General features: G+C 44.3%; 2 protein-coding genes across 3 annotated transcripts in view; both read right to left on the bottom strand.

Annotated features, from left to right (window-relative positions):
• Positions 1 to 11619: 11619 nt before the first annotated feature.
• Positions 11620 to 60376, bottom strand: LOC117968440 (folliculin-like). Of its 2 annotated transcripts, none has more exons than XM_059018539.1 (12): positions 60160 to 60376; positions 53296 to 53591; positions 52164 to 52310; positions 29111 to 29332; positions 28516 to 28682; positions 26287 to 26378; positions 25930 to 26111; positions 25618 to 25731; positions 24923 to 25046; positions 22427 to 22558; positions 14381 to 14483; positions 11620 to 13380 (listed from the first exon to the last, which is right to left on the bottom strand). In XM_059018539.1, the coding sequence occupies exons 2-12, from the start codon at positions 53584 to 53586 to the stop codon at positions 13191 to 13193; spliced, it is 1764 nt and encodes a 587-aa protein (XP_058874522.1). In that variant the 5' UTR covers positions 53587 to 53591; positions 60160 to 60376; the 3' UTR covers positions 11620 to 13190. The 2 variants fall into 2 exon arrangements, with proteins under 2 accessions (XP_058874522.1, XP_058874523.1); XM_059018540.1 differs by lacking the exon at positions 60160 to 60376 and adding an exon at positions 54220 to 54237.
• A 10234-nt stretch (positions 60377 to 70610) lies between these two features.
• LOC117966770 (uncharacterized) overlaps positions 70611 to 72089 on the bottom strand; it is a 9234-nt gene continuing 7755 nt past the window's right edge. Inside the window, exon 5 of the mRNA XM_059018584.1 lies at positions 70611 to 71807. Coding sequence (XP_058874567.1) covers positions 71466 to 71807 — 342 coding nt within the window. The 3' untranslated portion in view covers positions 70611 to 71465. The remainder of the gene's footprint in view (positions 71808 to 72089) is intronic.

Raw genomic sequence — 72089 nt, 5'->3', positions numbered from 1 at the left:
GGAGAGAGCAGTAACGTGGAAGAATGCTTCTCAGAGGGCAGTAACGTGGAAGAATGCTGCTCAGAGAGCAGTAATGTGGAAGAATGCTTCTCAGAGAGAGCACTAATGTGGAAGAATGCTTCTCGGAGAGAGCAGTAACGTGGAAGATTGTTTCTCAGAGAGAGCACTAATGTTGAAGAATGCTTCTCGGAGAGAGCAGTAACATGGCAGAATACTTCTCGGAGAGAGCAGTAATGTGGAAGAATGCTTCTCTGAGAGAGCAGTAATGTGGAAGAATGCTTCTCTGAGAGAGCAGTAACGTGGAAGAATGCTTCTCAGAGAGCAGTAATGTGGAAGAATGCTTCTCGGAGAGAGCAGTACATTTTGAAGAATGCTTCTCACAGAGACCAGTAACGTGGAAGATTGTTTCTCAGAGAGAGCACTAATGTTGAAGAATGCTTCTCGGAGAGAGCAGTAACATGGCAGAATACTTCTCGGAGAGAGCAGTAATGTGGAAGAATGCTTCTCTGAGAGAGCAGTAATGTGGAAGAATGCTTCTCTGAGAGAGCAGTAACGTGGAAGAATGCTTCTCAGAGAGCAGTAATGTGGAAGAATGCTTCTCGGAGAGAGCAGTACATTTTGAAGAATGCTTCTCACAGAGACCAGTAACGTGGAAGATTGTTTCTCAGAGAGGGCACTAATGTTGAAGAATGCTTCTCGGAGAGAGCAGTAACATGGCAGAATACTTCTCGGAGAGAGCAGTAACGTGGAAGAATGCTTCTCGGGGGGAGCAGTACATTTTGAAGAATGCTTCTCAGAGAGAGCAGTAACGTGGAAGATTGTTTCTCAGAGAGAGCACTAATGTTGAAGAATGCTTCTCGGAGAGAGCAGTAACATGGCAGAATACTTCTCGGAGAGAGCAGTAATGTGGATGAATGCTTCTCGGAGAGAGCACTAATGTGGAAGAATGCTTCTCAGAGAGCAGTAATGTGGAAGAATGCTTCTCGGAGAGAGCAGTACATTTTGAAGAATGCTTCTCACAGAGACCAGTAACGTGGAAGATTGTTTCTCAGAGAGAGCACTAATGTTGAAGAATGCTTCTCAGAGAGAGCAGTAACATGGCAGAATACTTCTCGGAGAGAGCAGTAATGTGGAAGAATGCTTCTCTGAGAGAGCAGTAATGTGGAAGAATGCTTCTCTGAGAGAGTAGTAATGTGGAAGAATGCTTCTCTGAGAGAGCAGTAATGTGGAAGAATGCTTCTCTGAGAGAGCAGTAATGTGGAAGAATGCTTCTCTGAGAGAGCACTAACGTGGAAGAATGCTTCTCAGAGAGAGCAGTAACGTGGAAGAATGCTTCTCGGAGAGAGCAGTAATGTGGAAGAATGCTTCCTGGAGAGAGCAGTAATGTGGATGGATGCTTCTCGGAGAGAGCAGTAACGTGGAAGAATTCTTCTCAGAGAGCAGTACATTTTGAAGAATGCTTCTCAGAGAGAGCAGTAACTTGGAAGAATGCTTCTCAGAGAGAGCACTAATGTGGAAGAATGCTTCTTGGAGAGAGCAGTAACTTGTAAGAATGCTTCTTGGAGAGAGCAGTAACGTGGAAGAATGCTTCTCGGAGAGTGCAGTAACGTGGAAGAATGCTTCTCAGAGAGAGCAGTAACTTGTAAGAATGCTTCTTGGAGAGAGCACTAATGTGGAAGAATGCTTCTTGGAGAGAGCAGTAACGTGGAAGAATGCTTCTCTGAGAGAGCACTAATGTGGAGAATGCTTCTTGGAGAGAGCAGTAACGTGGAAGAATGCTTCTCGGAGAGAGCAGTTACATGGAAGACTGCTTCTCGGAGAGAGCAGTAATGTGGAAGAATGCTTCTCTGAGAGAGCAGTAATGTGGAAGAATGCTTCTCTGAGAGAACACCAACGTGGAAGAATGCTTCTCTGAGAGAGCACCAACGTGGAAGAATGCTTCTCAAAGAGAGCACTAATGTGGAAGAATGCTTCTTGGAGAGAGCAGTAATGTGGATGAATGCTTCTCGGAGAGAGCAGTAACATGGAAGAATGCTTCTCCGAGAGAGCAGTACATTTTGAAGAATGCTTCTCAGAGAGAGCAGTAACGTGGAAGAATGCTTCTCAGAGAGAGCACTAATGTGGAGAATGCTTCTTGGAGAGAGCAGTAACGTGGAAGAATGCTTCTCAGAGGGCAGTAACGTGGAAGAATGCTGCTCAGAGAGCAGTAATGTGGAAGAATGCTTCTCAGAGAGAGCACTAATGTGGAGAATGCTTCTTGGAGAGAGCACTAATGTGGAAGAATGCTTCTCAGAGGGCAGTAACGTGGAAGAATGCTGCTCAGAGAGCAGTAGTGTGGAAGAATGCTGCTCAGAGAGCAGTAATGTGGAAGAATGCTTCTCAGAGAGAGCACTAATGTGGAAGAATGTTTCTCGGAGAGAGCACTAATGTGGAAGAATGCTTCTCGGAGAGAGCAGTAACGTGGAAGAATGCTTCTCGGGGGAGCACTAATGTGGAAGAATGCTTCTCAGAGAGCAGTAATGTGGAAGAATGCTTCTCGGAGAGAGCAGTAATGTGGAAAAATGCTTCTCGGAGAGAGCACTAATGTGGAAGAATGCCTCTTGGAGAGAGCAGTAATGTAGATGAATGCTTCTTGGAGAGAGCAGTAACGTGGACGAATGCTTCTCCGAGAGAGCAGTACATTTTGAAGAATGCTTCTCAGAGAGACCAGTAACGTGGAAGATTGTTTCTCAGAGAGAGCACTAATGTTGAAGAATGCTTCTCGGAGAGAGCAGTAACGTGGAAGAATGCTTCTCGGAGAGAGCAGTAACGTGGAAGAATGCTTCTTGGAGAGAGCAGTAACGTGGAAGAATGCTTCTCGGAGAGAGCAGTAATGTGGAAGAATGCTTCTCCGAGAGAGCAGTAACGTGGAAGAATGCTTCTCCGAGAGAGCAGTACATTTTAAAGAATGCTTCTCAGAGAGAGCACTAACGTGGAAGAATGCTTCTCGGAGAGAGCACTAATGTGGAAGAATGCATCTCGGAGAGAGCAGTAACGTGGAAGAATGCTTCTTGGAGAGAGCAGTAATGTGGAAGAATGCTTCTCAGAGAGCAGTAATGTGGAAGAATGCTTCTCAGAGAGCAGTAATGTGGAAGAATGCTTCTCAGAGATAGCAGTAACGTGGAAGAATGCATCTCGGAGAGAGCAGTAACGTGGAAGAATGCTTCTCGGGGGGAGCAGTACATTTTGAAGAATGCTTCTCAGAGAGAGCAGTAACGTGGAAGAATGCTTCTCGGAGAGAGCACTAATGTGGAAGAATGCTTCTCGGAGAGAGCAGTAACATGGAAGAATGCTTCTCGGAGAGAGCAGTACATTTTGAAGAATGCTTCTCTGAGAGAGCAGTAATGTGGAAGAATGCTTCTCTGAGAGAGCAGTAATGTGGAAGAATGCTTCTCTGAGAGAGCACTAACGTGGAAGAATGCTTCTCAGAGAGAGCAGTAACGTGGAAGAATGCTCGGAGAGAGCAGTAATGTGGAAGAATGCTTCCTGGAGAGAGCAGTAATGTGGATGGATGCTTCTCGGAGAGAGCAGTAACGTGGAAGAATTCTTCTCAGAGAGCAGTACATTTTGAAGAATGCTTCTTGGAGAGTGCAGTAACGTGGAAGAATGCTTCTCAGAGAGAGCAGTAACTTGTAAGAATGCTTCTTGGAGAGAGCAGTAACGTGGAAGAATGCTTCTCGGAGAGAGCAGTAACATGGAAGACTGCTTCTCGGAGAGAGCAGTAATGTGGAAGAATGCTTCTCTGAGAGAGCAGTAACGTGGAAGAATGCTTCTCTGAGAGAGCACTAATGTGGAGAATGCTTCTTGGAGAGAGCAGTAACGTGGAAGAATGCTTCTCGGAGAGAGCAGTAACATGGAAGACTGCTTCTCGGAGAGAGCAGTAATGTGGAAGAATGCTTCTCTGAGAGAGCAGTAATGTGGAAGAATGCTTCTCTGAGAGAACACCAACGTGGAAGAATGCTTCTCTGAGAGAGCACCAACGTGGAAGAATGCTTCTCAAAGAGAGCACTAATGTGGAAGAATGCTTCTTGGAGAGAGCAGTAATGTGGATGAATGCTTCTCGGAGAGAGCAGTAACATGGAAGAATGCTTCTCTGAGAGAGCAGTACATTTTGAAGAATGCTTCTCAGAGAGAGCAGTAACGTGGAAGAATGCTTCTCAGAGAGAGCACTAATGTGGAGAATGCTTCTTGGAGAGAGCAGTAACGTGGAAGAATGCTTCTCAGAGGGCAGTAACGTGGAAGAATGCTGCTCAGAGAGCAGTAATGTGGAAGAATGCTTCTCGGAGAGAGCACTAATGTGGAAGAATGCTTCTCGGAGAGAGCAGTAACGTGGAAGAATACTGCTCAGAGAGCAGTAATGTGGAAGAATGCTTCTCGGAGAGAGCACTAATGTGGAAGAATGCTTCTCGGAGAGAGCAGTAACGTGGAAGAATGCTTCTCCGAGAGAGCAGTACATTTTAAAGAATGCTTCTCAGAGAGAGCACTAACGTGGAAGAATGCTTCTCGGAGAGAGCAGTAACGTGGAAGAATGCTTCTCGGAGAGAGCACTAATGTGGAAGAATGCTTCTCAGAGAGCAGTAATGTGGAAAAATGCTTCTCGGAGAGAGCACTAATGTGGAAGAATGCTTCTTGGAGAGAGAAGTAATGTGGATGAATGCTTCACGGGGAGAGCAGTACATTTTGAAGAATGCTTCTCAGAGAGAGCAGTAACGTGGAAGAATGCTTCTCCGAGAGAGCAGTACATTTTAAAGAATGCTTCTCAGAGAGAGCACTAACGTGGAAGAATGCTTCTCGGAGAGAGCAGTAACGTGGAAGAATGCTTCTCGGAGAGAGCAGTACATTTTGAAGAATGCTTCTCAGAGAGAGCAGTAACTTGGAAGAATGCTTCTCGGAGAGAGCAGTAACGTGGAAGAATGCTTCTCCGAGAGAGCAGTACATTTTAAAGAATGCTTCTCAGAGAGAGCACTAACGTGGAAGAATGCTTCTCGGAGAGAGCAGTAACGTGGAAGAATGCTTCTCGGAGAGAGCACTAATGTGGAAGAATGCTTCTCAGAGAGCACTAATGTGGAAGAATGCTTCTTGGAGAGAGAAGTAATGTGGATGAATGCTTCTCGGAGAGAGCAGTACATTTTGAAGAATGCTTCTCAGAGAGAGCAGTAACTTGGAAGAATGCTTCTCGGAGAGAGCAGTAACGTGGAAGAATGCTTCTCGGAGAGAGCACTAATGTGGAAGAATGCTTCTTGGAGAGAGAAGTAATGTGGATGAATGCTTCACGGGGAGAGCAGTACATTTTAAAGAATGCTTCTCAGAGAGAGCACTAACGTGGAAGAATGCTTCTCGGAGAGAGCAGTAATGTGGAAGAATGCTTCTCGGAGAGAGCACTAATGTGGAAGAATGCATCTCGGAGAGAGCAGTAACGTGGAAGAATGCTTCTCGGAGAGAGCACTAATGTGGAAGAATGCTTCTCAGAGAGCAGTAACGTGGAAGAATGCTTCACGGAGAGAGCACTAATGTGGAAGAATGCTTCTTGGAGAGAGAAGTAATGTGGATGAATGCTTCACGGGGAGAGCAGTACATTTTGAAGAATGCTTCTCAGAGAGCAGTAATGTAGAAAAATGCTTCTCGGAGAGACCACTAATGTGGAAGAATGCTTCTCCGAGAGAGCAGTACATTTTGAAGAATGCTTCTCAGAGAGAGCAGTAACGTGGAAGATTGTTTCTCAGAGAGAGCACTAATGTTGAAGAATGCTTCTCGGAGAGAACAGTAACGTGGCAGAATACTTCTCGGAGAGAGCAGTAATGTGGAAGAATGCTTCTCTGAGAGAGTAGTAATGTGGAAGAATGCTTCTCTGAGAGAGCAGTAACGTGGAAGAATGCTTCTCAGAGAGAGCAGTAACTTGTAAGAATGCTTCTCGGAGAGAGCAGTAATGTGGAAGAATGCTTCTCGGAGAGAGCAGTAACGTGGAAGAATGCTTCTCGGAGAGAGCAGTAACGTGGAAGAATGCTTCTCGGAGAGAGTAGTAACGTGGAAGAATGCTTCTCAGAGGGCAGTAACGTGGAAGAATGCTTCTCGGAGAGAGCACCAATGTGGAAGAATGCTTCTCGGAGAGAGCAGTAATGTGGAAGAATGCTTCTCTGAGAGAGCAGTAATGTGGAAGAATGCTTCTCTGAGAGAGCACTAATGTGGAAGAATGCTTCTCTGAGAGAGCAGTAATGTGGAAGAATGCTTCTCTGAGAGAGCACCAACGTGGAAGAATGCTTCTCTGAGAGAGCACCAACGTGGAAGAATGCTTCTCTGAGAGAGCACTAATGTGGAAGAATGCTTCTTGGAGAGAGCAGTAATGTGGAAGAATGCTTCTCGGAGAGAGCACTAATGTGGAAGAATGCTTCTCTGAGAGAGCAGTAATGTGGAAGAATGCTTCTCTGAGAGAGCACTAATGTGGAAGAATGCTTCTCTGAGAGAGCAGTAATGTGGAAGAATGCTTCTCTGAGAGAGCACCAACGTGGAAGAATGCTTCTCTGAGAGAGCACCAACGTGGAAGAATGCTTCTCAAAGAGAGCACTAATGTGGAAGAATGCTTCTCGGAGAGAGCAGTAACGTGGAAGAATGCTTCTCGGAGAGAGTAGTAATGTGGATGAATGCTTCTCTGAGAGAGCAGTAATGTGGAAGAATGCTTCTTGGAGAGAGCAGTAACGTGGAAGAATGCTTCTCGGAGAGAGTAGTAATATGGAAGAATGCTTCTCAGAGAGAGCAGTAACTTGTAAGAATGCTTCTCGGAGAGAGCAGTAATGTGGATGAATGCTTCTCTGAGAGAGCAGTAATGTGGAAGAATGCTTCTCTGAGAGAGCAGTAACGTGGAAGAATGCTTCTCGGAGAGAGTAGTAATGTGGAAGAATGCTTTTCTGAGAGAGCAGTAATGTGGAAGAATGCTTCTCGGAGAGAGCAGTAACGTGGAAGAATGCTTCTCGGAGAGAGCAGTAACGTGGAAGAATGCTTCTTGGAGAGAGCAGTAACGTGGAAGAATGCTTCTCGGAGAGAGCAGTAACTTGTAAGAATGCTTCTCGGAGAGAGCAGTAATGTGGAAGAATGCTTCTCTGAGAGAGCAGTAACGTGGGAGAATGCTTCTCGGAGAGAGCAGTAACGTGGAAGAATGCTTCTCGGAGAGAGCAGTAACGTGGAAGATTGTTTCCCAGAGGGCAGTAACGTGGAAGAATGCTTCTCGGAGAGAGCACCAATGTGGAAGAATGCTTCTCGGAGAGAGCAGTAATGTGGAAGAATGCTTCTCTGAGAGAGCAGTAATGTGGAAGAATGCTTCTCTGAGAGAGCACTAATGTGGAAGAATGCTTCTCTGAGAGAGCAGTAATGTGGAAGAATGCTTCTCTGAGAGAGCACCAACGTGGAAGAATGCTTCTCTGAGAGAGCACCAACGTGGAAGAATGCTTCTCTGAGAGAGCACTAATGTGGAAGAATGCTTCTTGGAGAGAGCAGTAATGTGGAAGAATGCTTCTCGGAGAGAGCACTAATGTGGAAGAATGCTTCTCTGAGAGAGCAGTAATGTGGAAGAATGCTTCTCTGAGAGAGCACTAATGTGGAAGAATGCTTCTCTGAGAGAGCAGTAATGTGGAAGAATGCTTCTCTGAGAGAGCACCAACGTGGAAGAATGCTTCTCTGAGAGAGCACCAATGTGGAAGAATGCTTCTCAAAGAGAGCACTAATGTGGAAGAATGCTTCTCGGAGAGAGCAGTAACGTGGAAGAATGCTTCTCGGAGAGAGTAGTAATGTGGATGAATGCTTCTCTGAGAGAGCAGTAATGTGGAAGAATGCTTCTTGGAGAGAGCAGTAACGTGGAAGAATGCTTCTCGGAGAGAGTAGTAATATGGAAGAATGCTTCTCAGAGAGAGCAGTAACTTGTAAGAATGCTTCTCGGAGAGAGCAGTAATGTGGATGAATGCTTCTCTGAGAGAGCAGTAATGTGGAAGAATGCTTCTCTGAGAGAGCAGTAACGTGGAAGAATGCTTCTCGGAGAGAGTAGTAATGTGGAAGAATGCTTTTCTGAGAGAGCAGTAATGTGGAAGAATGCTTCTCGGAGAGAGCAGTAACGTGGAAGAATGCTTCTCGGAGAGAGCAGTAACGTGGAAGAATGCTTCTTGGAGAGAGCAGTAACGTGGAAGAATGCTTCTCGGAGAGGGCAGTAACGTGGAAGAATGCTTCTTGGAGAGAGCAGTAACGTGGAAGAATGCTTCTCGGAGAGAGTAGTAATGTGGAAGAATGCTTTTCTGAGAGAGTAGTAATGTGGAAGAATGCTTCTCTGAGAGAACACCAACGTGGAAGAATGCTTCTCGGAGAGAGTAGTAATGTGGAAGAATGCTTTTCTGAGAGAGTAGTAATGTGGAAGAATGCTTCTCTGAGAGAGCAGTAATGTGGAAGAATGCTTCTCTGAGAGAGCAGTAACGTGGAAGAATGCTTCTCGGAGAGAGTAGTAATGTGGAAGAATGCTTTTCTGAGAGTAGTAATGTGGAAGAATGCTTCTCTGAGAGAGCAGTAATGTGGAAGAATGCTTCTCTGAGAGAGCACTAATGTGGAAGAATGCTTCTCTGAGAGAGCAGTAATGTGGAAGAATGCTTCTCTGAGAGAGCACCAACGTGGAAGAATGCTTCTTGGAGAGAGCAGTAATGTGGATGAATGCTTCTCTGAGAGAGCAGTAATGTGGAAGAATGCTTCTCTGAGAGAGCAGTAATGTGGAAGAATGCTTCTCTGAGAGAGCACTAATGTGGAAGAATGCTTCTCTGAGAGAGCACTAATGTGGAAGAATGCTTCTCTGAGAGAGCACTAACGTGGAAGAATGCTTCTCAGAGAGAGCAGTAATGTGGATGAATGCTTCTCGGAGAGAGCAGTAACGTGGAAGAATGCTTCTCGGAGAGAGCAATACATTTTGAAGAATGCTTCTCAGAGAGAGCAGTAACTTGGAAGAATGCTTCTCAGAGAGAGCACTAATGTGGAGAATGCTTCTTGGAGAGAGCAGTAACGTGAAAGAATGCTTCTCAGACAGAGCAGTAACGTGGAAGAATGCTTCTTGGAGAGAGCAGTAATGTGGAAGAATGCTTCTCAGAGAGAGCAGTAATGTGGAAGAATGCTTCTTGGAGAGAGCAGTAACGTGAAAGAATGCTTCTCAGACAGAGCAGTAACGTGGAAGAATGCTTCTCAGAGAGAGCACTAATATGGAAGAATGGTTCTCGGAGAGAGTAGTGACGTGGAAGAATGCTGCTGGGAGAGAGAAGCAATATGGATCTGATTATTATTATTATTATTAATAATATTATTTAGTTCTTAGCAGATGCCCTTACCCGGGCGACTTACAATTGTTACAAGATATCACATTATTTTCTCCTTCAATTACATTATTATTTACACATTATTATATATATATTTTTTATTTACAGTTACCCATTTATATAGTTGGGCTTTTTTACTGGAGCAATCTAGGGAAAGTACCTTGCTCAAGGGTACAACAGCAGTGTCATCCATCTGGGATTGAACCCATGACGCTCCAGTCAACAGTCCAGAGCCCTAACCACTACTCCACACTGCTGCCTGATGAGCAAGATAGTCAGTAGACGCCATAATGTACTGTAAAAAAGGTAAGTTTAACGATTGATCAGTGTTTGCTGTTTTTAAACTGTGTGCGCGGAATTTAAGAATACAGAAACAAATGCAGAACTTAAAAACAATAAAAAAGCAAAAGAAATAAAACATATCCTGTGTTGAAAATGTATCAGACACCACCATTTTATTTTACTATAATACTGTCCATTATAAGAACATAAGAACATAAGAAAGTTTACAAACGAGAGGAGGCCATTCAGCCCATCTTGCTGGTTTGGTTGTTAGTAGCTTATTGATCCCAGAATCTCATCAAGCAGCTTCTTGAAGGATCCCAGGGTGTCAGCTTCAACAACATTACTGGAGTTGGTTCCAGATTCCCCCGATTCTCTTTGTGAAAATTGTCTAGATGGAGACAACATGAACTCCTAGGTCTTTTTCATAGATCCCTTCTTTAATTTCAGTATATCCCATATGGTATTTATAATGCATAAATTTATGTTTTGGGATTTGTATTTCTGGAAAGTAACAAATCATTTTAAACCAATTCTTTTGTTGTTTTTCAATTACAGTGCAAGAGAAGAGCCTCAATATGGACACACATTTGATCTTCTGATTGGTGGGAGACAGTAGTGTTCAATTTCAATGATACCCAATGGCTCAAAAATTTGAGGATGTCACAAGAAACTTTTGAATACACATGTAATAAACTACAGCCTGCACTGCAAAGAAGAGATACGACATCCTGCTTGTGTGTGCCTGTAAAGGGAAAGAGACCTTTCTGGTCTCTTTCCCTCTGCCTTCAAACAAGCCTCTATCACTCCCCTCCTCAAAAAACCTACCCTTGACCCCATCTCCCTCCAGAGCTACCGTCCCGTCTCCCTCCTGCCTTTCCTCTCCAAAACCCTCGAGCGGGCTGTACACCGCCAGCTCTCTGCTTTCCTGTCCAACCACTCTCTGCTCGACTCTCTCCAATCTGGCTTCCGCTCTGTTCACTCCACTGAAACCACCCTCCTGTCTGTCACTAACTCACTAAACTCTGTCCGAGCTGCCTCTCTCTCCTCTGTCCTAATTCTTCTTGACCTCTCTGCTGCCTTTGACACTGTAAATTTCAGTTCAAGACTCTTGTACTTGCCTACAGATGCCTTGACCAGACTGCACCCAGCTACCTCCAGACCCTCATCTCTCCCTACACCCCCACTCGACCTCTCCGCTCCTCCTGCACTAGAAGACTGGCTCTACCTCCTCTATGCTCCCCTGCCTCCAGAGCCTGCTCCTTCTCCACCCTCGCCCTGCTTCCGGCACCTCCTCAAGACTCACCTCTTCAGACAGCACCTGTAGAACTCCTCTTTTCCCTCTGGACACTTCACTTCCTTAATGCACTTTACTTGCTCTTATCTGCTCCCTACTTTACTGCATTTAATCCTGTACTTTAGAGTACTGTAATTTGTCACAAGTGTTATTTAATCTGTAGTATTTTGTATTTAATTATATCCTGATGTAACTATCACTGACACTGTTATCTGCTCTGTTATTGAATTGTATTTTGTCATATACTTGTACTTGCTAGAATCGAAGTCATTGTATTTATCTTGCTCTTAATTGTATTAATAAGTGTACTGTGATTCTTGAAATGTATTTTTCTTTACGACTGTAAGTCGCCCTGGATAAGGGTGTCTGATAAGAAATAAATAATAATAATAATAATAATAATTAAGAGGGTGGCCATTGCCTTAGGAAGCTGGCAACACATTCAGAATACAGAAGTGTAAGACAACCATTTGGCGATGTGTGAATGAATTTTGTGCTGCAGTCACCCAAACACTGCTACCAGAACACTTGCCAATTCCCAGCTTAGAGCAGCTTGCAGAAATGGCTGCTTACTTTGACTGAAGAGTACAAAGGACTGTTTTTTTTTTCTTTCTTATACATGACCTCTGCGTGTGCCTTTTTTAAAAGAAAAAAACACACACCAAAAGGTTGGACATGGAAAAAAACCTTTTTATTTATTTATTTATTTTTGAACAATTATTTAAGAACATAAGAAAGCTTACAAATGAGAGGAGGCCATTCAGCCCATCTTGCTCGTTTGGTTGTTAGTAGCTTTGATCCCAGAATCTCATCAAGCAGCTTCTTGAAGGATCCCAGTGTTTCAGCTTCAACAACATTACTGGGGAGTTGGTTCCAGACCCTCACAATTCTCTGTGTAAAAAAGTGCCTCCTATTTTCTGTTCTGAATGCCCCTTTATCTAATCTCCATTTGTGACCCCTGGTCTTTGTTTCTTTTTTCAGGTCAAAAAAGTCCCCTGGGTCGACATTGTCTACAACCTACAACCTAACTCGCTTCCAATTTCTTATTCTTACTAAGTTTGGCTGAAAAGACAACAGGGCTAACCAGTGATTGGATAATGTTTTGTTGGGTGTTTTTTTATTGTGCACAGTTATTATTATTATTATTATTATTTATATTATTATTATCCAGGGCGACTTACAATTGTTACAAGATATCACATTATTTTTTACATACAATTACATTATTTTTTTACACATTATTCTTTACATACAATTGTATGTATGTTCGAGTCTGAGTCCGAGTCACACAAGGTCTAGTCAAGTCCGAGTCTTTTGCGGCTGTGTCTCGAGTCAGAGTCACGAAAAATGTGACTCGAGTCTGACAAGCTGCTGTATTGAAAACAATACTCCAACACCCTTTTTTCAAAAATCTTATTTTATTTATGACAGTATAGCTGTTAGCTGATTGTTATGAGCTACGTGTACAATCATTTAGTTTAAAGCACAAAATATAATTAACAGCAGCATTGCACTTTCTTCATAATATATTACTGATATCAGTGATGGTTAGTATTTATAACAGCAGGGAAAGCCACAATTCAGCTTCCCTAAAATTCAGCTAGGTGGCGCTAGTGACATCATTCAATTCATTAACTTTTCTGGTGGCCTGGGTCCTAATCCGGGGGGTGTAAGTGGCTGAGACACACAGCGTCTCAGCCACTGCTTACTAATGGCTGCTTCACTTGCCTCTCATTCCTTCCTTTCTCTTTTCTCTGGAGGTCTGGGTTCAATCTGGGGGGCTAGGTGGCTCAGACAGACTGGCATATATCTGTTCAGGGGTTTAGCAGTTCTGTGGGCCTTTTGCGGCACTCATGGGACAAATCTTATAAAATCCTGAAACCTGCTTTAAGAGATATCTCTGAAAGGGGATTAACACAACAGTCAAGGTGGCCGTCTCATTAAAGGGTACATAAGTACCTTTTTATTTTATTGTGTTACGTGTTCCCATGTGTTGCTACAACTGCTTACGTAAGGTGTGTGTATTGTTTTAATTTTTTTTTTTTATTTTTTTACATTTTAACCACTTTTTTTAACTTTTAAATTGCATTCCCTGACTCAAAATGGCTTCACATGTACCCGCATGGACCTCTCAGAACTACATAGACAGTATATAGACAGTCTCCCTACTGAAGTCATGAGATGAGTCTTATGAGATCTATGAGGGAGAGGAGCCCTGTGTGTCATGAGATATCTGTTACTTAGGAGCACTGGGGGCTCCTCACAGCAGTCATCAGATGTGTCTTATAAGTCTTGCTGAGTCCCGTTATCCAGAACTTAAGAAGTCTGACATTGTCCTCGTCTGCAGCTCCCAGAATGCCGAGCAGTCGGTGTGTGTCTTCCTTCGGGCGGCTGTCAACCTTCGTGAACTTAAACAAAACCTTCACCTTACTGAGGACAGGAGAGAGCAGGGAGAAGAGAGAGGGAGGAAGGAGGGGAGGGAGAGGGGGGAGAGGAGAGAGAGAGGAGGAAGAGGGAGACGGGAGAGAGGGAGGGAGAGGGGGAGAAAGAGGAGGGAGAGGAGGAGAAAGAGAGAGGAGAAAGAGGGAGAGGGGAGAGGGGAAAGGGAGAGGGGAGAGAGGAGGGAGGGGAGGAGAGAGAGAGAGGAGAGAGGGGGAGAAAGAGAGGAGGGAGAGGGGAGGAGAAAGAGAGGAGAAAGAGGGAGAGGGAGAGGAGAGAGAGGAGGGAGGGGGGAGAGAGAGGAGGGAGAGGGTAGAGAGGAGGGAGGAGAGGGGGAGAGAGGAGAGAGAGGAGAGAGAGGAGAGACAAGAGAGAGGAGATAGGTTACGCTTTAATATCACTCCTGTTAATATTACCTTCCCTCCACTTTGCATCACCATATTGAAATGTATCGAATGCCAGAAGCTGCTGAATATATAATAATAATAATATATGATATTAAGAGAGAGAGAGAGAGAGAGAGAGAGAGAGAGAGAGAGAGAGAGAGAGAGAGAGAGAGAGAGAGAGAGAGAGAGAGAGACTATACCATTCTGTGTTTCAGCTGGAATATATTTTCCAGTTCTCTCAACTATAAATACAATGAACAGTTTCTTATAAAAATGAAGCTGATGTTGGGTTAGGACAGTTTTAAAACCACGCTAACTTTAATTTGTTTTGTCATTTTCTCATCATAACTAATACAGCAAGACAATGATGGGTGATAGTAGGTGGGTGCAGAGGTTACATGTATTCCCACCTCAAGCTATAACCTGTTCATTTTTCCTTACTAAAATAAACTTAGATTGATGTTTTTTGCAATTTTTTTTGCAAATTAAAACCCTGGAATGGGTGAAACTGCTATGCAGTATTTGCATCCCTGCTTTAACAATGTGAATGACTTAATTGGGTGAAGGGAGTGGAAACGGCACCCCCTGCTGGCCTCGGTACTCACTTCATCCACTCCTCCTTCAGACACAGCAGACAGTCCTGCACCACCTGTTCTGAGAGATTCTCATTGCACAGAGCCAGCTCCAGCTTATTGAGCAGTGTGGGGCCTGAAACAGGGTAATATACATCAATACAGCCCTGCCTTTCACACACAGTCAATATACACCAATACAGCCCTGCCTTGCACACGCAGTCAATATACACCAATACAGACCTGCCTTGCACACGCAGTCAATATACACCAATACAGACCTGCCTTGCACACGCAGTCAATATACACCAATACAGACCTGCCTTGCACACGCAGTCAATATACATCAGTACAGCCCTCCACAAAAACATACATTCGATATACATCAATACAGCCCTGCCTTGCACACGCAGTCTGTGGCAGGGCGAGGAGCCCTGCACATGAAAAGGGGGCGGGGCAAAGCCCTGCCATAAATTAATAGTTTATTTTAGAACGGGGTACCCCTCCGCCCCTGTACAATTTATTATTTTGTATTCGTTTTGTGGTATTATTATTATTATTATTATTATTATTATTTATATGACGGCGTAGCCGTGCGCTTGTTTTGTTATTTTTATTTAAATGTGTTCTGGCAGATGAGAGGTCGGCAGCTCATCCTCTGCCAGTAGTAGTTAAAAACCTTGTGTAGAAGGTGACCATCTCCCCATTAGCAACAAATTAATCACTTAATTAATTCGGGAGATGGTCACCTTCATAAAAGCTTGCAGCGCTCTGCAGTCTGGGTGGGTGTTCGAGAGGAGGAACAGAGCGAGAGGAGTTTAAAAATAAATCAAAATACAGGATGATCAGTGAAAGCGACTGACCAGCCTGACCTGAGTTTTGTTGCGGTTTTTGTTTGAGATTTGTTTTTGTTTGAATATTTGTTTTGCTCTGTGAGCCGTGTTTTTTTGTTAAAATATTTTATTTATTTTTGTTTTTGATTTTTGATTTTTAAAAATAAAAACGGCGCACGCCGCGCCTTTTGCACTGCTGTATTTTTCCTTTGTTTTTCTTCCTGCCTCTGGCCTGACGTGACCACATCGACCAACCCTGTCACACAGTCAGTATACATCAATACAGCCCTCCACAAAACACACAGTCAATATACATCAATACAGCCCTCCACAAAACACACAGTCAATATACATCAATACAGCCCTCCACAAAACACACAGTCAATATACATCAATACAGCCCTCCACAAAACACACAGTCAATATACATCAATACAGCCCTCCACAAAACACACAGTCAATATACATCAATACAGCCCTCCACAAAACAAACAGTCAATATACATCAACACAGCCCTCCACAAAACACACAGTCAATATACATCAATACAGCCCTCCACAAAACACACAGTCAATATACATCAATACAGCCCTCCACAAAACACACAGTCAATATACATCAATACAGCCCTCCACAAAACAAACAGTCAGTATACATCAATACAGCCCTCCACAAAACACACAGTCAATATACATCAATACAGCCCTCCACAAAACATACAGTCAGTATACATCAATACAGCCCTCCACAAAACACACAGTCAATATACATCAATACAGCCCTCCACAAAACACACAGTCAATATACATCAATACAGCCCTCCACAAAACACACAGTCAGTATACATCAATACAGCCCTCCACAAAACACACAGTCAATATACATCAATACAGCCCTCCACAAAACACACAGTCAATATACATCAATACAGCCCTCCACAAAACACACAGTCAATATACAGACGTGCTCAAATTTGTTGGTACCCTTACAGCTCATTGAAATAATGCTTCATTCCTCCTGAAAAGTGATGAAATTAAAAGCTATTTTATCATGTATACTTGCATGCCTTTGGTATGTCATAGAATAAAGCAAAGAAGCTGTGAAAAGAGATGAATTATTGCTTATTCTACAAAGATATTCTAAAATGGCCTGGACACATTTGTTGGTACCCCTTAGAAAAGATAATAAATAATTGGATTATAGTGATATTTCAAACTAATTAGTTTCTTTAATTAGTATCACACATGTCTCCAATCTTGTAATCAGTCATTCAGCCTATTTAAATGGAGAAAAGTAGTCACTGTGCTGTTTGGTATCATTGTGTGCACCACACTGAACATGGACCAGAGAAAGCAAAGGAGAGAGTTGTCTGAGGAGATCAGAAAGAAAATAATAGACAAGCATGGTAAAGGTAAAGGCTACAAGACCATCTCCAAGCAGCTTGATGTTCCTGTGACAACAGTAGCAAATATTATTAAGAAGTTTAAGTCCATGGAACTGTAGCCAACCTCCCTGGGCGCGGCCGCAAGAGGAAAATCGACCCCAGAGTGAACAGAAGGATAGTGCGAATGGTAGAAAAAGAACCAAGGATAACTGCCAAAGAGATTTTGAGCGAAAGTAGGCTCCATGGAAGAAGACCCAGGAGGACTCCACTTTTGAAAGAAAAACATAAAAAAGCCAGACTGGAATTTGCTAAAATGCATATTGACAAGCCACAATCCTTCTGGGAGAATGTCCTTTGGACAGATGAGTCAAAACTGGAGCTTTTTCGCAAGTCACATCAGCTCTGTGTTCACAGACGAAAAAATGAAGCTTTCAAAGAAAGGAACACCATACCTACAGTGAAACATGGAGGAGGCTCGGTTATGTTTTGGGGCTGCTTTGCTGCGCCTGGCACAGGGTGCCTTGAATCTGTGCAGGGCACAATGAAATCTCAAGACAATCAAGGCATTCTGGAGCGAAACGTACTGCCCAGTGTCAGAAAGCTCTGTCTCAGTCGCAGGTCATGGGTCCTCCAACAGGATAATGACCCAAAACACACAGTTAAAAGCACCCAAGAATGGATAAGAACAAAACATTGGAGTCCTGATCTGAATCTATCGAACATCTATGGAAAGAGCTGAAACTTGCAGTCTGGAGAAGGCACCCATCAAACCTGAGACAGCTGGAGCAGTTTGCTCAGGAAGAGTGGGCCAAACTACCTGTTAACAGCTGCAGAAGTCTCATTGAGAGCTACAGAAAACGTTTGATTGCAGTGATTGCCTCTAAAGGTTGTGCAACAAAATATTAGGTTAGCGGTCCCATCATTTTTGTCCATGCCATTTTCATTTGTTTTATTATTTACAATATTATGTTGAATAAAAAATCAAAAGCAAAGTCTGATTTCTATTAAATATGGAATAAACAATGGTGGATGCCAATTACTTTTGTCAGTTTCAAGTTATTTCAGAGAAAATTGTGCATTCTTCGTTTTTTGTGGAGGGGTCAAAAACACACAGTCAATATACATCAATACACACAGTCAATATACATCAATACAGCCCTCCACAAAACACACAGTCAGTATACATCAATACAGCCCTCCACAAAACACACAGTCAATATACATCAATACAGCCCTGCTTGCACACACAGTCAATATACATCAATACAGCCCTTCTCAAACACACAGTCAGTATACATCAATACAGCCCTCCCTAAACACACAGTCAGTATACATCAATACACACAGTCAATATACATCAATACAGCCCTCCACAAAACACACAGTCAGTATACATCAATACAGCCCTCCACAAAACACACAGTCAATATACATCAATACAGCCCTGCTTGCACACACAGTCAATATACATCAATACAGCCCTTCTCAAACACACAGTCAGTATACATCAATACAGCCCTCCCTAAACACACACAGTTAATATACATTAGGGCTGCAACGATAAAATCGAAAATCAATATTTTTATCGATTTTCCTCCATATTACGATCATCGATAATAAAACTGGATCATCGATAATGGCAAAGTTTATTAAATTTCTGGAATTTATAAACTAAATGTTGCACCAAACTTCCTATATTGGCATTTAAATTACAGGACGCCACCAATATGTCTACTTGAAATACCGACACAAATACCCGGCACTAAGGTTCAAATGTATCTCTTCAAGTGCAGCGCGAAACTGATTAATTCTCTTCCGGTTCGTTTTCATAAATGAAAGATGTCTGACAAGTGATAACACGGCGGGTAGAAGTGCTCCTGAGCGCACAATTGTTACACCACCCAGTATGAAAAGCAAATACTGGCGTCATTTCGGATTCTGGACGATTGGAGGACAGATTGAAAAAAAAAAAAAATGTCCCCTATAATTCAAATACAACGAACATGAGAAGCCATTTAGAAAAACACCACCCACTTGAGTGCAGCGAAATACACGGTAAGGAGGAGTGATCAGAAACGTCTGGGCCTTCATGTCCTAAACAGCCACGAATGACAGCGTTTTTTCAACAAACTTCTGCTGCTGCATTACCCGGTCAACGAAGTGAAGCAATTACAAAATCTCTTGTAAAATTCATCTGCAAAGATATGAGACCCATCAGCATTGTCGAGGGTGATGGTTTCAGGGAATTTTGCAGTGAAATGGAGTCGAGATACAAAATTCCGAGTCGCACAACAATTTCAAAGAACATAGTTAAACTGTATGATACCACTCGTGCAAATGTAAAACAAATACTGCATGATTGTAAGGACATTGCTTTAACTACAGATGGCTGGACCTCCTTAGCCACCGATGCTTATGTTACTGTAACAGCGCATTGCATTACTGATTCTTGGGAACTGCAAGATTTTGTTCTGCAAACCAAAGAGCTTCGAGGAAGTCACACAGCAGAAAATGTTGCAGAGTGTATTTCAGAAATTCTGGATGATTTTAATATACGCGAGTCAGTAATTGCTGTCACTACTGATAATGCACTGAACTACGTCAACGCAGTAGAAAGATATCTCAATTTGATCAACATCCCGTGTGTGGCTCACACAATTAACCTTGCTGTACGGAAGGGACTGAATACTGGACCAGTCGAAAGAACACTTACCCGACTTAAAAGTTCGGCTGCACATTTCAATAGGTCACCAACTGACAAATGTCTTCTGGAGGATAAGCAAAAGTTGCTCGGATTAAAAAATGACAATTTAATCAATGACTGTGTTACACGCTGGAACAGCACCTAGACATGATTTGCCGAGCATCAGAACAACAGGCTGCAGTGGCCGCTGTAATCTTTGAAAAAAAGCTCTCGCATCTGGAGTTAACAACTAACGAATGGATGGTTGTTGAAAATATCCGTGAAACTCTGAAACCATTCAAAACGGCAACCGCTGCATTATCAACAGACAAATACCCCTCAGCTTCAGCTGTTTTACCTCTTCAGCATATCCTGATCAATCAAGTTAAAATTTTGCAGGATCTGAAATACCTGTAATAAAGGAGATGAAAAACAAAATCTACAGTGATCTGAGTTTGAGGTACGACAAAGAAGAACGACAATCAACATTCATGCTTTTGAACAAAACGTCATTCTTTGACCCACGCTTTCACTGATAGATACATTTATCTGAACAAGAAAAGCGTCAGGTACAGGAAGAAATTCAAACAGAAGTGATATAGTGTTTTGTAAATAAAACTGATTTGGTAAATGAACATGGCAGTTCTGAAAATAAAGAAGCTAGCAGAAAAACTGCGCTGTCTGCAATGGGTGACCTGTTTGAGGACACATACAACTGACTGTACGTTAACTTATATATTTTTTCATTTGAAAGTTTATATTTTGTGTACCTGGGTAATCATATATGCACACTTTTATAATGCATTTTTTTTCAGTTTGACATTTGACCGTCATCCGGTATTGCCATTAGATGTTTTTCTAAACAGAGGGTTGCGAGATACTAAAACATTGTAAGAGTATAATATAGAGGTGTCTTATTTTGTATTGTAGGTAAAACAAAAATAACTCTAAATATCGATTATTTTATCGTTCGATTTGATATTGTGGGTTCAGTTATTGATTTCAGTTTTCGGGTTAACCTGACACCCCTAATATACATCAATCTAGCCCTCCTGAAAAACACACACACAGTCAATATACCGTATTCGCTCGAGTAAAAGTCGACCTTGTGCAAAAGTTGAGCCCCCCATTGTAGAGGGCAAGATTCAGGTATAATTTTTTTTTTTTTTATGTTTTCATTTGTGATTGAAACAGAGATGGTAAGTTTAGTGTAACAGAAATCAAAAAGTAACTCCTGAAATTGAAACTGTTGTTAGAGTGCAGGTCAGGTGTTAGATATCCTTGTGGCACCTGCCACCCAATATGAAGCAAGAAACGCTTCATTTGCCTTTTGCTTAATTGCAAGGCAGTATGCCTGGCCAGGCTAGCTAGCTCATTAGTTTTTTTTTATTCCCTCTACCTTGTTCTAGGACACTAAAAATAAATACATAAATAAGTGTTTTAATTATATAACATTCTCGTTTCCGTTTTATAAAATAAACATGTTGGGTACTGGGCAGCAGTGTGGAGTGGTGGTTAAGGCTCTGGACTCTTGACCGGAGGGTTGTGGGTTCAATCCCCAGTGGGGGACACTGCTGCTGTACCCTTGAGCAAGGTGCTTTACCTAGATTGCTTCAGTAAAAACCCAACTGTATAAATGGGTAATTGTATGTAAAAAATAATGTGATATCTGTATAATGTATAATGTGATATCTTGTAACAATTGTAAGTCGCCCTGGATAAGGGAGTCTGCTAAGAAATAAATAATAATAATAATAATAATAATAATAATAATAATTGTTTATTGTACTGCCTTGGGTGGTTCCCGTACTTATTCTGGTTTTGTTTTTTTTAATGCTTTTGTGCATTTTGACCCAACCGGCTTGTGGTAGCTGAAAACCGTCTTGCTTCCTGGGAGCCGGGAGGTTTAAAAAGGGAGAGAAAAACAGTGAGGAGAAGGGCTGTCTTTTGTTTGGAATGGCTCTCGTTACTGACCGTTTCTTTTTTTCGAACTTGGTTGAGGTATTTATTATATTTGGTTAGTCTGTGTCGTTACCTGTCTATTGTTGCTAGCCGCAGTTTCCCTGGTAGGATTATTTTTGGGCTAGCTTAGACATTGTACTTCAGACACAGCTTTGCTAACTGTTTTGCTGTTCCATAGTATCAAGATAAAATGCGTTCAGGTTTTCCTTGATATTTTTGTTTCACCAGCTTTCAAGTGGTTCTATTTTCGGTTCTTTTGAAATGCGATGGTGTAAACAGTCGCCGCTACGTATGGGATTGTACAACGAGAGTTGCAGCATTTTAAATAAATACCACCAAGGAGGAATTAACCCAGCGGATTTGAAGATCAGATTGGACTGGGTGAGAGCTACCTTTTTTCTTGCCGTTTTGCTGCTGGACTTTGTATTTTTTTTCTTGGATGTTTTTCTCAGAGACTTAATTTTTGTTTTTGTTTGTTTTTTGACTAATCCCTGGATTTGTTTTCTTTTTTCTTTTTTGAACTCAATCATTTTGTTATTATTTTTTTCTATGTTAATGTAACTGAAATTGATTTACTATTTTGTGTTCACCGCTGTGTGATCTGCCCTGGGTATAAAAATTGCTATAGTGATGGTTGACTACAGTTTATTGGACATTATTCTGTAGTATTGGAGTTTAGAATATAGCAATTGTGTCTAAACTATACTCTTAGAGGGTTGCTTTGTAATTATTTTTGTTGCATTAATTATATTATGATTATTATTGTGTCTATTAATTTGAATTAACTATGTGTTTTTTTGTTTGTTTGTTTTTGGAGGGTTAGCTCCAGGTTGCAGTCTTTTCTGTAGTCTGGTGGGGGCTGTGTAATAAATGCCATTTTTCACTCATGTATTAGTTGACCCCCCTAACTTCATGATTGTATTTTGGGGTTAAATGTCTCAACTTATACTCGAGCAAACACGGTACATCACTATAGACTTCTGCTGTCTGTCTGTCCATTATTGAGAGTATCAGAATCCGAGGGTGTGTGAAGGCTGTCTGTCTGTCTGTCTGTCACACTTACATTTTCACATATATATCTGGAGAACCCCTTGTCTTGAAACTTGGTATTAACATTATTTAGCAGAAGATTCTGAGGGTATAAGGGGGTGTCCGTCTGTACATTGTCTGTCTGCCTGTCACACTCTCAGTGTTGCCATGTGTTTAAGTGCCTCACCTTTATCAGTGGCCGCTGGGCTCCCAGTCGTCGTCACAAACTGGTATTTTGAGAGCAGCTCCTCATCGCAGAGCAGTGCAGGGTAGAAACTGGTGCGAGACGCTGGCCTTACATCAACCAGTACTGAGAACTCTGAAAAAACAGTACAAACAACGTCAACCAGTACAAACTACATGAGCCAGTATATCCTTCTAGCGCAGAGATGACAACTTATGAAAGTAGAAAATAGTAGCAGAAATATCGTCGCTTATAGTAGTGGATTTCTATTTTCTTTTTATTTATTTTCTTCAGGTCTGGGAAGCCAATGCCCTCATTTTCGCTGTTCAATCTATAATTTGGAATTCTGTTTATTCTGGATTTAAATATTAGAAATGAAGAGTAAGTGCTATCAAACCTGGACTGAAATATTCAACCTCAAAACTTTATAAAAAATAACTATAAAAATAACAACAACATCTCAAGAAAGACTTAACATAAGTTTTGTATTTACATTTTTTCTACTATGCAGCTATCAACACACAAAATGCTGTGTAGTATCCAATAATTAATTCATTATTTAAAGCGAGTTAAACCTCAAAACCCATTTGTTTCACAGAGAAGTCTGTCTGGCAGTATTCACAGAGATTCTTTTAATGAATGACCATTCTGTGGTAAATTAACCTCAATCGTTTTGATTGAGAAGAGTGACAGTTTTAGTTTGATTTGTGATTCCTGTTTCAATAACTGATAAGTAAGGCTGGGATTTTGTCATGGAAATGTGTACTAAGAATCGCTGAGCAGTCACGGTAAATTAAATACAATATACAGTACCTACATAAACATACAATTGGTCTGTCTATATAAGAAGAAAATTAATCTAAATATTTATTTATTATGGTTTTCACAACATCAGGTTCAAGTTTTAATCCTGTAAAATCGGTAAGCTTCACAGCGTATAGAACTATAAACAGAAATGTTCGTTTTACACGATATTTGGTCGGGTTTCTACAGGACAGTAAACAAAAAGTAGGTTTTACATACCTTCAAAAAATAACATTTGAAGTTGAAAGACTCTTTGTGTGCATCTGTTGCTTCTGCTGTGGTTCAGTTTGCAGTTATTTCACGTTTTGGGTTGTTTGTCTACATATTATTCTGATTCAGCATGCTGTACGTGTTTGATGCCTTTCTGGAGCGCCGGTCATCCCCAAGTACATTTCTTTTATGCAGAAAATGATTATAGCAAGAGCTGGGAATCTCGTTAACACGTCGCATTTCATTTCACTGACAATTTTGTAGTAAGCACGGTATTCATGCTGTGCGACACCGCTGTCTTCAAACAGTAGAATGGCTTCATAAACACTGCTCTCAGCTATGCCGAGATACTTCGCTTTATTTGGGTTAAAGACCCGACAGACATTGAGAAATGCAGCTGCAGGTCGACAAATCGGGCAGTAGAGCTGCACCTGCATGTATGTTTAAATCAACTGACAGCGCCGAAAAAAATCGAAAGCGTGAACGGCTACATTGCAAAGTAAAGTAGCAGTGTGGAGTAGTGGTTAGGGCTCTGGACTCTTGACCGGAGGGTTGTGGGTTCAATCCCCAGTGGGGGACACTGCTGTTGTACCCTTGAGCAAGGTACTTTACCTAGATTGCTCCAGTAAAAACCCAACTGTATCAATGGGTAATTGTATGTAAAATTAATGTGATATGTGAAATAATGTATAATGTGATATCTTGTAACAATTGTAAGTCGCCCTGGATAAGGGCGTCTGCTAAGAAATAAATAATAATAAATAATAATAATAATAATAAAGCAACCGAGCTAGTTCAACATCATTAGCTAAACCGTGAAAGCGTTTTATTGTTTTTTTTTGTTTTGGTTAAGGTGGAATTTCAAGTTGTGTTGGTAAAGTTCAATGTTTTCTACTAATCACAGAATCTGTGTCCACCGTGACTTAATCACAGCCTTACTGACAAGCAACCAAGTAAACATGTGATTGATTATGATAGCAAGGCGACATCTGAGCAGTGGTTTCTGAAGGACTCCCAAACTGATTACTAAGCAACCCGGCTCAGAGTTTTTAGCATGTCAGTTAAAATGCCACAATCAACTGTCAGTGAAATACAGTATTATTTAAGAACCATTAATTCGTTAAAAAAAAAATTAAACAGGAAAACAGACACGTGGTATTGAAATAATATTTCATAAACGTTCAGGCAGTATCCATCACTTACCTATTTAATAAAAATCGTAGTATTATAACCCTTCGCTGTAGCAGAACCTCCAAAATAGTAGCTGCTACGGCCAAATCGTAGCAGTTGGCATCTCTGCTGACCCCTTCTCTCCACCACCTCTTCCCACGCTCCCCTCCCCTTCCTCTTTCACTCATTTTTCCTTCTCCCTCCCCCTATCCCTTCTTACTTCTCCTCCCCTATCACTCCCTTTCCTCTCCCTCTCCCCCCTCCCTCCACACATAAGCCCCGTGTTGACGCTTGTCTCAGTGCTTGCTCTCTTACCTGAGCTGGTGATGTGGGCGGGGATGATGGCATCACTGCGCAGCCCCAGGAAGTTGCATCGATACGCTTCCTCATACTGCAGGCTGTACGGGATGGAGCGCACACAGCCAACAGGGAGCAGGGTCTGATGGGATAGAGGAGGACCACTCAGAGTCAGGCAGGGGCTGCTCCAACCGATTAATCGTATTGCAGAAATCAGGTTGTGCAGGACTACATCAGTGGGTACCCCTCTATTACAACAACTACAGGATCAATCACGGGTACCACTCTATTACAACAACTACAGGATCGATCAGGGGTACCCCTCTATTAGAATAACTACAGGATCAATCAGGGGTACCCCTCTATTAGAATAACTATAGGATTGCAGGTTTCAGAAGAAGGAAGTGCAGTGGTGGTTCTGATCCAGAAACACGTAAATGACATTGCAGAACATTAATAAATAGTTTACAAACATTCCCAGCAGTGTAAAAATATACAGTACAGAAAACAGTGTTACAAAACAACCTGTTCACAAGCAGAGCAGCAGACAATATCAAACACAGGGTTTAATAATATTCTTTTAAAGTGAGACTTTTAGTATTCCTGCACCCAGTCATTAATATTAATTAGTACCCTTTATCCTTTAATTAATATTAAATATGTATCCCTGTCCCACCCCCTCATTAATATTCAGTATTGTTTGCACAGCTGACCTTGAGCACGTTGAATGCTGATTGGATGAGATGATGGTCCGCCCCCCTCCAGATCACCTGGTTTCCCATCAGCACGTGCCAGGCAAGCGAGCGGAACTCAGAGGCGCCAAGGACCTGTCACCGAATACAGAGATAGAGAGAGAAGAGAGTGAGAGGAGAGGAAAGAGGGAAGGAAGAGTGAGAAAAGAGAAGATACGGGAGAAAGGAGTGAGAGGAGAGAGAGGACAGACAAGACATAGAGAGGGGAGAAAGGAAAGAGGAGAGAGACAAGATAGAGGCAATTAAAAGAGGAGGAGAAAAGAGAAGAGGTACCTGTCTCATGTGTCTCAGTGAAGTGAACCTTCCTCCTCCTCTCTCCTCCCTCCTCACTCTCTCACTCCACTCTGACAGGGGGGTGGGGTCTGCCTCTAGAAGGCTCTCCGATTGGCTCTCCCCAGGCTGGGAGGACACATCCCCCTCTGCTCCACCCCAGCCAATCAGCTCCTCCTCTTGCTCTTTAAAAAAAAAAAAAAAGAAAAAAGAGATGAAGAAAGTGAGACAGACAGACACACTGAAATACACACATACAGAAAGACAGACACACACACAGCAATACAAAGGAAGACAGACACACAGACACAGACAGAAAGAGAGACACACTGACACACACCGTGACACACAGTCTCTCACCCGCTCTCCTCTCCATCATCACCAGGGTATCCTCAGTCGGCGCTCCCTCCAGCAGCTTCTCAGTAAGACGAGACCCACAAGCCTTCAGCAGCCTGGAGAGATGTAACCAGAGGAGAGGAGTGCTTTACTAGGTGCTAGTACATGAGAGGGAGAGGGAGAGAGGGAGGGAGCAATAAGCATGCTTTACCATGCTTTCACTGTGCTTTATTACATTTTGCTGTGCTTTTACTTTGGGACACTTTTATAAGAGTTAGTTTATCATGGTTTGATTTTTAAGATACCATACCTCGCTGTTCTTTACAATGCTTTCACTATGCTGTGCTGTGACTGAGGGCTAGTGTGATGATGGAGGAAGTGTGATAATGCAGGGGGTATGAATATGGAGGGGGTGTAATGGAGGGGGTGTGATGATGGAGGGAGTGTGATGATGGTGATGATGGACAGAGATGATGGTGATGATGGAGGGAGTGTGATGATGGAGGGAGTGTAATGGAGGGAGTGTGATGATGGTGGGTGTGATGATGGTGGGAGTGTGATGATGGAGTGGAGTGTGATGATGGAGGGAGTGTAATGGAGGGGGTGTGATGATGGGTGTGATAATGGTGATGATGGACAGGGTGTGATGATGGTGGTGATGGAGGGAGTGTGATAAGGGGGTGCGATGGTGATGATGGAGGGAGCGTGATGATTGAATGAGTGTGATGATGGTGATGATGGAGTGGAGTGTGATGATGGAGGGAGTGTGATGGAGGGAGTGTGATGGTGGGTGTGATGATGGACAGGGTGTGATGATGGTGATGGAGGGAGTGTGATGATGGAGGGGGTGCGATGGTGATGATGGAGGGAGTGTGATGATGGAAGGAGTGTGATGATGGTGATGATGGAAGGAGTGTGATGATGGAGGGAGTGCGATGACGGAGAGAGTGCGACGATGGAAGGAGTGCGATGGTGATGATGGAGGGAGTGTGATGATGGAAGGAGTGTGATGATGGTGATGATGGAGTGGAGTGTGATGATGGAGGGGGTGCGATGGTGATGATGGAGGGAGTGTGATGATGGAAGGAGTGTGATGATGGGGATGATGGAGTGGAGTGTGATGATGGAGGGAGTGTGATGGAGGGAGTGTGATGGTGGGTGTGATGATGGACAGGGTGTGATGATGGTGATGACAGAGGTAGTGTGATGATTGAATGAGTGTGATGATGGTGATGATGGCGTGGAGTGTGAGGATGGAGGGAGTGTGATGGTGGAGGGAGTGTGATGGTGGGTGTGATGATGGACAGGATGTGATGATGGTGATAACAGAGGGAGTGTGATGATGGAGGGGGTGTGATGACGGAGGGAGTGTGATGGTGATGATGGAGGGAGTGTGATGATGGAATGAGTGTGATGATGGTGATGATGGAGTGGAGTGTGATGATGGAGGGGGTGCGATGGTGATGAGGGAGGGAGTGTGATGATGGAAGGAGTGTGATGATGGAGTGGAGTGTGATGATGGAGGGAGTGTGATGGTGGGTGTGATGATGGACAGGGTGTGATGATGGTGATGACAGAGGGAGTGTGATGATGGAGGGTGTGATGGTGGTTATGATGGACAGGGTGTGATGATGGTGATGACAGAGGGAGTGTGATGATGGAGGGAGTGCGATGGTGATGGAGGGAGTGTGATGACGGAGGGAGTGTGATGATGGAGGGAGTGCGATGGTGATGATGGAGGGAGTGTGATGATGGAATGAGTGTGATGATGGTGATGATGGAGTGGAGTGTGATGATGGAGGGGGTGCGATGGTGATGAGGGAGGGAGTGTGATGATGGAAGGAGTGTGATGATGGAGTGGAGTGTGATGATGGAGGGAGTGTGATGGTGGGTGTGATGATGGACAGGGTGTGATGATGGTGATGACAGAGGGAGTGTGATGATGGAGGGTGTGATGGTGGTTATGATGGACAGGGTGTGATGATGGTGATGACAGAGGGAGTGTGATGATGGAGGGGGTGTGATGATGGAGGGAGTGTGATGATGGAGGGGGGGTGATGGTGGGTGTGATGATGGACAGGGTGTGATGATGGTGATGACAGAGGGAGTGTGATGGAGGGGGTGTGATGATGGAGGGAGTGCGATCATGATGATGGAGGGGGTGTGATGATGGAAGGAGTGTGATGATGGTGATGATGGAGGGGGTGCGATGGTGATGATGGAGGGGGTGTGATGATGGAGGGGGTGTGTTACCAGGAGAAGGAGGAGTGAAGTGCCCCCCACAGGCCGCTCTCGTGGGTCAGGGATGGGAGGGAGCGAGCCGCGTTTCCGCTGCGCTGGTGAGGAAAGACCCCCGGAGTGAAGACAGTGTTGATCCTGAGAGAGCGCTGAGGACACACACACTGCTCACTGTCAAACACCTGGGAGAGGAGAGGAGAGACAGCTTAATAACATTACACACACAGAGGAGAGAGACACAGCTTAATAACATTACACACCCACGCACTGCTCACGCTATACTCTCCCCTCTGAGTCAGACAGACAGCCTCCACCCCCACCACCCCCACCACCCCCACCACCCCCGCCCCCGATTCTGATACGCTCAATAACTTGTGATGGAGATGGACCTCAGCACGTTTCATCACAATCAGACAAGCAGTTCTCTAGACATGTGCAAACATGCAAGCGTGACAGACAGACAACCTCATACACCCCGGATTCTGATACTCTTAATAACAGCAATATTATCCCAGTTTGAACAGAAGAGATGTACTGAAAGGCCTCTACTCTGCACTTACTATTAAATAAATGTTCTTATGTTATGTTTTGAATTTCTCTCTCCTCTCACCCGCAGGGCTTTCCTCTGCAGCCCCTCTATGATGGTTCTGACTCGCTCTAGAAGGAATGGCCAGGAGTTGATGAGGTAAATCCGGTCCATGGTGACCAGAACCAGGCTGTACCAGCGCTGGAACCCACGGGCTCGGCTGTCCTTGATGAAGAAGGTGTGGCTGAACACGAAGCCGTGCTGCTCGTCCCCGAAGAAGATCGGCCCCTCCCTGCCCGGACATACCTGAGAGATGGAACATACCGAATCAGAGAGGAGAGACAGAGACACACCCTCCGTGCCCAGGCACACTTGAGGAGGGAACAGAGAGAGGGAACATACCAAATCAGAGAGGAGCAAGAGAGACAGAGACAGAGACACACCCTCCGTGCCCAGGCACACTTGAGGAGGGAACAGAGAGAAAGAACATACCAAATCAGAGAGGAGAGAGACACACACATAGACGCACCCTCCCAGCCCAGGCACACCAGAGAGAGGGAACATACCAAATCAGAGAGGATAGAGGGGGAGATACTGAAAATAAATGACAGAAACAAACACAGACAGAAAAACTCTGAGGGGAGTAGATTTATACTGAATTAATTATTATCAAATCAAATTGAATTTATATAGGGCCTTTCATACAAATCTCAAAGCACTGTACATGACATTTGCCCCAAAAGCCATTATTCATCATTGCATATTTTATCTGATTTGTTTTCCTGTTCATTTGATTTTTCTTTTTTTCTATTTTTTTTTTAATAATGATATTGATTGTAATTTATTACATTTATTTTTTAGGTTATATATATATTTTTCACCTCTCCCAATTTCTCTCTACGAATTGACAATGATTTGTTTTCTTGGGGAAGGTGGTTTTTCGATTTATACTATAAATCTGTTTTTTTTTTCTTCTCCTTTCCCCCCCATATCCTAAAAACTATTTGATTGGAATTCTTGGTTTGAATTTATTTTTCTTTTGCTCCATTTAATAAATAAATAAATAAATAAATAAATAAATAAAACAAACCAACCTTAATAGTATGTAAAAAATATATTGTATTGCAATTGTGAAAACGACTTGGCTTTGACATTTCTTGTGTTTTTTTTTTATTATTATTTAATTATCTCCTCTCCCCTCACAACACATATAATTGTATAGGATACACTTTTTTTTTTAAAATATATAATTCTACCGTGACTCGTCAAAAAGCTTTTATAATTGACAGATTTTATGATCTCATTGTATCTTTCAGATCAGAATTTTTTTCCTGTTCTACATTTTGATTTCTTTCCTTTTTCTTCTTTTTGAGTTCTGAGTGTTGAGGAAGAGCAGCCGATGGGCATTGAGCCTGAGCCCCTACCAGAACAGGGTACAGTAGAGCCTGAACCAAACGTGCCCTTTATGGGATTAAACTATACAAACTGTGTGAGAGCGCCACTGGGTACGCTCATGTGTTCAGAGTGTACACAGGGAGGGACTCTCAGATTGAGATGCCTGGCTGCCCCCCATGGTCCCAGACCACTGAGAGAATTGTGTGGGATATGGTTTTTCCCGTCTAAACCTGGGCTCCCATTTGTACATAGATCATTTCTACACAGGAATCCCTCTGTTTAGGGCTTGTACACATCTCAAATAACGGCTTGTGGCACAATAAGACCAGACAGGAAGGGATTTCCTCATCAATAGGTAGAAACAGAGGCGTGGCAAAACCAGCGCCCTGTGCTGTGAGGAACTGCTGAGAGTTAAATACGTTGACAAAAAAGATGTGTAAATCCTCACCACCATTCAAGAGGCAACAATATCAGTTCCTGTGTGAGGTACGGGCACGCACACCCACAAGCCGAAGTGTGTCGTGGACTACAAAAGAAACATGGGAGGCGTGGATAAGTCGGACCAGAGGCTGGAGCAGTACAATGCTGCTAGGAAGAACATGGCATGGTACAGAAAACTTGGCATGTACATGGTCCAGATTTCTTTGTACAAAAGCCATGTAGTGTACAGTACGACTCCAGAGAATCGGCTCACTTTTCTGGACTTTCAGACCTCCATGATCTCAAGCCTCCTGTCTGATGCACAACAAATGCCAGAAGCTGAAAGAGTGGAAACTGTAGCAAGACTTAGTGAACAACACTTTATATGGATACAGTCCGAGAAAAAAGCCAAGCCACAAAAAAGGTGCCTTGTGTGTTTCCACAAGGGCATGCGGAGGGATACACAGTACTACTGTCCCCGCTGTCCCTCTCAGCCAGGCTTCTGTTTTGAAAAATACCACACAGTACATGAGTACTGGAAAGACTAAATAAACCCCAGTTACTTGTTTTTATGTCATGCAGGAACATTACCTTGGACTCCAGAAGGATTATGCCACTTGAAATTAGAATGAACCATGGGCTGCGTTTTTCAAAGGTGAAAGGTCAAAGTGGCCTAGTCTCAGTCTAATGCCTGTAAACGCCTGAAAAACTAAATAAAGGTGCACATATTTGGCATTTTTGAATTTGGGATATTCAGGGCAATTCAAAACCACTGTCATTTTAACATGGAACAAAACCAGAGATTCACAGGTCCAAATATTATAAGGAAAAACAAGTGACATTTGCTTGTGGCATTACCTCAAACTGCAGAAGGATTACACATGCGAGGTCATGTTACCCATTTCTAAAATCCTTATTTTGTGCAGTTTTAAAAAATGTATACTTATGCCAGGGTATCTCTTTCTTTAGTGGTGTACTGGGCACATGAAATTGGGGTGGGTGCTATGGACCGTGGGCTGCATATTTCGAAGTGGAAAAGCCAAGGTTGCCTCATGTCTGTTTACACCAAGTAAACCCACAAAACCAATGAAAAGATGTACACACAGGCACAGGCACATCCAGCAGCTTAAAAGTTTCTAAATTCTTACACCAAACGTTAGCATTTTAGGGACTAAATGTGATTATACATACATTTTATGAAAAAGTAGCATTTTGTTTACAATAATAGCTGTATTTTGTGGTCACATGACCAAGTAAACCACAAAAACTTGGCACCAATGGAAACTTCACAGTCTGGCAAAACAAAAAATACATAGTTTGCCAGGGGTATCTAAAATGGGACATATAGTAATTTTGATGTAAAACAAAAAAGTCCCCAAATCACAAAATGCCTGTAGCACAGGGTGTCACCAGGGCCTCAGCAGAGAAGGGGTTAAGGAGAGGTCAAAAGTCATGGTCAAAGACATTTTTTGATAGAGCATATATGGGGTCCTATATGTGTTCCACAGTAACCATGACTCTATCTGCACTTCGAAGGTTCGTCAGGTGGCATTCACGCACTGTATGATTTTTTTCCCTCTGTTAAGAAACTGTTTCACAATGTGTGAACACTATAAATGTCACTTGCATGCAAAATTGAATCTTTTGATTTGTATAATGCATATTACGTAAACAAAAGTTGTTGTATTAAAATCCACTACCAAATTGTTATACGTAGCAACTCTATGTGGCGCCGCTGCCGTGTATGGAGTAGGGTACAGTACGACAAAGCACTGGGCGGTGCGAGTGTACAAGACAGTGTAAGAGAAGTGATATGGTAGAATATGTTTGAAACATACAAAATATACGCAAACACTAATAAAACTGAGCACCATCCGCCCCTCCCCCCTCCAGCTCGTGTTATCCAGAGTCAAACCTTTCATTTCTTCATTCAACATCTTGACAGTAAAGCGTTGTGTAGCATAAGCTGTATTGAAAGAAATGTCCCGAAACCCCTCAGCTGTTCGGAATTTTTTTGTTACATGCCCAGACGACCAAAAAAAAAAAGTTGAATGCAAACTGTGTGCGATATAGCGAGAGACCCATAGGGGGCATCAGGGTCCAACTGCGGAGAGTAATTGCTTCTCGTCAACTTAAGTCTCCAATTAATTGAATGAGTCTTCCTCTCCTTTCTCAAATGCCCAAACCGCTACATTGAAAGAATCCTTTCCCAGCACAGGAGGCTTGTTGCTAGGGAGCTGACGTCACTGCCCTGTGACTTTTGCTAGTGCATTGCTTAAAAAAAACCGCTTCAGCGAGTAGATATTTAATTTGCTTTGTGTTATTGTGCAATGCGTGTGTATATGATAACAGTATGATATGAATTATTTGTTTTTAATTGTTTTGTATATTTTAGTTTGTGATGTGCAGTACAAAATAAAACGAACAGTAATTCTAAGTGAAATTGTCTATGTATAGTGCAGCTATATATCCGAATCCGCAGTATAGTGAGAGGCGAAATAACGAGGGGTGGGTGTGTATTATATATATATATGTTATATAGAGGCTGTATAGTTAATGTAATGTATAGATGCATAATTAATGTACAGATGCTGTGTAAATGTCTAGTTAGTGTACATAGGCTGTGTAGATGTATAGTTAATGTATAGAGCCTGTATAGATGTATGGTTAATGTATAGATGCTGTGTAGATGTATAGTCAGCTGTATTACCTTACAGCTCAGGCTGCGCACACACGCCTGCCTCACGATGCTGAAGAGCTGGGGGTAGATGCTGGATAGATGTATAGTTGATGTACAGTGTGTATATATATATATATATATATATATAGTTAATGTATAGCTGCTATATACAGTGCCCTCCATAAGTTTTGGGACAGTGAAGTCAAAATTGCTATTTTTGCTGTACACTCAAGCAATATGAAAATACGATTAAAAGATGAATATGAGGCAAAAGTGCAGAATGTCACCTTTTATTTCTGGTGGTTTCAAGACATACATGTTTTAACAACTAAGAATAACAGCACTTTTAGAGTTCCATCCCCCCATTTTATGTGAGCATAAGTATTGGGACAATTCAACTTAAAGCAAATATAAGAAGTATAAAAGCTAGTATTTAGTCGCAAATCCCTTGCATGCAATAACAGCAGTGAGTCTGCGACCCATTGACATCACCAAACTCTTGGTATCGTCCTTTGAGATGTTTTGCCAAGCCTTTACTGCAGCCACTTTCAGCTGTTGCTTGTTTTGGGGAGTTTCTGATTTCAGTCTCCTCTTCAGCAAGTGAAATGCATGTTCAATCAGATTTAAATCAGATTGACTTGGCCAGTCTAAAACTTCCCACTTTTCCCCCTGATGAACTCCTTGGTTGCGTTGGCAGTGTGTTTTGGGTCATTGTCCTGTTACATTGTGAAGAGCCGCCCAATGAGTCTGGTGGCATTTTCTTGTACATTGGTAGCCAAGATGCTTCTGTACACTTCTGAAGTCATTCTGCTGCTGCCATCATTTGTTACATCATCAATAAAGATGAGTGAGCCCGTTCCAGAGGCAGCCATGCATGCCCATGCCATGACACTACCTCCACCATGCTTCACAGATGAGGTGGTATGCTTTGGATCATCTGCAGTTCTTTTTTTTCCCACACTTTTGCCTTCCCATCACTTTGATAAAGGTTAATTTTCATCTCATCTGTCCATAAAACTCTGTTCCAAAACTCTACTGCCTCATCTCTGTACTTTTTAGCAAATTCTAATCTGGCCTTTCTGTTTTTGGTGCTGATCAGAGGTTTGCATCTTGCAGTGTTGCCTTTGTAATTCTGCTGCCGAACAATAGATTGTGACACTTTCACCCCAGCATTCTGGAGGTTGTTGGTGATTTCACTGACACTTATTTTAGAGTTGTTTTTCACAGCTCTGGTCATTTTTCTGTCATCAACTGCTGTTGTTTTCCTTGGCCGACCTGGTCGTTGCCGATTGCTGAAGACACCAGTGGTGTCTTTCTTTTTCAGGACATTCCAAACTGTTGATTTGGCTTTGACCTTTGTGCTATGGTTCTAATTGAGTTCCTCTTTTCTTTTAGCATCCAAATCGCTTGGTTTTCTTTCATAGACAGCTCCTTGGTCTTCATGTTGGATTATGCCTACTGACACCAAATGCAGACTCCAAAGGCAAAAGCAAAGGATAGAACTGAGACAACACATTCACAGCTCTTTTATGTGTGAACAATAAATGCAACAGGAAACACCTGATCAATTAGAAACACCTGTGAGCCAAATGTCCCAATACTTCTGCTCACATTAAATGGGGGGATGGAACTCTGAAAGTGCTGTTATTCTTAGTTGGTAAAACATATGTGTTGAAACAGCCAGAAATAAAAGGTGACATTCTGCACTTTTGTGTACAGCAAAAATAACAATTTTGACTTCACTGTCCCAATACTTATGGAGGGCACTGTATATGTATAGTTAATATACAGAGGCTGTATAGATGCGTACAGGGGTGTGCAATCCACATCGCCCGACGCCTGGGACAATAAGATTAGTTTTGCCATTATACTTTGCCCGTTGAACAAATATGTTTTATTTATTTATTTTTCCTATATTTGTTCTGTTGCTAGAAAGACACTCTGGATATATTTCTAGAGCCATGCAAGTTTCTGAAAACTGAATTGCGGAAGTCTAGCAACTACACTAAAACATTTTAAAAATTGTTTACGTCCCACCCCTATCACTTCTGATCACCGCTCATAATATCCTCCACTCCGCTCTTTCATTCATTCCACTCACCGCTCATAATATCCTCCGCTCCGCTCTTTCATTCATTCCACTCACCGCTCATAATATCCTCCGCTCCGCTCTTTCATTCCACTCACCGCTCATAATATCCTCCGCTCCGCTCTTTCATTCATTCCACTCACTGCTCAGAATATCCTCCACTCCGCTCTTTCATTCCACTCACCGCTCATAATATCCTCCGCTCCGCTCTTTCATTCCACTCACCGCTCATAATATCCTCCGCTCCGCTCTTTCACTCATTCCACTCACCGCTCATAATATCCTCCGCTCCGCTCTTTCATTCCACTCACCGCTCATAATATTCTCCGCTCCGCTCTTTCACTCATTCCACTCACCGCTCATAATATCCTCCGCTCCGCTCTTTCATTCCACTCACCGCTCATAATATCCTCCGCTCCGCTCTTTCATTCCACTCACCGCTCATAATATCCTCCACTCCGCTCTTTCATTCCACTCACCGCTCATAATATCCTCCACTCCGCTCTTTCATTCCACTCACCGCTCATAATATCCTCCGCTCCGCTCTCTTTCATTCCACTCACCGCTCATAATATCCTCCGCTCCGCTCTTTCATTCCACTCACCGCTCAGAATATCCTCCACTCCACTCTTTCATTCATTCCACTCACCGCTCATAATATCCTCCACTCCGCTCTTTCATTCATTCCACTCACCGCTCATAATATCCTCCGCTCCGCTCTTTCATTCCATTCACTGCTCATAATATCCTCCGCTCCGCTCTTTCATTCCACTCACCGCTCATAATATCCTCCGCTCCGCTCTTTCATTCCATTCACCGCTCATAATATCCTCCGCTCCGCTCTTTAATTCCACTCACCGCTCATAATATCCTCCGCTCCGCTCTTTCATTCATTCCACTCACCGCTCATAATATCCTCCACTCCGCTTTCATTCATTCCACTCACCGCTCATAATATCCTCCGCTCCGCTCTTTCATTCCACTCACCGCTCAGAATATCCTCCGCTCCGCTCTTTCATTCCACTCACCGCTCATAATATCCTCCGCTCCGCTCTTTCTTTCATTCCACTCACCGCTCATAATATCCTCCGCTCCGCTCTTTCTTTCATTCCACTCACCGCTCATAATATCCTCCGCTCCGCTCTTTCATTCATTCCACTCACCGCTCATAATATCCTCCACTCCGCTCTTTCTTTCATTCCACTCACCGCTCATAATATCCTCCGCTCCGCTCTTTCATTCCACTCACCACTCATAATATCCTCCACTTCGCTCTTTCATTCCACTCACCGCTCATAATATCCTCCGCTCCGTTCTTTCATTCCACTCACCGCTCATAATATCCTCCGCTCCGTTCTTTCATTCATTCCACTCACCGCTCATAATATCCTCCACTCCGCTCTTTCATTCCACTCACTGATCAGAATATCCTCCACTCCGCTCTTTCATTCCACTCACCGCTCAGAATATCCTCCACTCCGCTCTTTCATTCCACTCACCGCTCATAATATCCTCCGCTCCGCTTTCATTCCACTCACCGCTCATAATATCCTCCGCTCCGCTCTTTAATTCCACTCACCGCTCATAATATCCTCCGCTCCGCTCTTTAATTCCACTCACCGCTCATAATATCCTCCACTCCGCTCTTTCATTCATTCCACTCACCGCTCATAATATCCTCCGCTCCGCTCTTTCATTCCACTCACCGCTCAGAATATCCTCCGCTCCGCTCTTTCATTCCACTCACCGCTCATAATATCCTCCACTCCGCTCTTTCATTCATTCCACTCACCGCTCATAATATCCTCCGCTCCGCTCTTTCATTCCACTCACCGCTCATAATATCCTCCACTCCGCTCTTTCATTCCACTCACTGATCAGAATATCCTCCGCTCCGCTCTTTCATTCCACTCACCGCTCCGAATATCCTCCGCTCCGCTCTTTCATTCATTCCACTCACCGCTCATAATATCCTCCGCTCCGCTCTTTCATTCCACTCACCGCTCATAATATCCTCCGCTCCGCTCTTTCATTCCACTCACCGCTCATAATATCCTCCACTCAGCTCTTTCATTCATTCCACTCACCGCTCATAATATCCTCCGCTCCACTCTTTCATTCCACTCACCGCTCATAATATCCTCCGCTCCGCTCTTTCACTCATTCCACTCACTGCTCATAATATCCTCCGCTACGCTCTTTCATTCCACTCACCGCTCATAATATCCTCCACTCCGCTCTTTCATTCCACTCACCGCTCATAATATCCTCCACTCCGCTCTTTCATTCCACTCACCGCTCATAATATCCTCCGCTCCGCTCTTTCATTCCGCTCACCGCTCATAATATCCTCCGCTCCGCTCTTTCATTCCACTCACCGCTCATAATATCCTCCGCTCCGCTCTTTCATTCCACTCACCGCTCATAATATCCTCCACTCCGCTCTTTCATTCCACTCACCGCTCATAATATCCTCCACTCCGCTCTTTCATTCCACTCACCGCTCATAATATCCTCCGCTCCGCTCTTTCATTCCACTCACCGCTCATAATATCCTCCACTCAGCTCTTTCATTCATTCCACTCACCGCTCATAATATCCTCCACTCCGCTCTTTCATTCCACTCACCGCTCATAATATCCTCCACTCCGCTCTTTCATTCATTCCACTCACTGCTCATAATATCCTCCACTCCGCTCTTTCATTCATTCCACTCACTGCTCATAATATCCTCCACTCCACTCTTTCATTCCACTCATCGCTCAGAATATCCTCCACTCCGCTCTTTCATTCCACTCACCGCTCATAATATCCTCCACTCCGCTCTTTCATTCCACTCACCGTTCATAATATCCTCCACTCCGCTCTTTCATTCCACTCATCGCTCAGAATATTCTCCACTCCGCTCTTTCATTCATTCCACTCACCGCTCATAATAGCCTCCGCTCCGCTCTTTCATTCATTCCACTCACTACTCATAATATCCTCCGCTCCGCTTTCATTCCACTCACCGCTCATAATATCCTCCGCTCCGCTCTTTCATTCCACTCACCGCTCATAATATCCTCCGCTCCGCTCTTTCATTCCACTCACCGCTCATAATATCCTCCACTCCGCTCTTTCATTCATTCCACTCACCGCTCATAATATCCTCCGCTCCGCTCTTTCATTCCACTCACCGCTCATAATATCCTCCGCTCCGCTCTTTCATTCATTCCACTCACCGCTCATAATATCCTCCACTCCACTCTTTCATTCCACTCACCGCTCATAATATCCTCCGCTCCGCTCTTTCATTCCACTCACCGCTCATAATATCCTCCGCTCCGCTCTTTCATTCATTCCACTCACCGCTCATAATATCCTCCACTCCGCTCTTTCATTCATTCCACTCACCGCTCATAATATCCTCCGCTCCACTCTTTCATCCCACTCACCGCTCATAATATCCTCCGCTCCGCTCTTTCATTCCACTCATAATATCCTCCACTCCGCTCTTTCATTCCACTCACCGTTCATAATATCCTCCACTCCGCTCTTTCATTCCACTCATCGCTCATAATATCCTCCACTCCGCTCTTTCATTCCACTCACCGCTCATAATATCCTCCACTCCGCTCTTTCATTCCACTCACCGCTCATAATATCCTCCGCTCCGCTCTTTCATTCATTCCGCTCACCGCTCATAATATCCTCCACTCCGCTCTTTCATTCCACTCACCGCTCATAATATCCTCCACTCCGCTCTTTCATTCATTCCACTCACCGCTCATAATATCCTCCACTCCGCTCTTTCATTCCACTCACCGCTCATAATATCCTCCGCTCCGCTCTTTCATTCCACTCATCGCTCAGAATATCCTCCACTCCGCTCTTTCATTCCACTCACCGCTCATAATATCCTCCACTCCGCTCTTTCATTCCACTCACCGTTCATAATATCCTCCACTCCGCTCTTTCATTCCACTCATCGCTCAGAATATTCTCCACTCCGCTCTTTCATTCATTCCACTCACCGCTCATAATAGCCTCCGCTCCGCTCTTTCATTCATTCCACTCACTACTCATAATATCCTCCGCTCCGCTTTCATTCCACTCACCGCTCATAATATCCTCCGCTCCGCTCTTTCATTCCACTCACCGCTCATAATATCCTCCGCTCCGCTCTTTCATTCCACTCACCGCTCATAATATCCTCCACTCCGCTCTTTCATTCATTCCACTCACCGCTCATAATATCCTCCGCTCCGCTCTTTCATTCCACTCACCGCTCATAATATCCTCCGCTCCGCTCTTTCATTCATTCCACTCACCGCTCATAATATCCTCCACTCCACTCTTTCATTCCACTCACCGCTCATAATATCCTCCGCTCCGCTCTTTCATTCCACTCACCGCTCATAATATCCTCCGCTCCGCTCTTTCATTCATTCCACTCACCGCTCATAATATCCTCCACTCCGCTCTTTCATTCATTCCACTCACCGCTCATAATATCCTCCGCTCCACTCTTTCATCCCACTCACCGCTCATAATATCCTCCGCTCCGCTCTTTCATTCCACTCATAATATCCTCCACTCCGCTCTTTCATTCCACTCACCGTTCATAATATCCTCCACTCCGCTCTTTCATTCCACTCATCGCTCATAATATCCTCCACTCCGCTCTTTCATTCCACTCACCGCTCATAATATCCTCCACTCCGCTCTTTCATTCCACTCACCGCTCATAATATCCTCCGCTCCGCTCTTTCATTCATTCCGCTCACCGCTCATAATATCCTCCACTCCGCTCTTTCATTCCACTCACCGCTCATAATATCCTCCACTCCGCTCTTTCATTCATTCCACTCACCGCTCATAATATCCTCCACTCCGCTCTTTCATTCCACTCACCGCTCATAATATCCTCCGCTCCGCTCTTTCATTCCACTCACCGCTCATAATATCCTCCACTCCGCTCTTTCATTCCACTCACCGCTCATAATATCCTCCGCTCCGCTCTATCATTCATTCCATTCACTGCTCATAATATCTTCCACTCCGCTCTTTCATTCCACTCACCGCTCATAATATCCTCCGCTCCGCTCTTTCATTCATTCCACTCACTGCTCATAATATCCTCCACTCCGCTCTTTCATTCCACTCACCGCTCATAATATCCTCCGCTCCGCTCTTTCATTCCACTCACCGCTCATAATATCCTCCGCTCCACTCTTTCATTCCACTCACCGCTCATAATATCCTCCACTCCGCTCTTTCATTCCACTCACCGCTCATAATATCCTCCGCTCCGCTCTTTCATTCATTCCACTCACCGCTCATAATATCCTCCACTCCGCTCTTTCATTCCACTCACCGCTCATAATATCCTCCACTCCGCTCTTTCATTCCACTCACCGCTCATAATATCCTCCGCTCCGCTCTTTCATTCCACTCACCGCTCATAATATCCTCCACACCGCTCTTTCATTCCACTCACCGCTCATAATATCCTCCGCTCCGCTCTTTCATTCATTCCACTCACCGCTCATAATATCCTCCGCTCCGCTCTTTCATTCATTCCACTCACCGCTCATAATATCCTCCACTCCGCTCTTTCATTCCACTCACCGCTCATAATATCCTCCGCTCCGCTCTTTCATTCATTCCACTCACCGCTCATAATATCCTCCGCTCCGCTCTTTCATTCATTCCACTCACCGCTCATAATATCCTCCACTCCGCTCTTTCATTCATTCCACTCACCGCTCATAATATCCTCCACTCCGCTCTTTCATTCCACTCACCGCTCATAATATCCTCCGCTCCGCTCTTTCATTCATTCCACTCACCGCTCATAATATCCTCCGCTCCGCTCTTTCATTCATTCCACTCACCGCTCATAATATCCTCCGCTCCACTCTTTCATTCATTCCACTCACCGCTCATAATATCCTCCGCTCCGCTCTTTCATTCCACTCACCGCTCATAATATCCTCCGCTCCGCTCTTTCATTCCACTCACCGCTCATAATATCCTCCGCTCCGCTCTTTCATTCCACTCACCGCTCCGAATATCCTCCGCTCCGCTCTTTCATTCATTCCACTCACCGCTCATAATATCCTCCGCTCCGCTCTTTCATTCCACTCACCGCTCATAATATCCTCCGCTCCGCTCTTTCATTCCACTCACCGCTCATAATATCCTCCGCTCCGCTCTTTCATTCATTCCACTCACCGCTCATAATATCCTCCACTCCGCTCTTTCATTCCACTCACCGCTCATAATATCCTCCGCTCCGCTCTTTCATTCCACTCACCGCTCATAATATCCTCCGCTCCGCTCTTTCATTCATTCCACTCACCGCTCATAATATCCTCCACTCCGCTCTTTCATTCATTCCACTCACCGCTCATAATATCCTCCACTCCGCTCTTTCATTCCACTCACCGCTCATAATAGCCTCCACTCCGCTCTTTCATTCCACTCACCGCTCATAATATCCTCCGCTCCGCTCTTTCATTCATTCCACTCACCGCTCATAATATCCTCCGCTCCGCTCTTTCATTCATTCCTCTCACCGCTCATAATATCCTCCACTCCGCTCTTTCATTCCACTCACCGCTCATAATATCCTCCGCTCCACTCTTTCATTCATTCCACTCACCGCTCATAATATCCTCCGCTCCACTCTTTCATTCATTCCACTCACTGCTCATAATATCCTCCACTCCGCTCTTTCATTCCACTCACCGCTCATAATATCCTCCACTCTGCTCTTTCATTCCACTCACCGCTCATAATATCCTCCACTCCGCTCTTTCATTCATTCCACTCACCGCTCATAATATCCTCCACTCCGCTCTTTCATTCCACTCACCGCTCATAATATCCTCCACTCCGCTCTTTCATTCCACTCACCGCTCATAATATCCTCCACTCCGCTCTTTCATTCCACTCACCGCTCATAATATCCTCCACTCCGCTCTTTCATTCCACTCACCGCTCATAATATCCTCCGCTCCGTTCTTTCATTCATTCCACTCACCGCTCATAATATCCTCCGCTCCGCTCTTTCATTCATTCCACTCACCGCTCATAATATCCTCCACTCCGCTCTTTCATTCCACTCACCGCTCATAATATCCTCCACTCCGCTCTTTCATTCCACTCACCGCTCATAATATCCTCCGCTCCGTTCTTTCATTCATTCCACTCACCGCTCATAATATCCTCCGCTCTGCTCTTTCATTCATTCCACTCACCGCTCATAATATCCTCCACTCCGCTCTTTCATTCCACTCACCGCTCATAATATCCTCCACTCCGCTCTTTCATTCCACTCACCGCTCATAATATTCTCCGCTCCGCTCTTTCATTCATTCCACTCACCGCTCATAATATCCTCCGCTCCGCTCTTTCATTCATTCCACTCACCGCTCATAATATCCTCCGCTCTGCTCTTTCATTCCACTCACCGCTCATAATATCCTCCGCTCCGCTCTTTCATTCCACTCACCGCTCATAATATCCTCCACTCCGCTCTTTCATTCATTCCACTCACCGCTCATAATATCCTCCGCTCCGCTCTTTCATTCATTCCACTCACCGCTCATAATATCCTCCGCTCCGCTCTTTCATTCCGCTCCGCTCCTGTACACCAAAAAAAATAGGCAAGCTCTGCTCCACTCGCATGGTGTTACAAATATATATAATAAAAAATAAATTGGCCGTTTTTCTCCCACCGTGTTGCTGATTGCAGATGGAAAGATGTAATGTACGTTCACAAAGGAATACTATTTAATCGTCCTTATTATAATCGCATACCTTGACCCAAGTAAAAAAAAAAATATCCCCACCTATGATCAGCAAAGAAAAAAGCCAACATAAAGTGCTCAGAGAAGTTATCTAATTCAAGTCGAAGAAGCTTTCTCATTATTATTATTAATTGGTACTAAAAAAAATAAGAAGATAAGAAAGTTTACAAACGAGAGGAGGCCATTCAGCCCATCTTGCTCGTTTGGTTGTTAGTAGCTTATTGATCCCAGAATCTCATCAAGCAGCTTCTTGAAGGATCCCAGGGTGTCGGCCTCAACAACATTACTGGGGAGTTGGTTCCAGACCCTCACAATTCTCTGTGTAAAAAAGTGCCTCCTATTTTCTGTTCTAAATGCCCCTTTATCTAATCTCCATTTGTGACCCCTGGCCCTTGTTTTTATTTTCAGGTCAAGGAAGTCTCCCGGGTTGACATTGTCTATACCTTTTAGGATTTTGATTGGTACTGAAAAAATGCGTACATTGAAAATAAAGTGAAAGTTAGGAAATATCATCTTGCAATGAACAGGTTTTTAACAGGTTCCTACGATGTCGTGAATGGTGTACTCCCGTTTCAAACTTTGCATATGATTTGTATCAAATTAGCTTTATAATGGGCTTGTTTGTATCCGAATATCTCATAGGGAGCTCAAAACAACCCATGAACACATATGAGTGAGTCTCAATGGGGCTGACGGACCACCCTGTACTGTATTAACTATCTTGAGTGCAGCAAATATAAACCGTGTTCACAGTGCTGTACTGGGGCATAACCGCAGAACTGTACAAGAACGATATAGGCTATGTAATAACTGCAGAACTGTACAAGAACGATATAGGCTATGTAATAACTGCAGGCAGATGGACACACTGATGACGTTTCTCACATTTTTATATAGCATAAATGCTGCTCCACAATCAGGAGAATATATAGTTTTCCCTCCATAATGAATTATAAAGTGCAACGCCAATCACATTGAATATAAAATAACTTTTTTTAATACAAATTTCTTTTTTTTTTAAATGCTAAATGAATGGTTACCATGTACAGGCATGATGGAAAATACTGTACAGTGACTGCACCTGTATTTGTCACCTTATTTTTTTATAACTCTTTTGTGCAAACTCTAAGGCCAAACATGTATTTAAGAAAAATGAGTGTAAAGGAGCAGTCTGCTCCACTCCCCCGCTCTGCTTCCCAGCTCTGCTCCCCCGCTCCATATACATCTCCCCCGCTCCGCTCCCCCGCTCCATATACATCTCCCCCACTCCGCTCCCCCGCTCCATATACATCTCCCCCGCTCCGCTCCCCCGCTCCATATACATCTCCCCCACTCCGCTCCCCCGCTCCATATACATCTCCCCCACTCCGCTCCCCCGCTCCCCCCCCCACTCCGCTCCCCCGCTTCACTCCCCCGCTCCATATACATCTCCCACGCTCCATATACAACTCCCCCGCTCTGCTCCCCCGCTCCATATACAACTCCCCCGCTCCACTCCCCCGCTCCACTCCCCCGCTCCATATACATCTCCCCCGCTCCACTCCCCCGCTCCACTCCCCCGCTCCATATACATCTCCCCCGCTCCGCTCCCCCGCTCCACTCCCCCGCTCCATATACATTTCCCCCGCTCCGCTCCCCCGCTCCACTCCCCCGCTCCATATACAACTCCCCCGCTCCACTCCCCCGCTCTGCTTCCCAGCACCATATACAACTCCCCCGCTCCATATACATCTCCCCCGCTCCGCTCCCCCGCTCTGCTCCCCCGCTCCATATACATCTCCCCCGCTCCATATACATCTCCCCCGCTCCACTCCCCCGCTCCATATACAACTCCCCCGCTCCATATACAACTCCCCCGCTCCATATACATCTCCCCCGCTCCGCTCCCCCGCTCTGCTCCCCCGCTCCATATACATCTCCCCCGCTCCATTCCCCCGCTCCATATACATCTCCCCCGCTCCACTCCCCCGCTCCATATACAACTCCCCCGCTCCATATACAACTCCCCCGCTCCACTCCCCTGCTCCACTCCCCCGCGCCGCTCCCCCGCTCCATATACAACTCCCCCGCTCCGATCCCCCGCTCCATATACAACTCCCCCGCTCCATATACAATTCCCCCGCTCCATATACAACTCCCCCGCTCCACTCCCCCGCTCCGCTCCCCCGCTCCATATACAATTCCCCCGCTCCACTCCCCCGCTCCATATACAACTCCCCCGCTCCACTCCCCCGCTCCGCTCCCCCGCTCCATATACAACTCCCCCGCTCCATATACAACTCCCCCGCTCCATATACAACTCCCCCGCTCCATATACATCTCCCCCGCTCCGCTCCCCCGCTCTGCTCCCCCGCTCCATATACATCTCCCCCGCTCCGTTCCCCCGCTCCATATACATCTCCCCCGCTCCACTCCCCCGCTCCATATACAACTCCCCCGCTCCATATACAACTCCCCCGCTCCACTCCCCTGCTCCACTCCCCCGCTCCGCTCCCCCGCTCCATATACAACTCCCCCGCTCCGATCCCCCGCTCCATATACAACTCCCCCGCTCCATATACAATTCCCCCGCTCCATATACAACTCCCCCGCTCCACTCCCCCGCTCCGCTCCCCCGCTCCATATACAATTCCCCCGCTCCACTCCCCCCGCTCCATATACAACTCCCCCGCTCCACTCCCCCGCTCCGCTCCCCCGCTCCATATACAACTCCCCCGCTCCACTCCCCCGCTCCATATACAACTCCCCCGCTCCACTCCCCCGCTCCATATACAACTCCCCCGCTCCACTCCCCCGCTCCATATACAACTCCCCCGCTCCACTCCCCCGCTCCATATACAACTCCCCCGCTCCACTACCCCGCTCCACTCCCCCGCTCCATATACATCTCCCCCGCTCCGTTCCCCCGCTCCATATACATCTCCCCCGCTCCACTCCCCCGCTCCATATACAACTCCCCCGCTCCATATACAACTCCCCCGCTCCGCTCTCCCGCTCCATATACAACTCCCCCGCTCCGCTCCCCCGCTCCCCCGCTCCCCCGCTCCCCCGCTCCCCCGCTCCATATACAACTCCCCCGCTCCATATACAACTCCCCCGCTCCACTCCCCTGCTCCACTCCCCCGCTCCATATACAACTCCCCCGCTCCACTCCCCTGCTCCACTCCCCCGCTCCATATACAACTCCCCCGCTCCACTCCCCCGCTCTGCTTCCCAGCACCATATACAACTCCCCCGCTCCATATACATCTCCCCCGCTCCGCTCCCCCGCTCCGCTCCCCCGCTCTGCTCCCCCGCTCTGCTCCCCCGCTCCATATACATCTCCCTGCTCCATATACATCTCCCCCGCTCCACTCCCCCGCTCCACTCCCCCGCTCCATATACAACTCCCCCGCTCCATATACAACTCCCACGCTCCATATACATCTCCCCCGCTCCGCTCCCCCGCTCTGCTCCCCCGCTCCATATACATCTCCCCCGCTCCGTTCCCCCGCTCCATATACATCTCCCCCGCTCCACTCCCCCGCTCCATATACAACTCCCCCGCTCCATATACAACTCCCCCGCTCCATATACAACTCCCCCGCTCCACTCCCCTGCTCCACTCCCCCGCTCTGCTCCCCCGCTCCATATACAACTCCCCCGCTCCGATCCCCCGCTCCATATACAACTCCCCCGCTCCATATACAATTCCCCCGCTCCATATATAACTCCCCCGCTCCGCTCCCCCGCTCCATATACAACTCCCCCGCTCCGCTCCCCCGCTCCATATACAACTCCCCCGCTCCACTCCCCCGCTCCATATACAACTCCCCCGCTCCACTCCCCCGCTCCATATACAACTCCCCCGCTCCACTCCCCCGCTCCATATACAACTCCCCCGCTCCACTACCCCGCTCCACTCCCCCGCTCCATATACATCTCCCCCGCTCCACTCCCCCGCTCCATATACAACTCCCCCGCTCCGCTCTCCCGCTCCATATACAACTCCCCCGCTCCATATACAACTCCCCCGCTCCGCTCCCCCGCTCCATATACAACTCCCCCGCTCCATATACAACTCCCCCGCTCCATATACAACTCCCCCGCTCCATATACAACTCCCCCGCTCCATATACAACTCCCCCGCTCCACTCCCCTGCTCCACTCCCCCGCTCCGATCCCCCGCTCCATATACAACTCCCCCGCTCCATATACAATTCCCCCGCTCCATATACAACTCCCCCGCTCCACTCCCCCGCTCCGCTCCCCCGCTCCATATACAATTCCCCCGCTCCACTCCCCCGCTCCATATACAACTCCCCCGCTCCACTCCCCCGCTCCGCTCCCCCGCTCCATATACAATTCCCCCGCTCCACTCCCCCGCTCCATATACAACTCCCCCGCTCCACTCCCCCGCTCCATATACAACTCCCCCGCTCCACTCCCCCGCTCCATATACAACTCCCCCGCTCCACTCCCCCGCTCCGCTCCCCCGCTCCATATACAACTCCCCCGCTCCACTCCCCCGCTCCATATACAACTCCCCCGCTCCGCTCCCCCGCTCCATATACAACTCCCCCGCTCCACTCCCCCGCTCCATATACAACTCCCCCGCTCCACTCCCCCGCTCCGCTCCCCCGCTCCATATACAATTCCCCCGCTCCGCTCCCCCGCTCCGCTCCCCCGCTCCATATACAACTCCCCCGCTCCGCTCCCCCGCTCCATATACAACTCCCCCGCTCCACTCCCCCGCTCCATATACAACTCCCCCGCTCCACTCCCCCGCTCCATATACAACTCCCCCGCTCCACTACCCCGCTCCACTCCCCCGCTCCGCTCCCCCGCTCCATATACAACTCCCCCGCTCCACTCCCCCGCTCCATATACAACTCCCCCGCTCCACTCCCCCGCTCCATATACAACACCCCCGCACCACAAGGGACTAGGAGCTCTTAAAATAAACAAATCCCCTGGGCCAGATGAGATCCTCCCAATAGTACTCAAAGAAATGAAAGAAGTTATTTACAAACCGCTAACCAATATCATTCAACAGTCTCTTGACACAGGGGTTGTACCGACAGACTGGAAAATAGCAAACGTAATACCAATCCACAAAAAGGGAGACAAAACCGAACCAGGTAACTACAGACCAATAAGCCTGACTTCTATTATATGTAAACTTATGGAAACTATAATAAGATCCAAAATGGAAAATTACCTATATGGTAACAATATTCTGGGAGACAGCCAGCATGGTTTTAGGAAAGGGAGATCATGTCTAACTAACCTACTTGACTTTTTTGAGGATGCAACATTGAAAATGGATAACTGCAAAGCATACGACATGGTTTATTTAGATTTCCAGAAAGCTTTTGACAAAGTCCCGCATAAAAGATTAATTCTCAAACTGAACGCAGTAGGGATTCAAGGAAATGCATGCACATGGATTAGGGAGTGGTTAACAGGTAGAAAACAGAAAGTACTGATTAGAGGAGAAACCTCGAAATGGAGTGAGGTAACCAGTGGTGTACCACAGGGATCAGTATTAGGTCCTCTGCTATTCCTAATCTACATTAATGATTTAGACTCTGATATAGTAAGCAAACTCGTTAAATTTGCAGGACACAAAAATAGGAGGAGTGGCAGACACTGTTGAAGCAGCAAAGGTCATTCAAAATGATCTAGACAGCATTCAAAATTGGGCAGACACATGGCAAATGAAATTTAATAGAGAAAAGTGTAAAGTATTGCATGCGGGCAATAAAAATATGCATTATAAATATCATATGGGAGATAGTGAAATTGAAGAAGGGAACTATGAAAAAGACCTAGGAGTTTATGTTGACTCAGAAATGTCTTCATCTAGACAATGTGGGGAAGCTATAAAAAAGGCTAACAAGATGCTTGGATATATTGTGAGAAGTGTTGAATTTAAATCAAGGGAAGTAATGTTAAAACTCTACAATGCATTAGTAAGACCTCACCTAGAATATTGTGTTCAGTTCTGGTCACCTCGTTACAAAAAGGATATTGCTGCTCTAGAAAGAGTGCAAAGAAGAGCGACCAGAATTATCCCGGGTTTAAAAGGCATGTCGTATGCAGACAGGCTAAAAGAATTTAATCTATTCAGTCTTGAACAAAGAAGACTACGCGGCGATCTGATTCAAACATACAAAATCCTAAAAGGTATAGACAATGTCAACCCGGGGGACTTCTTTGACTTGAAAAAAGAAAAAAGGACCAGGGGTCATAAATGGAGATTAGATAAAGGGGCATTCAGAACAGAAAATAGGAGGCACTTTTTTACACAGAGAATTGTGAGGGTCTGGAACCAACTCCCAGTAATGTTGTTGAAGCCGACACCCTGGGATCCTTCAAGAAGCTGCTTGATGAGACTCTGGGATCAATAAGCTACTAACAACCAAACGAGCAAGATGGGCTGAATGGTCTCCTCTCGTTTGTAAACTTTCTTATGTTCTTATGTTCTTATGTACTCCCCCGCTCCATATACAACTCCCCCGCTCCGCTCCCCCGCTCCATATACAACTCCCCTGCTCCACTCCCCCGCTCTATACAACTCCCCTGCTCCACTACCCCGCTCCGCTCCCCCGCTCCATATACAACTCCCCCGCTCCACTCCCCCGCTCCATATACAACTCCCCCGCTCCACTCCCCCGCTCCATATACAACTACCCCGCTCCACTCCCCCGCTCCATATACAACTCCCCCGCTCCATATACAACTCCCCTGCTCCACTACCCCGCTCCACTCCCCCGCTCCATATACAACTCCCCCGCTCCGCTCCCCCGCTCCACTCCCCCGCTCCATATACAACTCCCCTGCTCCACTCCCCCGCTCCATATACAACTCCCCCGCTCCATATACAACTCCCCCGCTCCGCTCCCCCGATCCATATACAACTCCCCCGCTCCACTCCCCCGCTCCATATACAACTCCCCTGCTCCACTCCCCCGCTCCATATACAACTCCCCCGCTCCGCTCCCCCGCTCCATATACAACTCCCCCCGCTCCACTCCCCTGCTCCATATACAACTCCCCCGCTCCGCTCCCCCGCTCCATATACAACTCCCCCGCTCCACTCCCCCGCTCCATATACAACTCCCCCGCTCCGCTCCCCCGCTCCATATACAACTCCCCTGCTCCACTACCCCGCTCCACTCCCCCGCTCCATATACAACTCCCCCGCTCCACTCCCCCGCTCCATATACAACTCCCCCGCTCCACTCCCCCGCTCCATATACAACTACCCCGCTCCACTCCCCCGCTCCATATACAACTACCCCGCTCCGCTCCCCCGCTCCATATACAATTGGCTCGCTCTGCTTCCCACTCCGCTCCGCTCACACCCAGAAATGGCTCCAAGAGAGCCTATGGCAAGGGGTATTAGTTACGTTTTTTGTAAATTAGCAAATAGGTGATACTGCTTTCTTAATACATGAACCTGACATTTAAATGCAGCAAAGTTACAAAACCACCATAGTTGCTAAGGTATTAGCAGAGTAGAAAACATTGTGTTGTGTAATTTATAAAAGAGTCTACTTTGTGGTCAAGTGTGTACTTGTTGGGATGTTTAAAAACCCTGAGGTTTACTGTTTAGAAGCATTTCAAAACAAACTTTCCCTGGCAAAAAATTGAATAATTTGTTTTCTTTCGATTTTAGTGTTTTATAACCTAGTTTGCCATTTACCATATTTACAGGTTTTTTAGATTTAAACGCTATATTAAAAAAAAATACATAATAGAAATAAACAGAAAAAAACATTTTGTCTTTGCAGAATTTAACAGAGCCTACTGTAAATATTGCGCGCATTTTGGTAGCGAAACAGTAAAAAAATGCAGAGAAACTTTTACACAAAGGTTTACACAAGCCCTTTAAAAAACTAAGGTTCAGCAATTACAAAACGAGAGAACATCAAGAAAAAAACAGAATTCCACAAAGAAGCAGTAATAGTTGGCAATGATTTTGTATCTGTGATGCAACAAACTAAAACACCTGCACCTGAAAAAAAGAAAAAAAAAAACAGGCAGAAGCTATTTTTATATTTGAATAACTATTGCTTATTATAGTTGTACTCTTAGTATCTTACTTAAATTTACTAGCGTGTTCCAAACTGCACTGAAAGGAACATTTCCTTAAAGTATGTTATACATACATTTGTTGAGGTGAGGTGGGGTCACAGGGAACCTTTTGTGTATCTTGAAGAATTTAGTGAACAAGTCAAGCTACAGGCTAGATCCGGCCCTGTTAATCAATAATTGATTGATTGTGTTCACTGTTAAATAAAACCCAAATCCTACAAGTTATATTCTACTTTTTTGTGTGTGTTTTGTGTGACAGGAAGGGGGCAAGTAGATTTTTCTAGCATTTTGTCCCTTGACAACAAGTTTTTTTTTTCAAAAATTGCACACCCGTGTACAGATGCTGTGTTGATGTATAGTTAATGTATAGAGGCTGTATAGAAGTATAGTTAATGTACAGAGGCTGTGTAGATGTATAGTTAATGTATAGAGGTTGTATAGAAGTATAGTTAATGTACAGAGGCTGTGTTGATGTATAGTTAATGTACAGAGGCTGTGTTGATGTATAGTTAATGTACAGAGGCTGTGTTGATGTATAGTTAATGTATAGAGGCTGTATAGAAGTATAGTTAATGTACAGAGGCTGTGTAGATGTATAGTTAATGTACAGAGGCTGTGTAGATGTATAGTTAATGTACAGAGGCTGTGTAGATGTATAGTCAGCTGTATTACCTCACAGCTCAGACTGCGCACACACGCCTGTCTCACGATGCTGAAGAGCTGGGGGTGGGGGGGGTGCTGGTGACTCAGGTACTTGATGGATGTCTCGCTGTCGTGACTGATGAAGCCGGGGTGACCACAGGGAAGAGACCTGCACCCCTAAACACAGAGAGAGAGAGAAAAAGATCACTGCACCCCTAAACACAGAGACAGAGAGAGAGAGAGACTGATCACTGCACCCCTAAACACAGAGAGAGAGAAACGGATCACTGCACCCCTAAACACAGAGACACAGAGAGAGAGAGGCTGGTCACTGCACCCCTAAACACAGAGACAGGGAGACTGATCACTGCACCCCTAAACACAGAGACAGGGAGACTGATCACTGCACCTCTAAACACAGAGACAGGGAGACTGATCACTGCACCCCTAAACACAGAGACACAGAGAGACTGATCACTGCACCCCTAAACACAGAGACAGAGAGAGAGAGACTGAAATACTACAAATTTAACTGCTTATTTACATGATTTATACACTAAAGTAAATAAAGTTGGCTTTTTAAATCACTGTTTCCCCAGTACAAGAATCTTGCTCTGAACTTGTATTTTGTATTCCTTCAATGTACTGGCTACGTCTCTTGTTAACACTTGTTTAACTTCTCCAGAACCTCCCAGTCAGTGAGCCAGTCATGCAGAATGTTACATCAGTCAACCTGAACAAAACTGCTCACTGCATTATAATACACACTGGTGCCTGCAATTACCGGAATGTGTTTAATGTTTTAGACCATATTCTTGAAAATATGAATGTACGAATGTTTTTATTTTGTCATACACTGTAGCACATGTACTTATGTGCTACTCTAGTGTCACCTAATAGCAGTAGGAGGCACCAATGAAGAAAAATTAGCAACTTTTCAGTTTTGTTGCTATGCATTTAAAATTCTATAAATATGGGCTAATTCCTTTTTTTTTCTGTGATTGCAGAATTACATTTTCCTGGACAGACTAATATATAGTTCATGTAGAGAGGCTGTATAGATGTAGAGAGGATGTATAGCTACTCTGTGTTCCCATGGTTTTAGTTTACTACATTCTTTCAGAGTTCAGTCTTATAGAATGGAAGAGGATTCTATCCTGACCTCACACATGTCTGCCCTCTGAGGGGCGGGGCTTCCTGTGGTGGTGGGCGTGGCCTGCTGTCCAAGGGCAGAGTCTCTGGCTCTCATGGTGATACCTCCATCTCCTGGCTCCTCCCCCTCCTCTCCTTGCGAGCAGGAGAGGGCAGAGCTTCCCCTGCCAGGCTCTGTCCCCTGTGCGCTGGCCCCTCCCCCGGTCTCCAGGGGAGTGGGGGAGTGCAGAGCTTCTGTGCAGAAGAGGGTTCGAGGACCATGGAGTTCACAGAAATGACAGAGAGCGACCAGAGCATTCATCACACCTGAGAGAGAGAGAGAGAGAGAGACAGAGGACTGATCACTGCACCCCTAAACACAGAGAGACTGACCACTGCACACCCCTAAACAGAGAGAGAGAAAATAATTTGTGACTTTTATTGTTATATATGTTAATAAAATATACATTTACTTTGACAATACTTGTATGACTTGTCATGCCAAAAGAAAAAGAGGGGAGGAGCAAGAAAGAGACATTCTGGGCAATACACTGGACATACAAATAGGCCCTTTATTTATTCATTTCTGTTAAAAGCAGAGCTCCACATTCCTGTTCAGTCTGACACTACAATATAATTCCTTCTTCTTGGTGTCTGTGTTAGTTTACTACAATCTTCCAGTTTAGTTTCATGGAAGCTGCAGACAGAGAGACAGTGACCCACAATTAAAATAGAATCCCTCCTTCTTGGTGGCTGTGTTCATTTACTACATTCTTCCAGAGGTTAGCCAAAAGAAAGAACCTAATTGACAGTCCAGTTTGTTTCCATTCTCCCTCAATAGGGAGGGACACAAGCTTCCTCCCCCCTTGAAACCTGCTCGACACGACATGATTGTCACTCTGTGAGCCCAACAGAATAGAACAGAACAGAATAGAACAGAAATGCTCCTGCTTACTTGCAGCAGTAGTTTAGGAGGTTAGAAATGACATCTTCAAGCTCTGCTAGACCTGAGAAGAGAATGACTTAAAACAGACATTTATTTTGTCAAGTTCCTGACGTGGTTTAGATACGGTGCACAAGTAATTATTATGACACTTTACAGAAAAATAAGAAAAGGTGTTTATTAACGTCATGCATACCCTCCAAATGTAACGATTTAGCTGGTACAATACTTCTTTCTAACTTTGGTACCGAACAAATTGATTTTGTGTACGAATTTTGAGCTTCATCTGAAGCCCTTTTTTCCTGCACCCACACCAGGCCACTAGAGGAATGCGGGTGCTAGCGTCACATCCCCATGGTACTGCCTGCTAGACAGAAGTTAGTAGACAGCAAAGATATTGCTAGAGACAGTCCTTTCAAAGATATTCTGCTATGGACGGTAAGAATTCTTAACAATATTACACGCAGGGTTGGGTGCCTGAGATTATAAACTGAAGAAATAATTAAGAAGAAAAATATTTTCAGTGTGTTTTTGTGAGGCTGAAACTCTTGCTGGCACCAGGTATTGAAACTTCTATATTTCTTAACCCTTAGCGGTCCTATGTCGGACCAGGTCTGACATTACAATTTTCCCTTTCTGGTCAAAAAGACGTAAAGCACAGGAAAAAGGCAAGAAAACCATTCAATGGCCGAGTGAGACCGATAGGAACCGGGGGGGAAAAAAAATTTAAAAAAAAGGGACCGGATCTGAGCAATACACATAGGTCCAGCACCACAGAGATAACAAGGACATAAACAAACAAGATAGCTGCTTCTGCATCCAGCGCTCAGAGAATATCACAGACATTTGCAGAGCTTTTTGAGATGTTAGACTAGAGCAGGGGTGGGCAATTCCGGTCCTGGAGGGCCGGTGTCCCTCCTGGCTTTTGTTCCAACTGTGCTCTAAATTACTTAATTAGACCAATAATTGGTAATAATTGGTCCAATTAAGTAATTTAGGGCACAGTAAGAACAAAAGCCAGGAGGGACACCGGCCCTCCAGGACCGGAATTGCCCACCCCTGGACTAGAGTAATAAAATAATGACTTGGATCGCATTATTGAGGAGTTTGGTGATAAAACGAGTGATCAGGAGATGATTTATCGGTATGTACGACTATGAAGAGGTATGTGATAAATACAACGAACAAGGGGTGGGGCGGGGCTGGAGATGCAGTACTGAGTGTCCTGTTGATATGCAGTGGCTTTTAAACCTGTTTTACTGTGAAAAAAAAATACTTTTAAACAGCGCGTCTAAAATAAACAGCGCGTGTGAAAATAAATTGGACCTGACGTGCCTGAGACACGTTGAATAAATGGACCGCTAAGGATTACTCTTAACACCAGAACTGCCAAGGCAGTCATTTTGACGGTTTTCACTTTTAGAATTTAAATTACTCTGCGTGTGTAAAATATCCGCAGTTGTCTGTTCTTGATTTTTCCAAAATACATGTATTAAGAACTGTGATGGGGTGCCAGCTCGCCCCTATAATTTGTGGTGTTATTATTTTTACTGTTGTTTTCATTATGTTTTTCATTATAATTCTTGTTTGTTTTGGATCGGCAGGGAGGGGGTTAAATTCCTCCCTGCAAAATACATGCGAGAATGTGGCTGGAGCCTTAAGTGCGTAATTGTTAATTATTGGTTAATTGGGCTCCAGCCACAGACTATAAAAGGCAGATGAAATGCTTGTTTGTGGAGTGTGGTTTGGAGTGGTTTTGTTTGCAGAGACACAGAGTAAGTGTTGAAATACTTGTTTAATTTGATTTATTTTGTTCCAGTGTTTTGTTTGAAACCTTTTGTTTAGTGTTTATAACTTTTGTTTGGCCCTCGTGCTTGTTTAATTGTGTTTTTTTTGTCAATTAAAGTATTTTTATTTCACTGCATTTTCTGACTCTGAGTCTTCCCTCTGAGGCTATCCTGCCACAAGAACATAAAGTTTACAAACGAGAGGAGGCCATTCGGCCCATCTTGCTTGTTTGGTTGTATTATCTTGACAGCATTTGAAAGTCTGAATCGCTAAAATAAAACAGTTATAAGCACTTCTACCTAGAACCACCAAAAACCGTCATTTTGACGGCTTATTACAATGCATGCTTTTACTGTTAACATAACCTACAGTACGCTATTTTCTACATGTATACAGGCCAGTTTGCTATCTCTACCTCCACTGAGTTTACAGCAGTATGTATTTGAATAGAATATTGCTCTTGAAGTCTAGATATGTTATCCAAATATCTATTGTAATCCTATCAATTCCTTGCAGAACTGCCGTCTGGCTGTCTACATGAGCATATATAGTCTGCTGTCTTATATCATTACTATTACAAGAATTTTTCAAGAAATCTTGATATTTTTGCAATTTGATTTGAGAGCAGCTACAGATATATTTACATTGGCATCAGAAATTTGGAACGACTTCATTGAAAACAGCATTGCCTGTTTCAAGCTAAACATAAAACATTACATGGACAAGGAGCTGTTTCCGACAAAAGCACTGAGTCGCTGGACAAACAAACCTGTCAAATTTGGTATCAAGTTTTGGCTGGCAGCGGACCCTACCCCTACCTGTGCAAAGATGAAACTCACCCAGCTGGTCAGAGACTGGGTGACAATGTGGTACTTAGGCTGATGTAACTGTACTTAGGAAAAAGGATGACAATTTTTTTCCACTGTAATTAGCAAAACAGTTGAAGAAACGAAAAAAAACAAAACAGCCTGGTTGGAACAGTAAACAAAGCGAGAAGAGAGATTCCATCATCTGCGCAAAACGTAGTACTCAGTGAAAGCAATCACCGGTGTACAGGTGCTGTATTTCACAATGTAGTGGACATGGCAGCCATCAATTCCTTCTTTTTGTTCAAGGAATGCACCGGGGGAAAGCCACTGAGCTTTGGCAGAAACATTTTGATCAGAAAACTGCAAAGCGGCAGGAAAACCGCAGGGAACCTGGATACAGTGAGCATCAAGTGACACATGCAACAGAAAACAATGGCAGGTAACTAAATGCAATACAAATCAAACTTGTGATATCTGTGCCCAGTGTGAAAGAGCAGCATGTGGAAAAAGAACACGACAAGTTCACAAGCGCTACATCTGTGTGGACTGTGCGAATATCGGGGCTACTCTGGAGTATGTTTCCCTGAATGCACATTCCCGTTACACAATGGGAATGAGTTATTTTCTTTTTTATGTTATTTTTTTAGAAATAATTACTTTGTTTTTACAATTTTGTATTTATATTTACCAGTTTATACTATTTTCTATTCAAATTTTATTTTATTCTAGTTTTTCATTTTTTGAAGTCATGCGTTATATGCGGTAATGTGGGAAAAAAGCCTTTTATGTTATTTTTTCATTTAAATATGGTATTTCTGTTACCACAGGGATCAGTATTAGGTGCTCTGCTATTCCTAATCTACATTAATGATTCAGATTCTTGTATAGTAAGCAAACTTGTTAAATGTGCGGACAACACAAAAATAGGAGGAGTGGCAAACACTGTTGCAGCAGCAAAGGTCATTCAAAATGATCTAGACAGCATTCAGAACTTGGCAGACACATGGCAAATGAAATTTTAATATAGAAAAGTGTAAGGTACTGCACGCAGGCAATAAAAATGTCCATTATAAATACCATATGGGTCTCAGAAATGTCTTCATCAAGACAATGTGGGGATGCTATTATTATTATTATTATTATTATTATTATTATTATTATTTATTTCTTAGCAGACGCCCTTACCCAGGGTGACTTACAGTTGTATAACTCCCCAGTAATGTTGTTGAAGCTGACACCCTGGGATCCTTCAAGAAGCTGCCTGGTGAGATTCTGGGATCAATAAGCTACTAACAACCAAACGAGCAAGATGGGCTGAATGGCCTCCTCTCGTTTGTAAACTTTCTTATGTTCTTATGTTCTTATGTATACAAAAAATACATATCAAGAATTACAGTACAATTAAGAGCAAGATATAAAATACAATTACTTCAGTCCTAATAAGAGCACATACAAAACACAATACAATTTGACATAGGGGCAGTTCAAGAGCAGGGTGTAGACAATGTGGGGAAGCTATTAAAAAGGCCAACAAGATGCTCTGATATATTGTGAGAAGTGTTGAATCAATGTTAAAACTTGACAATGCATTAGTAAGATCTCATCTAGAATATTGTGTTCAGTTCTGGTCACCCCGTTATAAAAAGGATATTGCTGCTCTAGAAAGAGTGCAAAGAAGAGTAACCAGAATTATCCTAATTATCCCGGGTTTAAAAGGCATGTCGTATGCAGACAGGCTAAAAGAATTGAATCTTTTCAGTCTTGAACAAAGAAGACTACGAGGCGATCTGATTCAAGCATTCAAAATCCTAAAAGGTATAGACAATGTCGACCCAGGGGACTTTTTCAACCTGAAAAAAGAAACAAGAACCAGGGGTCACAAGTGGAGATCAGATAAAGGGGCATTCAGAACAGAAAATAGGAGGCATTTTTTTACACACAGAATTGTGAGGGTCTGCTTGATGAGATCCTGGGATCAATAAGCTACTAACAACCAAACGAGCAAGATGGGCTGAATGGCCTCCTCTGCTTTGTAAACTATTTATGCACTTGGGTAAGAGATACAGGTTCTTAAAATTAAAAAGGTATACTTTTGGAGCAAGTCAGTTTATACCACCTGCTTTAAAAAATATGAAGTGTGGGCCAGGACAGGGCACCTGAGCACAGGGTTAAGAAGACAGGGCAGGCTCCTCAGCAAGATGGGATTTCAGGACAGGAAACCGAGCACAGGGTAAGAACTAGATAGAAGACAGGGCAGGCTCCTCAGCACGATGGGATTTCAGGACAGGAAACTGAGCACAGGGTAAGAACTAGATAGAAGACAGGGCAGGCTCCTCAGCAAGATGGGATTTCAGGACAGGAAACTGAGCACAGGGTAAGAACTAGATAGAAGACAGGGCAGGCTCCTCAGCACGATGGGATTTCAGGACAGGAAACTGAGCACAGGGTAAGAACTAGATAGAAGACAGGGCAGGCTCCTCAGCACGATGGGATTTCAGGACAGGAAACTGAGCACAGGGTAAGAACTAGATAGAAACCAGGGCAGGCTCCTCAGCACGATGGGATTTCAGGACAGGAAACTGAGCACAGGGTAAGAACTAGATAGAAGACAGAGCAGGCTCCTCAGCACGATGGGATTTCAGGACAGGAAACTGAGCACAGGGTAAGAACTAGATAGAAGACAGGGCAGGCTCCTCAGCAAGATGGGATTTCAGGACAGGAAACTGAGCACAGGGTAAGAACTAGATAGAAGACAGGGCAGGCTCCTCAGCACGATGGGATTTCAGGACAGGAAACTGAGCACATTGTAAGAACTAGATAGAAGACAGGGCAGGCTCCTCAGCAAGATGGGATTTCAGGACAGGAAACTGAGCACAGGGTAAGAACTAGATAGAAGACAGGGCAGGCTCCTCAGCACGATGGGATTTCAGGACAGGAAACTGAGCACAGGGTAAGAACTAGATAAAAGACAGGGCAGGCTATTCAGCACGATGGAATTTGTTATAGAGATTTTGTGAGACAATGAAACATACACAGATTTACAAAATGCATACTTTAAGGTTAACATTTGAAAGATTATCTGAGAGGGGCATGTCCCAGACCCCCGTGGTAGCAGGTCTCTCACTAGTACCACACTGTGAGTATGTATGGTGACTTCGTGAGACAGTACTCTGTCCATCGCCGCTTGCTCTCTTAATGCCCCACAATAGCACCTATTTTCATAGGTGTGATTATGTACGATTTATATTGATACAATTATTTATGATATACAATTAATGTATGTACCGTGCCGCATCACATGATCTTCACAAGATTTGCTGAAGCCAAGGTACAAATATTAAAACTCTTTACTTACTGTTTCCCTGCCGTACTATATGAACCGTAACCAAAACGAGCTCGGACGGCTATACTAAATGGCTGTCGATTTCTAATTAAACGCTCGTCACGCACAGGTTTGCTAATAATTTCACAGCAACTTCAGCTTCTTCGTACTTCCTCGGCTTGTTGTTATTTTCCGAGCAGGCCTCGACCGCCCCCGTCACATGACTGGGGTTTTGTCAGCCTCGTAGTACGTAGCCTGTGAATAAATTGATGTATTGCTGTTATCTGAAAATAAACCTGAAGTTTCAAAAACAGAAATAATTGATAAGGATCATTTTAAGGTCTGCTGCTCATTTTAATATTGTAATATGTACATTATTTTTTATTGTTTAATAAATAAACCATTTCACTCAGAGAAAGGGGGGATGTGTATTTCTAATTTGTATAGGGTTACATAGAAAACGTTATTTAAAATGTGAATACTTTTCATAGACGTGTATAGTATGAATACGATATATAACGCGATTTCGCTGATGTTTAGTTGTTTTCATATTCGTAACACGAAATGCGATTTATTTTTGACACATGGTAAAACAGCTCCCCTTCGACTGCTGGAGAATGGAACACTCCGGTGTAGTTCTCAATGTGGTCGATATCTTCTTGGTGCAGCTGTGGGGGATGGCGTAGATTAGGAAGAACGCATTTGTTTTCAATAATTTTGCGAAAATGTATGACGTGGGCAGCATAGTGCACGTTGTTATTAGATATGACAGACATGACCACAAGCGCCACATTTGTGTAATAGTAAAAAAACGAATAATTATAATTCGGGTTATCTCCCATGAACTGATGTACCAAATTTTCCCAGCGGACGCCTTGTGCAACTCGTGATTAGACTCGCCGTCAAACAAGCAAACAAGGTCTGAAACTTGAGTTAACAGCTCATCAAAACTGTAAACACATCACAGAACCACACGCGAGGGGGGAAATAATACATAGTTTTATTTTTAAAAAAAAAAATTAAGTTTGTGTAGTATATAGAAATAGATTGATTCACCTGCCACAGCACTGTCAATAGAGTGCACACCATGGGACTGATTCACCTGCCACAGCACTGTCAATAGACTGCACACCATGGGACTGATTCACCTGCCACAGCACTGTCAATAGACTGCACACCATGGGACTGATTCACCTGCCACAGCACTGTCAATAGAGTGTACATCATGGGACTGATTCACCTGCCACAGCACTGTCAATAGAGTGTACACCATGAGACCGATTCACCTGCCATAGCACTGTCAATAGACTGCACACCATGGGACTGATTCACCTACCATAGCACTGTCAATAAACTGTACACCATGGGACTGATTCACCTGCCATAGCACTGTCAATAGGGTATACACCATGGGACTGATTCACCTGCCACAGCACTGTCAATAGAGTGCACACCATGGGACTGATTCACCTGCCATAACACAGTCAATAGAGTGTATACCATGGGACTGATTCACCTGCCATAGCACTGTCAATAGGGTATACACCATGGGACTGATTCACCTGCCACAGCACTGTCAATAGAGTGTACATCATGGGACTGATTCACCTGCCACAGCACTGTCAATAGAGTGTACACCATGGGACTGATTCACCTGCCACAGCACTGTCAATAGAGTGTACACCATGAGACCGATTCACCTGCCATAGCACTGTCAATAAACTGCACACCATGGGACTGATTCACCTGCCACAGCACTGTCAATAGAGTGCACACCATGGGACTGATTCACCTGCCACAGCACTGTCAATAGACTGCACACCATGGGACTGATTCACCTGCCACAGCACTGTCAATAGACTGCACACCATGGGACTGATTCACCTGCCACAGCACTGTCAATAGAGTGTACATCATGGGACTGATTCACCTGCCACAGCACTGTCAATAGAGTGTACACCATGAGACCGATTCATCTGCCATAGCACTGTCAATAGACTGCACACCATGGGACTGATTCACCTGCCACAGCACTGTCAATAGAGTGCACACCATGGGACTGATTCACCTGCCATAACACAGTCAATAGAGTGTATACCATGGGACTGATTCACCTGCCATAGCACTGTCAATAGGGTATACACCATGGGACTGATTCACCTGCCACAGCACTGTCAATAGAGTGTACATCATGGGACTGATTCACCTGCCACAGCACTGTCAATAGAGTGTACACCATGAGACCGATTCACCTGCCATAGCACTGTCAATAGACTGCACACCATGGGACTGATTCACCTGCCACAGCACTGTCAGTAGAGTGTACACCATGAGACTGATTCACCTACCATAGCACTGTCAATAGACTGTACACCATGGGACTGATTCACCTGCTACAGCACTGTCAATAGAGTGCACACCATGGGACTGATTCACCTACCATAGCACTGTCAATAAACTGTACACCATGGGACTGATTCACCTGCCATAGCACTGTCAATAGAGTGCACACCATGGGACTGATTCACCTGCCACAGCACTGTCTATAGGGTGCACACCACGGGACTGATTCACCTGCCATAGCACTGTCAATAGAGTGCACACCATGGGACTGATTCACCTGCCACAGCACTGTCTATAGGGTGCACACCATGGGACTGATTCACCTGCCATAACACAGTCACTAGAGTGTACACCATGGGACTGATTCACCTGCCATAGCACTGTCTATAGGGTGCACACCATGGGACTGATTCACCTGCCATAGCACTGTCAATAGAGTGCACACCATGGGACTGATTCACCTGCCACAGCACTGTCTATAGGGTGCACACTATGGGACTGATTCACCTGCCATAACACAGTCAATAGAGTGTATACCATGGGACTGATTCACCTGCCATAGCACTGTCAATAGAGTGCACGCCATGGGACGGATTCACCTGCCACAGCACTGTCAATAGAGTGCACGCCATGGGACTGATTCACCTGCCACAGCACTGTCAATAGAGTGCACACCATGGGACTGATTCACCTGCCACAGCACTGTCAATAGACTGTACACCATGGGACTGATTCACCTGCCACAGCACTGTCAATAGGTACACACCATGGGACTGATTCACCTGCCACAGCACTGTCAATAGAGTGCACACCATGGGACTGATTCACCTGCCACAGCACTGTCAATAGAGTGCACACCATGGGACTGATTCACCTACCATAGCACTGTCAATAAACTGTACACCATGGGACTGATTCACCTGCCACAGCACTGTCAATAGAGTGCACACCATGGGACTGATTCACCTGCCACAGCACTGTCAATAGAGTGCACACCATGTGACTGATTCACCTACCATAGCACTGTCATTAGGGTATACACCATGGGACTGATTCACCTGCCACAGCACTGTCAATAGAGTGCACACCATGGGACTGATTCACCTGCCATAGCACTGTCAATACAGTGTATACCATGGGACTGATTCACCTGCCATAGCACTGTCAATAGAGTGTACACCATGGGACTGATTCACCTGCCATAGCACTGTCAATACAGTGTATACCATGGGACTGATTCACCTGCCATAGCACTGTCAATAGAGTGTACACCATGGGACCGATTCACCTGCCACAGCACTGTCAATAGAGTGCACACCATGGGACTGATTCACCTGCCATAGCGCTGTCAAAAGATCAACTTTTAAGCAACAGCCCAATTTACAGAGTAGTAAGTGTGTACTACATATCCTAGGTGTTTCCAATTTTTTGTTCAGTTCTGTGTATACACTAAACCTCTCCATGCGACTAACTCTTTATTTCTAACTAGTAGTTTTTCAGCTGAAGTTGTTTTTTTTGTTTTGTTTTTAAAGGTAGATTAATAAAAAGCTCACCATGCAGTCTGAATTACAGAGAAATGAATTGCCCCACAGAATTTGCTGATATTTTTAAAACAGGGTTAAGCACTGCACAACCCAGCCAAACATGTACACTGTAGCACAAAACAAGCATAACATACTTTTAATTAAAAGAAAAGTCCAGTTCGGAGCTATAGTTAAAAAAATGCTGACTAAAGCACACACACCCTGTCGTATAAAGAAAAAAATGATGGTTCAATGCATATTTTTGAAGTGACCGCCTATGTTTTCTGCCAACAACATGTTTTGATGCTTGTATTGTTAAAAGTTGCTGATGCATTTAAAGTAATTGGAGCAAACGATTCTGGCCTGTCCTGCCCTTCCATTCGCTACACGGCTCTCAAATGTGCAGTTTTCAGAGAAACACGTGTTACAGCAAAACTGCCTCTTCAGAAACGAGCGTTCAGGAGTCTTTTCAGCAGGTGAAATGGATCACTGCTGGAATAGTTAGCAAGCTTGTAGCTTTGTGTTTTAGCACGCTCCTTACCTTTTTATGATGCTTGCAATCATTTCTTATTCTATTCCGGGGAACACCTTCAAATAACAACCGCACATTCCTAATGAATTCCAGCTGAACCCCACAGGAATAACACCGGAATATCTTCAGCACTTCCTCTGAGTTCTGAAGTCATTCATTTTGAATTCAGCCCCTGTTAATTCATGTGGATTTCCAATGCGTCCTTTGCTTAGCAACGGGCTCAACACCCACAAGCCTGTTCCCAGGGGAGACCAGATTTGACCTGTCACCCGCCCCTCCAGTGTTCCTGTACTTCCAGATTTAGCACTACACCACTGCTCATGATATGGTTCTGTAACATCAGCAATAAGTTTTGCAGAACAAGAAACAGTGATCATAGATGTGGAACATTTCACGATTAAAGAAATGTGAAGTATAAAATGTAATTATGCACCGTTTTTGTGGACCCTTTCAATTTGCCACCCTAGGCGTCTGCCTGTTCTGCCTATATGGTTACGCTGGCCCTGACCCTACTGTCAGACTAGAGCTTCTAAGAGTCTCTCTCAATGAAATACCAGCAGGTACACGCAGCAGCAGACCTGGGGTCAGTTACAATTGTAATTGTGTAATTCGTATTTAATTGCAATTACAATGGAATTGGAATTGTAGTTGAACCCGGGCACACCTGTGTAATTGGAATTATACCATATCATTGAGCAATTACAGTTCAATTACACATTTACGTGTCATTCATTCATTATTCTTGTATTTATAACCACCTTTGGTGACCCTGTTGGTATAGCATGTTTCTGCATTTGTACCTGTGATTGCTTGGTTTTCTAGAATAACTAAACTAAACATGTTAATGTGTGTAGTTTGTGTTACTTTTTAGTGTAATGGTAAATCTAATTGTAATTACTGCAGCACAATTGTAACTGTAATTGTAATTGAACAAAATAGCAATTTCAGCAAACAATACTGCTGTAATTGTAATTGTAATTGTAATTGTAATTGAGCCCAGGTCTGTATAGCAGGTACCTAGCTAGACTCCCCTCCCACCGGAATAATCTAAAATAATAAATACATCTTTAGAATAAACAAGAGATTGTTTGTATTATAATGACTTTGTGTGACACACATTACTGACAAATAGAACTACAGGATTCATATACACTTCACTGAACTTACCATCCCTCCAGCTTTTAAGATGATAATGCTTCCTGTTTAATATTAAAAATAATAAGTGTCTTACAAGCTCTACACCAGGCTATCTCCACAGTCAGGTAAGCACTGCAGGTTTCTCTGTATGTTTGTTGTTCAGTTCAACAGATTTTCTTTCACAGGCAGTGCGTAGCATTCAGACAAGCACTTCCACAGCAGCGCTTTCAATAAGACTCAGAGCTCTGTATTTCTTTTAAAACAGAACAGACTTCATAGTGAACAAACATGGATTTTCATTTATCTGTTACTATGCTGGGGTAAAGAAATCTCTGTTTGCACAAGCCATGCTTTCAGATCGTACTGCACTTCCTTGGTCACCTGGAGGGTGAAACTGCACCCCATCAACGGCTTCTTTCATTAACCAATCAGCTGCTGCTTCCCCTGCTGACTGACACGCTTTCAGACAGTAGCATGATGAGGTGACCTAGGAAGATTTCCTGAGGTTAGGCACGGACACTTTCTTTGACACCTAGTGTAGTGCCAGATGTTTTAGAATAAAAATCCACGCCCACCCTAACCCTAACCCTAACCCTAACCCTAAAAATCCACGCCCACCCTAACCCTAACCCTAAAAATCCACGCCCACCCTAACCCTAACCCTAACCCTAAAAATCCACGCCCACCCTAACCCTAACCCTAACCCTAACCGTAACCCTAAAAATCCACGCCCACCCTAACCCTAACCCTAACCCTAACCCATGCTCACCCTAACCCTAACCCACTCTCACCCTAACCCTAACCCTAACCCTAACCCATGCTCACCCTAACCCTAACCCTAACCCACTCTCACCCTAACCCTAACCCCAACCCTAACCCATGCTCACCCTAACCAAAACCCTAACCCTAACCCTAACCCTAACCCAATCTCACCCTAACCCTAACCCCAACCCTAACCCATGCTCACCCTAACCCTAACCCTAACCCATGCTCACCCTAACCCTAACCCCAACCCTAACCCATGCTCACCCTAACCAAAACCCTAACCCACTCTCACCCTAACCCTAACCCCAACCCTAACCCATGCTCACCCTAACCCTAAGACCAACCCTGACCCACGCTAACCCTAACCCAACCCTAACCCATGCTCACCCTAACCAAAACCCTAACCCACTCTCACCCTAACCCTAACCCCAACCCTAACCCATGCTCACCCTAACCCTAACCCATGCTCACCCTAACCCTAACCCCAACCCTAACCCATGCTCACCCTAACCAAAACCCTAACCCACTCTCACCCTAACCCTAAGACCAACCCTAACCCATGCTCACCCTAACCCTAAGACCAACCCTGACCCACGCTCACCCTAACCCTAAGACCAACCCTGACCCACGCTAACCCTAACCCCAACCCTAACCCATGCTCACCCTAACCCTAACCCTAACCCTAACCCAAACCCTATCACAACCACACAGACCTGTGGCACTAAAGGTAAGATTCAGGGAATCATCCTGTGAGCTACAGTCACTTTTGAAAGGTTTTGCTACACAGTCTTTCACATGGATAAACTAGACTACTCTTGGCTGAGTAATGCAGTGGGCTAGTTTAATTCAAAGCAGGATTTGTTTCACTCAGCTTTTATTTCAATGTGTTGCAGATGTTCAGGACCACAGGCATGCAGTGCTTTCCTTGTGTTTCCTCAGTTGTAATAAAGCTCTATTCAGACAAAAAGTGTTTTGAAGTTGAACATCGGGATATTCCAGTGTACTACACAGAACTCACTGCAGGCAGCTGCTGTAATTGATCTTTATTCATACTTTATTTATTTATTTATTTATTTATTTCTTGGTAAACAGTAAATCACAGCGTAATTCATTTGAAGAGATTAAAATAACAATGATGAATGAGGATCCACATATACCACAAAATAAATACAGGCATATACTCTACACACACACACACACACACACACACACAATGACACACACACACACACACACTGACACACACACTGACACACACACACACACACACACACACACACACACACACACACGGACACACACACTGACACACTGACACACACACACACACACTGACACACTGACACACACACACACACACACACACACACGGACACACACACGGACACACACACACGCACACACACACTGACACACCCACACCCACACACACACACACACACACACACACACACGCACGCTGACACACACACATCTATATGCAACTAGGAATAAGAAGTGATGAAAACACTGCAATCCAGCCCATAATAATAATAGTAATAATAATAATAATTATAATAATAAAGAGCCTGTAAGTGCAGGGCAGCTGCTGTAGTTCTGTACAGGGTTTTATATTAGGGTTATACAGTGTGGTCCTGCCAGCATTGCCCAGCGCAGCGAGGCTCTGCCGAGAACATAGCAGGCAGATAGGACTACATTATATAAAACCCTGTACAGAACTAAAGCAGCTACCCAACATGGCATCTATATAAAGCTATAATCTATTGCGCTGGCATTGCCTGCTATGTTCTGAGCCTCGCTATACTGTATAGATAGATGACAGACAGATTGAAATTCTACCACTCGACTAGTAGTTGTCCTCAGTACTGTGTAATTACCAGCATATCAATATTTACATCTAATACACTCCTGTTGCTAGGCAGATTACAGTCACTTATGGCAATGCAATTCCTGAGCTTGTCCAGTAGGTGTCTCCAATACTTAATGGCGTCACAATAATATCTCCACTGCTGCTTAACAGATTTCAGCCGTTGAAAACTGCACAGCTGTTTCATAACAAAGCTCTATTAATCTACTGTAATAATGACATAAAACACTCCCCCCCCTCAAAACAATCCTGTGAACACTGTTGCCGGGCAGATTACACCCCTCGTTTTCCCTTTCAGTTACACCACTCATCCACTAGGTGTTGCCAGTAGTACTTTGACTCCACCCCTGCTAATATTACCCGTTGATAAGCTATTGTTGCCATTTGTCCATTTGGTGGCGCTAGCCCTCCAGAAATGTTTTTTAAAAAATCACAGTCCACACGTTTCCATAGAATCCGCTCCTGTTGCTGGGCAGATTCCACAGAGTCTGCTGCAGTTCCACCAGCTGACCAGGAGGGGTCTCTCCAGTTATAAAATGACATCATAGTTCCAATGACATCACAGTTCTAATGACATCACAGTTTCAATGATATCCCTTCATGTTGCTTGTGATTCCACAGTTTGGCCACTCGGTGGCACCAGTAACAAAACAATAATTTATATTAAGGTTACAATTGCATCGATGGGTTTGATCACATCCGTATCACGACATCACCGCGAATCCAAGACCGCGCAGACATCACCGCGAGGGACATTACAGCACTGACCAGTACAACGACTGTCCATAACAGCGCTACGACATCACCGCGAAGGAAATTACAGCGCCGACCATTACAGCGCTACGACATCACCGCGAAGGACATTACAGCGCTACGACATCACCGCGAAGGACATTACAGCGCTACGACATCACCGCGAAGGACATTACAGCGCTACGACATCACCGCGAAGGACATTACAGCGCTACGACATCACCGCGAAGGACATTACAGCGCCGACCATTACAGTGTTACGACACCACTGCACTGAACTACAATTCAATTCCCAGAAGACTCTGCAAAGTTCACAGATGCATCACTTACCAGGAACTCCCCCACCCCCCTCAGTATGCAGGTTTTAATATGACTTAGCAGTGTCAATGAGACTCGTATTGCACAATTGTAAAACAGTTGCATACCAGGTTTGATGAAGATCTCTTGCAGATCGAAACGTTGATCTTATATATAAACACTTTGGAGCATAATATATAAGTGTGCGGGTACTATGTTTGTTTAGCTTTAAAATATTTCTACCCTGCACCTTGAAAGACTTTGGATGTGCGTATGTCTTCTCTTTGTATACTACCAGCCCCCCCATCCCATTTCTCAGAGCATCCATTTCTCAATGAATAAATAAACAGTGGTTGTTGTTTCCGTTATTTTGGCCCCAAAACTGCCTTTGATGTTTCTTTTGTCCGCCGTCGCCATTATATGTAGAAAGTTCGTTTGCCTGTTTGGCAGGGCACCTAAAAATGTAATCCTATAAACTGCTAGAGAATCGATAATAATAATAAATAGTAAATAATATTAATAATAATACAACTACGTGCCAAGCAAGTACATAAAGGGTGATATATGACTACAGCATTTTAATTTCGAACAACAAAAGCAAACTCGCTCTGCATAAAAGCATCATGCTAGAAAGAAAACAGAGGGTTCAGTACGGATACGACACGGCAGAGAAGCAAGGGCAACAATATAAAGTTAAACTCTTTATTTAAAAAACAAATCTGTACAAAATATACATATAAAAATCCAAACACGTCATGTCCGTGTATCGGTCCCCAATCCTAGGACTATATAAAGGATAGGACAATGATGTCACAAGTGGGCGGGGTTATAAACAAAGTGGAGCATTTCTGCAGCCCGCAGAGCTCTTTCACATCGCACTCGCAGTGCCTTTAACGTATTCACGCTCGCCCTGGCAAAATGTTTCTTGACATAATCAAGCATTAATTTGCATAAATAACAGTCAGTCAGTTTATATTAAAGACATTTTGTATTGTTATTAAAAAAAAAACAAAAAAAAAACGGTATATCCTGGCGCTGCAACACAGCATCGCCGCAATGTATTCAGTACTGAGTAGGCTCCATAAATGGGACCTGTAGTGTAATTGAGTACAGAACTGCATCACGGGATTGATTGTCCTATCCTTCTTTATACAGTCCTAGCCCAATCCCGGGTGTCCTGTGGAGGAGTCATGATATATATATATATATATATATATATATATATATATATATATATATATATATATATATATATACACGTGGTGAATATCATTCTGCAACAAGTGAAAAACAAAAAAAAAATCTATATAAAAATGCTTGTGGAAACACGCTTTTATTGCATGGAGGTTTTACTTATCGTATTTACCAGTCTAATTATGATGGAGTTCTATGGGGACAGTGAAAAAAAACAAACTATAGTCTTCTGCAATCAGAAAAGCTGTGGTGAACCCCACTCTGACTGCGTCGTGTGTCCGAGTTCCTGGTAAGTGATGCTTTTGTGAACTTCACAGTCTTATGGGAATTGAATCATTGCTCGGCGCGGTGATGTCGTAGCGCTGTTACGGGCAGTCGCTGTAATTGTGGGCGCTGTAATGTCCGTGGTTTTGGACTCGCTGTTATGTCATGTAACCGGTGACATCATAACTCAAGAGAGCGAAACCAAGGCTTTTGTTTAATTCAGCAGTTTCCGTTTGCTGTGTTTTTGTTTTCTTCGTCTCCGATGACCAAATTCTTTAAATACAAACATCAGGTGGCAGTTTAAAAGACATACTGAGAATCTGAAGAAAAACAGGAGGAAAAGTCATAAACAGGCTATGTGTCGTCACATCTTAATTTCGACTTTGTGATGTAACTTTGTTTAATTGTGGTTTGTTTCTCATACAAACTGAAATGCAATTATAGTACTTATCCATGCAGTATGTCCTGGTAATTGCTCCCATAAAGTGCTTTTGTGTTGCTAGGCAGATTTACATTGCAATCCAGAATTCCTCGTGCTGTTCAATGGCGGCTACAGTCCCACTCAATGACCTGCTGTCGCTAGGCGGATTACAGTCGCTAGGCGGATTACACTGCAGTCCTACAAACAGGCCAGTAGGTGTCTCTAGTGCTGTGTCAATGGTGGCTACAGTCCCATCCAATGAACCGCTGTCGCTAGGCAGATTACAGCCATCTGCGTGCGCTGCAGTACCGCAGCTTGTCCAGCAGGGGATTCTGTTACTGGGAATCCTTTGTGCCTCTTCCTTTCACTCTCTCTCGCCCCCTCCTCCTCAGTTCCCCTCTCAGGCCCAGCCTCAGCCTCCCCCTCCCACTCAGTTCCCTCACCCTCTCTCCCCTCACATGAGTGAGTTAGGGTGCTGTAAATTCTGAGCCAGTGCTTCAACAGGGAGGAGGTGAGGGAGAGGAGCTGCTCAGGGGAGGAGGAGAGGGGGGGCAGCCTGGAGACATCCACTGGGGGGCTGACACGCTGTGGAGAGAAGAGAGAGAGAGAGAGAGAGAGAGAGAGAGAGAGAGAGAGAGAGAGAGAGAGAGAGAGAGAGAGAGACTTTGACTTTTTCAAAAAACTTTAATTAAAAAACGTAAACCACAAAAACCACTTATCTAAAAAAATATTAATAAAACAAAGATTAAAAAAAGATTATATAAATAACTGCAGTTCCCCCTCCTCCCCCAGAGCACACAGCCCCTCACCCACACACCAGCGCTGCTCAAAACTAAACACATCATGAACTAAGGAAAAATATGCAAA

This window comes from Acipenser ruthenus, chromosome 60 (genome assembly GCF_902713425.1).
Source record: "Acipenser ruthenus chromosome 60, fAciRut3.2 maternal haplotype, whole genome shotgun sequence".
In the NCBI taxonomy this organism is placed as follows: domain Eukaryota; kingdom Metazoa; phylum Chordata; class Actinopteri; order Acipenseriformes; family Acipenseridae; genus Acipenser; species Acipenser ruthenus.
The sequence above is the reverse complement of the archived record's forward strand: the minus strand, read 5'-3'. Positions and strand labels throughout refer to the sequence as shown.

What these genes read in the sequence shown, in the direction of transcription:
- LOC117968440 (XM_059018539.1), bottom strand. Translation starts at nt 53,586, where the DNA reads ATGAATGCTCTGGTCGCTCTCTGTCATTTCTGTGAACTCCATGGTCCT. An exon ending in TGCAGAGGAAAGCCCTGCGG is followed by an intron (nt 28,683 to 29,110) that starts GTGAGAGGAGAG and finishes CTCCTCTCCCAG; the next exon opens with GTGTTTGACAGTGAGCAGTG. An exon ending in CAGCATTCAACGTGCTCAAG is followed by an intron (nt 25,047 to 25,617) that starts GTCAGCTGTGCA and finishes CTATCCCATCAG; the next exon opens with ACCCTGCTCCCTGTTGGCTG.